Source organism: Rattus norvegicus, chromosome 15, assembly GCF_036323735.1.
Source record: "Rattus norvegicus strain BN/NHsdMcwi chromosome 15, GRCr8, whole genome shotgun sequence".
NCBI lineage: Eukaryota > Metazoa > Chordata > Mammalia > Rodentia > Muridae > Rattus > Rattus norvegicus.
Genome location: NC_086033.1, coordinates 6,911,793 through 6,983,881, shown reverse-complemented (window position 1 = coordinate 6,983,881; position 72,089 = coordinate 6,911,793). Strand labels below are relative to the sequence as shown.

The window sequence follows — 72,089 nt, the reverse complement described above, 5'->3', positions numbered from 1 at the left end:
AGTTCTGTCCAGCATGTCAGGAAAGTTCCACAATGTGCTCTGTGACTGAAGATCCTTCTCTTGCTGGAACTCGATCCCTGCGTGGAATACTCTCGATCGGCGATGGGCGTCTGGGTCGGTGGACGCAATGACTCCAGGAACTGTGAATGAATGGACTGAGTTGAGCAGACATTGAATTCATCTGAGTGGTTGGCATCTCCAGAACCTGCAGCTTAGCATCCATGGATCCAGGAGAGCACAGTGTGCAGGGCTGAAATCAGATTCTGTAAAGGAGAGGCGGAAGAAACTATGGTTTTGAAGTATTTGTTCTTTTTGAAAGCACAAAGTGGGAGATCAGTCAGTTTTCCTCTTTTTGCAACATCTTACTCTGAGCTGCAGGACATATCCTGGGGTATATTGCTTTCCATATTCAATGGGCTTTTCAGAAATTCCAGTTTCCTGAAACGGCATGGCCATACTTTGGTGGACTGACTGGTAGGAAGTGGAAAGGTTCTCTGAGGGGCAGATGAGGAAAGGCCAAAAGAAGAGGAAAGAGACAGCTATGAAAGGGCTGCTGGTGGGTACAAGGAAACAACAAGCACATTTCTCAAAGCCCTATTTTACTATAGCACTGTGGGAAGCATAACCACAAGCTGACAGAAACAAATTGTTAAAATAAACAATGCATTCGTTCCCATCCCCCAAACTACTCCTTTTTTAACCACCAAGGTCAATAGAAATTTAAGCCTCAAGTACACCTTCTCTTAAGGTTCCATACCTCAGCAGGCTGAAAAATCTGCCAACAGGCCTTGACCTACCTTGACTATGCCTAGCAGGCAGACCTTCTCTCTCTTTCTTTTCCTCTGTTTGAGAGCAGGAGCAAATGACTTTATTCTGTGGGAGGATTTCCATTATCAACAAACATAAATTTTCCGAAGTCATTAAAGCTAGAAGGCCAATCATTGATGGGCATGTGTGGTCAGGTCACTCTACCTAAACTATCCCATGGAGAAAAGTAAAAGTGACAGCCATACCTGTGTTTAGGAAACAAGATGTCACAGGTGATTTGAGTATGGGTGCTGAGTGGGAGAGAGGAGGTCATGAATCTAGCTGGAAAAGCCCACTCCACTTTTAGATGTGTTTTGAAAGACATATAATAGAAATTTAACTGCAACAAAATTTTGTCAGCAAATGTGCTCTAATGATAGGTGGTTAGGTTTTGGGGGTCATATTGACACAGAAACTGGATTAGTGGTAATATCTTGGGAAGTAGCTTGTGTTACAAGGAGAACTTCAGTTATCCCTTGCCTAGGCCATCTACTGTCTTCTCTTCTCTTTTTCCTCTTTCACTCTTCTATCTGGGCTGATGTAGCAAAAGGCTCTTCCCAGAGACAAGTCAAAGGAGAATTAAGGTGACATCTTTAGCCTGTTTTCTTATAGACACATTGGACTGGGAAGGCTGTGAGGGAACCAGGCGGGAGGAGACTGCGAAAGGCAGAAGGAAGCAGTGACTGCACTGGTCGTGTTTCCCATTCTGTCACAGAAGCATTTGAAGAAAGGAGGGTTCCATTGGCTCAGAGTCGGGAAGCACAGACTCCATCCTAGAAGGGGTGAGTGTAGCCGTGAGAGGTGCAGTTGGTAGAAGTGGACTGGCTGGCAGGATGTGAATGAGACTCTTACATTCATTGTAAGAGTGGTGGAGCAGGGAGCAGAAATAGGGAAATTCTAGCTCTTAGCTTCCTCTCTGTGCCATTTAGTGCAGGCACCTGGCCTGAGAGTTATGGTGTTACCACCATTCAGAGTGAGCTTTACGTCGATTCTCTCCCCAAAACCCCTCAGAGTGACATTCAAAGGCCTGCTTCACTAACACACTAGGCAATTTTTACCTTCCTCAAGTTGTCAGTGACCAGCAGCAGAGCAAGGCAAGAAGGTTGCACGGCCATTTAGAGGGAGGAATCAAGGAGTGGTATCCGTGCAAGCCAGAAGAGACCTACAGGAAAACTGGACATCAAAGAGCCACACACATTCTCTCATGGATTCTCATGGTTTTCCCAGGGTGAGATTCAGATGCATGTGAATAGCTAAAGGCATTTCTGGCTGAAGCCGGTTTTCCTATGTGACATTAGGAAACAGTTGTAATAAAAGAAAGTTTCAAACAGCAAACTGTTCTGATTCTGATGGACACAAGTCTGATACTAGGCTGGAATTCTCTTCATAACTTTCGATACTTTTGAAAATAAAGGATAGATAGTATAATGTACTCGAATCCTAAAATACTGTGAAGTATGCATTTCATAAATATGCATTACATGATATTCAGTTGAAATTGCTGGGAATTGTACTTTCTTCTATCCCTATAACCACTTGGCTCTGGACAGAATTACTAAAGAATATGATGACTTGGGCTGTGTGTGTCTCTGTGTGTCTTGTGTGTTCTGTGCGTGTGTTTATGTGTGTCTCTGTGTTTCTTTAGGTATTTATGTGTTTATATATTTATGTGAAAATGGAGGCTCTGTCAACTTATGGTATTTTTCACAGTAGCTATTGTCCACAGTGTTTTATGAGATGAAGTCTTCATTATGGCAGATGGGCCATACAGAAAGATCAAAGTATGGGGTTGGGGATTTAGCTTAGTTGTAGACGCTTGCCTAGAAACCGCAAGGCCCTGGATTCGGGTCCCCAGCTCCGGAAAAGAAAAAAAAAAAAAAAGAAAGATCAAAGTATAGAGGAAGGGGCAGGGAAGATATCACAGCAGTTGAAATCACTTACTGTTCTTCCAGAGGATCTGGAATTGGTTCCTGGTAACCATACAAAGACTAACACCAACCTCGATAGGCAAAGCTGTCTCCCAGATTCTGCCCACACTTGACAACCTCGTGATCCACCCACCCATACAAAAGGCAAAACACAGATCCGGGTCTAGTGGCTAAGAGTGACATGGTCTATCTAATCCGGAGGGGAGGAGGGTGGCGGCCAGCAGCAGGGCAGCGACAGGGGCGTCCAGAATACTCCAGGTCACCACCCTCCCCACCCACCACTTGTTTGGGTGGCTTTAAAGAGTTGAGTAAAATCAAGCTGGTAACCAACCATGACTGAAGGAGGATTTGATCCCTGTGAATGTATTTGCTCTCATGAACGCACTATGAGAAGACTCATCAATCTGCTCCGGCAGTCCCGGGCCTAATGTACCAACACAGAATGCCTTCGGGAATTGCCAGGGCCCTCCGGTGACAGTGGCATCAGCATCACTGTGATCTTGATGGCCTGGATGGTGATCGCTGTGCTCCTCTTTCTACTGAGGCCTCCTAACCTGAGAGGCTTCAGCCTTCTTGGAAAGCCCTCCAGTCCTCACAGTGGACAGGTCCCGCCAGCCCCTCCTGTGGGCTAACATCCTGGTGTGGGAAGCAGCGATTGTTTGATGCCCTGCACGACCGAACGACTGAAGAGAACATGGCATTACCTGTCTCTCCTTTTCCATCTGCAGTGTGGATGGTATTGTTTTCATGAGCTTCTAGAAGTTGCACTTGCCAACTGCCTTTGTTTCCTGTGTTGCCACAGTCCTTGTTTACAGTATACCCCAGTAAATGATTTCTTTGAAAAATCGAGGGCTGTGTTGGTTGGCCTAAGCTTAAACTTTCCACTCGTTCTCCCTGGAACCCTGACCATAGCGTCTGTGGTGGTTTCTGGCCCAACTGAAGGAAACTTAAGGTTTCTGCATTTAAGTATTTTAAGTGGTTTGGATAGATTTTAATTCTTTTCATAAGGTATATTCTGGTTGTCTGGTATGAGTGACAGAGCCATGCCGTAGTCACTTTACTGTGGCAGTTTACCTATGGGTGGCAGTTTTCTGTAGTCCTTGACACTGATACTTTAGATCATTTTCCTTACAAAGTCCAGCTGGCTTATATGGCTAGAATAGGAAAATCGATTTGGTTGTTTACTGATTTTTTTTTAATTACCATTAAAAATTTCTGATGGTAATACTTTAAATAAACATGATTGATTAATATTTTTAAAAGAGGTAAAACACTCAGAGACCTAGAAAACCATGGATGGGTTCCTCTTTAGTGAACTGGAGTCACAAAAATGTCAGAATCACACAGTCAATCAGAATTCACCTGAAACCAGACACTACAGACATGGTCTCATTTACATAGAAAGAAGTGGCTGTTGGGAAATGATAAGCAAAGTTGCTCAGCACGACCATGAAAGGACTCTTCACAACTGGGCATAGTGACTCAAAGTGCCAATTTCAGTGCTTGGGATAAAGAAGTAGGTAGATTCCTGTAGGATCAAGGCCACCCTGTTTCACCCAGCAAGTCCATGATGTTTAGTTCTGCCAGATTATACTGAGAGGTCCCGTTTTTTCCCTTTTTTTTTTTTCATACTTTTTACTTGTGTGAGTATATTGTAGCTATCTTCAAACACACCAGAAGAGGGCATCAGGTCCCATTGCAGATGGCTGTAGGTAGCCATGTGGTTGTTGAGATTTGAACTCAGGATCTCTGGGAGAGCAGTTGGTACTCTTAATCCCTGAACCATCTCTCCAACCCCTGACAGATCCTGTAACAACATACTGACTAAAAGTCTTTGTACATTCCTTCAAAGGGTTAATATTTCCAGGCTTGAGTGACAATGGTACATGTATAACTTAGATGAAGTATATCATAAGTGACACTGGTCTCAGATATTGAAGTGGTGAGTAAACGATCAGAAATAGAAAGACGCCGCAGGCCACTGGATATCTATGCAGGATAGCAGTAGGTGTAGTTGCACTTTTTACATAAAACACACAGAGCTTTCCAAACCTATTTATTTTTATTTTAGTTTGTTTAAGATTTATGACGTATACAGCATTCTGCCTGCATGCATGCTTACAGGCCAGAAGAGGGCGCCAGATCTCACTATAGATGGTTGTGAGCCACTGTGTGGTTACTGGGAATTGAACTCCGACCTCTGGAACAGTAGCCAGTATTAACTGTGGAACCACCTCTCCGGCACCATTACGTCTATTCTAATCTGCCTGATGTCTCCAGTAATTTTCTTATGAATGTTCTCTTGGCATGATAAAGTCTGGTCTTACCCTGTGCGCTCAGAAGGGACATACATCTGCAATGACATGTTTATTTGGGGTTTTGTATTTGTAATCCAAGATCTTTTTGTTTGTATTTAGCATGGAACTATCTATGTAAACAAGGATGTTCTCCTCCCTGCCTCTGCCCTCCTGCTTGAACTCTTGAACTAACAGTGGACCACCACCATGAAAGGCACTTTCTTCTTTGTGTCCTAAATCCACAAACAAGCAATTATGTTTGTTACTAGGGCATACTAGGGCATTATGAATATGCTATCACCTTAGATGGTTCACGGCATGGCGTATAGATTAACAACTTGTAGCTGGGTATTTCGAGGCATTGTTCCATTGGACTAGACAGAAGACTCTGGCATGAATTTTCTAATGGCGTTAAGTGCCCTTTCATTTTTCTGAAAGTCCTTTGGACTTATGCCAGAGTGAGGGATGTGCACGAATCTCACTGGAAATTAAGTGTCCGTTTCCTTTAAGGCTGAGGTTGGGTTTCTTTCGAGAGAGGAGTGCTTGTGACTGGGATGATTCAGGTCTCCTCCAGCCAAGGCAACTGTGGGAGAAGACATCCCTCAGGTGCACTGAATTCTCACTTCCACAAGGTGGCACCCCATACCTAGCAATCCATATCCGCATTTCTTCAGGACAAACACATAAGGGCCATTTGGCTAGAAGGGGTCAGAACAACACCACTCTTCTGTTCCCCTTTTATTGAGCACTAAGTGGTGATCGCCCTTATAGACAGCAGACTGCTGTGGTCAGAATGGAGGAAGGTGATAATTTAAGGCCTGTCACTGTAGGAATGAAAAGTTGACATTTTTATCTGCAGATAGTATAATAACATTTATGAAACATTTATGAAAATCCAAGGATATAATCATTAAGGAAAAATTTCAAGCTGATTGCCCATTAATTATTATATATCAATTGAATAAAAAATCAAAGAAAAGCTATTGCTAAGGAGTACTGATCAAAAAGACTGCATATTTTTATTTTTTCATTTTAATTTGGTTTCAAACAGTGTGTGTGTGTGTTCCTACATTTTAAACTGATGTGAACAAAGAGAAACTGTCCAGAGGGATAAAAAGAAATGATAGAAGAGGTAAGGAAAGGAAGGACAATGGTATTGAGAGGCAGAGATAGGCACAATATATGGTATATACATATATGAAAATTAGACACACACACACACACACACACACACACACACACACACACACACACACACGTGCAATAGCAGCAAGGTACTCAGGAGGTAAAGAACTTGCTGCACTAGTGTGATTATCTGAGTTCAATACCTGGGACCCATGGTAGAAACATGAACTGAAAATTGTAGCACGTATGTGCACAGACACACACACATATCCACTGACAAAGAAAACTTTGAAAATTATAAGCATTTGACTTTAGAGGCAGAAGGATCAGGAGTTGGAAATGAGGTCACCCCAACATTCACTCACCTCAGAAAACCCAAGAACCGAGATTGAGCTAAGCTAATGAGTCCGATTAAAGTGAGGCAAATGTAAGAAAAAAGAATTTTAATGTGCAAGTATGCATGGCATAAACCACAACAAATATTAGGTTAGAAATATCAAATTGCGGGCTGGAGAGATGGCTTAGTGGTTAAGAGCACTGACTGCTCTTCCAGAGGTCCTGAGTTCAAATCCCAGCAACTACATGGTGGCTCACAACCACCTGTAATGAGATCTGATGCCCTTTCTGGTGTGTCTGCAGACAGCTACAGTGCACTTATAATAAATAAATCTTAAAAAAAAATGGCTGGAGAGATAGCTCAGAGGTTAAGAGCACTGTCTGCTCTTCCAGAGGTCCTGAGTTCAATTCCCAGCAACCACATGGTGGCTTTCAACCATCTATAATCAGGTCTGGTGCCCTCTTCTGGCCTGTAGGTGCATACATGCAGGCAGAAAGCTGTATGATATATACATAATAAATAAATAAATAAATAAATAAATAAATAAATAAATAAATAAATAAATGTTAAAAAATATCAAATTGCTGGTCCTTTATATTAGTTGAAAGAAAGAAAGTAACAAAGAAGCAAAAAAAAAAGAGAGAAAAAAGAAACTAAACGACAAACTTATGAAGGGAGGTAGAAGCCATCAAAATGAGGGCAGGGAGTGAAAGAAAATGGGCGGGGTGCCATGCTTGAAGGAGGAAAAGACTCTCTGCTCTGATGAAGCTGACAAAGGTGGTGCCTGCAGGTCCTTCACAGGCGCTTTTACCCTGTCGGCTCGGCTTAGGCACAGTTGTTTGTCCTCTTGGATCCTGTGCGGATTCCAGGTAAGGCAGGCAGTGGGAGAGCCAGGTCTCCAGCTAACTGGCTAAGCTGCTGTGCTTCAGAGCACAGGGTGCTTTGTTGCAGCTTGAGCAGGAGCTCCTGAGTCTGCACAGCCGCTGCCACAATGTTTCCACCTCACTCCTGCTTTCCTCCCCTGTGAAATCCCCTCTGGAGTCATGTTTGCTGCTTGCTGTGTACTGTACTGCTGCCAAAGAAAAATAAGCTCGTTCCTGAAGAACTATTGCTGAACAGGTCCTCTTCCCCATATCCTAATAACTTTTCTCTTCCATTACCTATGATGTGGGCTACTTATTAAAAGTAGTTTGCAAAAAACTTTGCCTCCATCCTGCTGTAGTAGAAATAAGGAAAAAGCAAGCAGGTCCTTTTGTAGAAAATACTTTATCAGAGGTCTTAAGCTCCTCAGGCTTCCTCAAAGAAGCTCGGAAGGCAATTTTAGGAAGTACCTAATAGTATTGCATGTGATAAAAGAAGAGAGGCACTTGGGTCAACTAAAATCCAACTTTATTAGTCTGGTCTCTTAGACTTCAGTGCATCTATCCAGGCTCTTCTGGCTTTTAGAGTCTCTAGCGAGAAGTAACGTGTAATTCTCATGGGAGGACTGACTTTGTATGTTACCAGTACTTTTACCCTTGCAGCTTTTATTACACTTTATTTGTTCTCCATGTTTCCTGTCTTAGGTAATATATGCCCAGGGGAATTTCTTTTCCACTCCAGTCTGTTTCATACTGTGTGCTCCTTTTACTTTGATAAGTCTCTTGCTTAAGTTAAGGACATTTTCTTCTATGATTTCGGTTGAAAATGGTTTTTTTTTCTTGTTTTTGGTTTTTATTTTTGTTTTTTTGTCTTATTTGCCTTTGACCCAAGTTTATTTTCATCCTTCCTATATACTTTATTGTCTTTATCATTTTATTATTATATTTGTTATTTAGCAGAAAAATCCTACTTCTTGCATGTTTTCTCCCAGGATTCTCTTCCTTCCTTCCTTCCTTCCTTCCTTCCTTCCTTCCTTCCTTCCTTCCTTCCTTTCTTCCTTTGCTTTTCCTTTATTCCTTTCCCCCTCCACTCTTTTCCTCCCTTTGGATTTAAGATTTCCTCTATCTACGTATCCATTCCTTCTATCATCTCTTCAATGCCTGAGGTTCTCTATTCCATCTGTTGGAGTCTGTTATTAAGGTCTGCCTCTGAGAGACTATTTGAGTTCCTACATTTTACTCATCCACATCTCTCTGTTTAGGATTTCTTTATTCATTTCCTTCCACAGTTAGTGTTTTCACAGATTTCTTTATTTTTCTCTTTAAAGACCTCTATGATATGTGCAAATGCTGTTTTACAATCTTTTTTTATTCTTGTTCTTCAGTCATGTTGACATAGTCAGGGCCTTCTGTCATAGTGTTGATGGTTCTAATAAAGATTTGAATGTCATGGCTGTTACTGGTTGTGTTTCTATGCTGGTCTGTAGGTATCTGGGCTTGGGAAGATTGTAATTCTAGGTGCTGGATCTGGTTTTGTGTGGTAGAAAGTATTTGATCTCAACCATGGATTTCTGCCCATACTTTGTCCATTTAGTTTCTGGATAAAAGGTGCACACAAGCTTTATGTTTATGATAATCCATAATCAGCACAAGAACTGAGCAGATAGCTATCCTCTGTACTATTATGCATATTTCTCCAAAAGTTCCATTGTGTAATTTGCCATGGTTTTGTCTGAGCTGCTTTTCACTCCAATTAGCCCACTCACAAGGTTAATTATTTACAGACTCTTACCTCATGGTGGCTTCTCCTCTATTTACGTTCTTCTTTCTACCCCTGTCTGTCATGGTCTCCTCCCACCCCCAAGCTGGAATCACCAGGGAACACCTGTCTTAATTCTGCACAGCTTTTGACTATAGGCATTTTTATTTACAATTCAGAAATAACTTGTTGGCAAGGCCACATAAGAGTATGCATTGGTGTTTTCTTTCTTTCGTTTGTTGTTGTTGCTATTTTTAATTTGTCTTTGTCTGTTTGGTTGGTTGGTTGGTTTTTGAGACAGTGTTTCACTACTGTATTAGCATTTTCAAAAGCCAGTTGCTTGATTAAGATATCTGGGGTCAGAGAAAGGCCTGAATGTTAGTATTCTGCTAGCAGCCTTCTGATGAAGATGTAGAACTCACAACTCCCACTACACCACACCTGCTTAGAGGGTGACATGCCCCCACCTTAAAGATATTGGACTAAACATCTTAACCTGTAAGCCAGCTGCAATTAAATGTTGTCCTTTATAAGACTTTCACTGGTCATGCTATATGTTCACAGCAGTAAAACCCTAACTTCACCGACCTCTGAAGGATCATTTCCCCAATGTAGGGGACTGCCAGGGCGTTGAGACAGGCATGAAGATCTGAGTTCAAGGTCAATCTACACAGGAAGATCCAGGACAGGCAAGCTGAGGCAGGGAAGGAGTGGAAAACAGGAAGCTAGTGATAATGGAATAAAATGAGGTGAGCAATTCCAGCACCTCCGAGCAGCAGAAGTCAGCAGCTTTGCCCACAAAGCCCTGATGTAGTGTACAGAATAGAAGGGACTACTGGACAATTGGTGCTGGTTCACTGGAACTAAGAAATTAGTGGTGATTAAAATGAGACCAGGATCAAAGTGGTAAAATCTTACGGGGAGTGCTTTTTGAGAGCACAAAGAAGCTGTGTTATAGAAAGAGCCAAGGCTGAAGCTGGTGCTACAGCTCTCCTTGGTAAAGTCTAACAGTCACTCAGTTGGTACTGGTTTTGAAGACATGAAATGGTCATGAAGAGGAGGTGAGGCTTGACACTGTGAGATGCCATGGAAGGCCATTAGTGAAGGTGATGACTCCATTTTTCTTGATGGCCCAGGACTTCAGAGGTCATGCAAAGAATCTGGGACTGGGCACCATGAAAAGAGCCTATGTAAGGCTCTGGTGAAGCTTAGTTGCAGTGAAAGACCCCAGTACATTGGGAATTCCAGTGCCACTGGATGATCACCAAGAACAGAAGCATCAGTGGTAAGGATCAACCAGAGGTTAGAGTGCTACAGAGGGCAGAGCTGGAGACGTGACCCCAACTCTTCGGAGGAGCCCAGATCATGTGTGGGTCCCAGATATTGAAGGAAGAAGCTGGAACATTGAAGTCGCCTTGGAGACATACAGATGTTTGAGATGCCAGAGCCATGGACTCTCTACTGAGGAAAGCTGCTAACAGGGAGTGCAAACAGCACAGCAGGAAACTTTTCTTGCAACCAACAAAGATCAAAAGGGAGTTGGAGATCTGAAGACAACGTTGACATCAGACATGGAGATGCAGAGTTTAAAGTTTACGCAGCTGGGTTCCTGTCTAGTGTGGGTGTTACAGCTAAGTGCTTGGATCAATCTCAGATGAGACGTTCAACTTTACACTGAACATTTTTAAAACTGCTATGAACTATGGGAATTCTGGAAGTTGACCTAATGGATTTTGCATTGTGCTATGTTTAGATGTGGCCCCCATAGTCTCATAGGTTTGAAGAAGCCTCTGGAAGCCTCAGAGTGGAATGTGAAGATTTGTATATGCTTGGCCCAGGGAGCGGTACTATTATACGGTATGGCTCCTTTGGAGTAGGTATTTCCTTGTTGGGTCAGGTGTTTCGCTGTGGGTCTGGGCTTTAAGACCCTCATCCTAGCTGCCTGAAACTGAGTATTCTGCTAGGAAACATCACATGAAGATGTAGAACTCTCAGCTCCTACGGCACCATATCTGCTTAGATGCTGCCAGGCTCCCACCTTGATGATAAAGAACTGAAGATCTGAACCTTTAAGCCAGCTCCAATTAAATGCTGTCCTTTATAACATTTGTCTTAGTCATGGTATCTGTTCTCGGCAGTGAAACCCTAACTTAAAAACTTCACATAGATGCCTGGAAGTCTAGATTATTAGCATGCAGACCCCATAAATGTGTCCCTACATATCTCAAGAAACACTTTGTTCAGGTATGATCCATTGCCACAAATAAGGAACACAATGAAGGACAAACGTCCACGGTAGGGGCTGGAGAGATGGCTCATCATTTGAGAATTTGTTTCTCAAAAGACCTGCAGAGCACCTAACAATCCTCTGTCACTTAATTTCCACGTGAAACCCAATGACCTCTTCTGGCCTTTGGGGAACAGCATGCAGAGACCTACAGAAGGCAAAACACTCATGAATATAAAATAAATCAACGACAACAACAAACAAAAACAAAAGCACCCAAAGGAGGGAAAAACAAAGGAGAAAACTCATAGGGCACCTTTGCCTGGATATTTTGTCCAGCTTTTAAAGAAATCTAGAAACTGAATTGTAAACTATGTGATCTGCTTGAGTTGAAATCCCAAATGGAACATAGTACATTGTCAAGAACAAAAGTCATCATCCTAATCAAGAACAAGAAAACAACCAACCATAAAAACCCTATCCCCTAACAGCTCTTGCAATTTATTATCTCTTCTGTGCAGTTACAATTGATATCATGTTTGAAGGAAACCAAAAGCAAGCAATTCTGTTTCATGACTGCTTCTATACTCCCTATAATATTGTTTTATTTCCTGGGAGATACTAGAGAAAGCCTGATGAATATTCCATTAATATGTTCAACACTCTCATCCACAAAAGAGTATATTTTAGCGGTCGCTAAATATTTGATAAGGATACAGCGTTGAAAATTTTTTCATCATGAAGTTGGTATTCAGAGTTGGACACACAATCTACACTGAAAGTACAATTTTCTTTGTATCTCAGTCTGACTGGGAAGTCATTATGATGCCCAATCCCTGTGAGAATGCAGAGATCCATCTCTGCCTGAGAGCTGTGGGATTTCAGATGGTTACATCACACTTCAATAAAGAAGGTTCTTAAGAGTGACGAGTTCGAGATCACTGTTTGATTCACAAGGATACATTCGATTTACTCAAAAGTACAGGACACAAGGATTCAATATCTGTGGTGTAGATGGTCTTGCTGGCCTCCTCACAGAACCCCTTTCCCTCCTCACAGGATGCTTGCAGTTCAGTCTGCTCCACCAGCAGTTTTCTGTTCTCATTCATCAAAATCCTTACATTCTTCTTCAATTCATTGCATTCATTCAGGAGGTGGAAGTTTCTGATGCTGAATCAAAAACAAATAATGGTAAATCCCAGGCAGTTTCTATTTGCCTGCGACTCCTGCAAGTACAATCATCCCTTCAAGGGCCCCATACACAGGCATCTCCAGACTAGAGCCACAGTTTGCATGTTAGCACCAATTAGAGGCAGGTCAAATCCCGAGTCCGCATTCCACGGGAATCAAAGTACTTCAGAAAATCCTGACACTAAGAGGGTATGTGCACATCAAGAAGAGGAAATGGTGCATATGGGTGCTTATGTGTTCATGGTATTGTAAAACCATTGGCAGGTGGAGGGCCAATCCCCTCTGAGGGATGATAGAAGACCCAGCAGCTATACAAACTTTCCATGTCTTTCTCATGGATCCCAGATCTTTTTTCAAAGTCATAGCTGGACAGAAATATTCCCCGCCTAGTGCTGGGGTCTCCTTTCTGTCAGTGACTCACCGGTAGGAATTGTTCTCTTGTATGAGCTCCTTGTACTTCTCCATGGCATCACTTATCCAGTTGGTCATCTTATGCATATCCATCGTTCTCATCTCATGTTGGGATTTAAGCATTGGCAATTCAACACTCAGCCTGTGTTAGAACATGACCCAAGGAACAAATAACTGTCTGAACTCATGATTTCAGAATTAGATGAAGTGTAAATAAAAAATACCCAATAAAAAATTCAAATTCAAGGAATGGGGGCTAGGGAAGAAAGTGGAAAACTCAAAGACCACAGCCAAAACACAACAGTGAGACTCAAACCATCACTCTCCCATAGAAAATATTTCTCTGCAAATCAGCACACATTTGTTTTGAAATAAGGGCTCCTTAAAAGGCTGGTGAGATACGGTCCTACAAAGACCCTCTGTATAGGAGGGGGGAAAGTCTGAGAGCTGCATGTTTGGGAATAACAAGTGCCAAGAATTTATTCCCACAGTGACCTTTTCTAGGTCACAATAAACCATCCTTGGATAGTTAAAAAAAGAAAAGAAAGTTCAAAGCAGGAAAATAAATAAATAAATAAATAAACAAACAAACAAACAAATAAATAAATAAATAAATAAATAAATAAATGAAATCAGAGTGTTCTCTGGACTACCTAAGCCCATTTATATAACACAAACTTGCTCCTTCCTATTGGTGCTGGTTAAACTAATTATCCTGGGCATTGGACGGCAGAGCCAGGGGACCAAATGGAGGAAGCTGACCTTCAAGATCTGGCCAGGTATGCATGGAGGAATTGAACAGTTGTGTAAGAAGTATAAGATGTTTCCTCCAGTCTGTGCCATAGCCTTGGGTCCAACAGAAAGATGTGATGACATTTCTCTTGTTTTGAAAGCAGAGATTCTCAATCCTTGTTACATGACTCCCAGAGGCCATAACTACTTTTTACAGGGAAGAGGATTCATAACACCTCCTCCCCTTAGGAGAGTCCTATGTGCCAGCAAGGTAAACAGAAGGAGCAAAGTGCTCTGTTGATCAATGACGGCCTCCACAGACTCATCACTATCATGACCTGCAAACTGTTCATCAAACAAATCCTCAGACCCAATCAAAGGTCCCAGACTCCCTGATCCTGAGCAAAACACACACAAATACTTTCACATCCATCCATACATACCAACCCATATACAAACATAATTAGAATGCCAACTTTATCGTGGAGGTGCCATAGAATCAGTGTATAACGACCTAAATCAGAGTAAGAGTGAGGACATTCAGGCATTTCATTCACACACTTAGATGCAGCAAGTGTGACCAGGTCCTTCCAGCTGTTGAAAAAATCCAATCCAACTCCAAGGAGCTCAGGGTCAAGTACAAGAGAGGTTGACCCTAAACACACAGCACCTAGCTTCTCTCACAGGCCAGCACCTGCCAAGGCTCCTTAAAGTCCAGGATGAGAGATGTAACACTTTCTGGATGTGAGGAAATCTTGGCTTAGCAGAGAGAGCACAAGACAGTCAGTAGGTTACAGGGCATAATGACTACCTGTAGTTCAAACCATCATTGACATAAAGGTCCAGGATTTGAGAAAGTTCATCCCGCTCGATTTTACACTTCTGGATTTCAGATTGTAGTTCCTCCAAATTCTTTATACGCTTTTCATGGTTACTGATGAAATTTTCTGATGATCCCTTCCGAATAAACCCTGTAGATAGATAAACACAAGTGAATGGACATATTTGATAGCCCATGGGTAGAAAAGACCATTCTGAATCTCAAAAAGGAGGTTGAGGAAGAGGAAAGGCTGGAGACTTGTTGAATCCCTGAAAGAGAAGAAAAGCTATCTCTAATGTGGACTCTTAAGCTATTTCCCTCTTCCCAACCTCCATTGCCATACATAAGCCTCACTCACTATTACATGATCCCTCATACTGAAAGATAGAATCTATCTCAGACATAAAGATTTGGGACATTGTCAGCAGATATCAGACGTGGAGCAGGTAAATCCTGGAGTTCACAGCACCATCAAACCCTAATCGTGTGTTCAAGCTTAAAGTGTCTGCGACCTCAATTCATGACTAGGGGGTTCATCCTTCCTTGTTGTTGTCACCACAGACTTAGGTAACCTACAGTAATCTAGAGGATGAAGTGCTTCAGCACCCAACCATGAGCGGGCACATTGTTGTTCTCATAAAGGCTTCCTTGTCAGTAGAAATTAAAAGGCTCATAGAAAAGAAGTTGCAGGCCTGCCAATTCCTGGTTCTCTGTCAAATTAATCATCAGGACTCTTGACTCTTGGTCTGCAGTTGACAAATTCCAAGGCTCCTGCCTGTAAGGCCTACTCCTGAAAGGCACAGCTCAAACCTGCCTCCTGGAGGAAGTTCCCCAACTCTACCTAGTACTCACTGTGCCTTCCCCAGAACGATTTCATTCTTCCGTACTTACAATACAGAAGGCCAGCTTTCTTCTGCCTCAGTCTGGTCTCTGTATAGCCACTCTGGATATCAATGTGGAGGATAATGGGAACAATGCAAATAGCTTTACCTGAAGACCCAGCTTTACCACTCACTTCAGCGCATATACTCAAACATGATCCACATATGAGAAGGACGTGTGGTTGAATATGTTCATAGCAGCCTTACTTATATTAGTCAAATGCTGGAAAGAACTACGATAGACCTCAACTCAACTGAGGAATGAATATAGAAAGTGCGCTCTATTCAAACAGAGGAACAGTACTCGGGTATCAAAAATGAATACCAGGACCTTTGTAGGCAAAGGGATGGAACTGGAAAATAGTGAAGTAGCAGAGATCGAAAAGGACATAACATGGGATGTATTTAGTGACAAATGGATGTTAGCCCAAAAGTTCAGAAGACCCACTATACAATTCATTGATCACACGAAGGGTAACATGTCAGAAGGCCAAATTGTGGATGCTTGAACCCACTTAGAAGGGGAAGAACATAATCATGGGAGGCAGAAGGATGGAGGGACCTAGGTAGAGGCAGGGAAGGATGGACAAGGGGTGGGGGGAGTAGCAACAATGAAAAGAGACAAGAGAGAAACCCAGAGGAAAAGTGGAATAAATAACAATAAGCATCAGTGGTGGGTGGTGAACTTGGGTAACCCAAATGAAAAATGAAGAAGTCAAAATCTTTTCATTTGCAGATGACGTGATACTATTTTTAAAACTAAAAATGTATCACCATCTCTCTTATTTTTTTCTTTTCTTTTTTTTCGGAGCTGGGGACCGAACCCAGGGCCTTGGGCTCGCTAGGCAAGCACTCTACCGCGGAGCTAAATCCCCAACCCCAATATCACCATCTCTTAAGACTGATAAATACATTCATAAAAGCACAATACAATGGGAACACACAAAATTTCTTAGCCTTCCTTTATGCCAATCCAATTCATACCAGGAGAAAATCTGGGAAAAATTCCCCTCATAATAATCTGAAAATATTAAATAAAATAATGAGGATTAATATATTTAAAATGCAAAGACAACCGTGAATTAGCTAGAGGTAATGCTAAATAGAAACAATTTGTCTCTAAAAAATGTTCTTAAATCTGAAAATACATTCATAAAAGTAGTAGAATGCAAAATAACACACAAAACTCTTTATCTTTCCTGTATACCAATAAAAAACCATGGGAAAGAAATCAGGGAAATAATCTACTCAAAATACTCTTAAAATATATAACAAAATACTGTGGATTAGCTTACTTATAAAGCATACTATTAGTAAGAAGACATATGAAGTACCCACGATCCATCCTGAATACATGTAAGAACTTTCCGGCTGATGTTCTGAAAGACCTTAAAGACTTGAATAATCAAAGCTTTTATATTTTTATGGATAAGTAGATAATATATTAAGGTCAGTTTTTGATGAATTAATAAAATTAATACAATAAATAATGATTAGAAAATTTTACTGCAATAAATCACCCACTTTTATGAAATGCATGAATGTAACTATAAATGTTCTACTATGGGAGAAAAGACAACTTTTAAAGTACAAAGAGCTAACATGTCTAGAGAGATAATTTTAAAGAGAAAAAAAAAGGAGGAAAAAATGTAATGAGATAAAAAATGTAATAGTTACCTAAGCAGTGTGATGCGGTTGGCAGAGCGAATATTTCAACAGTTTAGAGTGTCCAGGAACTGTGTTTATTGATTTAAAAACTGAGGTTCCATACCTGCAGGAGGAGGGACTATCAGAGCAGATCTCAAGAAAATTCCAAATGTTCAAGTTAGTTTCCTACTGTTATAGTAAAACATAAAAATACCAATTTGGGAAAGTGAAGGTTTTATTCACCCCATAAGTTACAGTTCATCATCAATGGAATACAAGATAAGAACAAAAGGCAGCAGCTTGAAAACAGAGAGGAACTCTGCTTACTCATCTGCTCAGCTACCTTTCTCTATGACCTCTCCTCCCCTTACTAGGGCTGGTACCACCCACAGTGGGCTAAGTCCCCATACATCAACTAACCATCCAGAAAATGCCAAAGATATATGCCTGCCAGCCATTCTGATGGCTCAATTGCTCAAGAATGCACCATTTAGACAGCTACAATTAGCCATCACAGCAAGGTATAAAAGGAAAATACAAACCTTACCCTACTCCAGATAAAAGTAACACTGCATGAATAGAATTTGAGGTCACAAGTGAAGTTTCATGTGAGGAAGAAATTAGAAGGAATTATGCCAGAAATTACACAGTATTTAAAATAAAATGTGATATCAAGTCAAAGCCACAAACAAAATGTTGGTAACTTTGACTTCTTGAAACCTCTTCTGGAGGCTGCAGGGTGGACTCAGGGCATGGTTGTTTGCTGGCACCACCATGGACCATCCAGAGTTTTGGTGAAGGATTTTCCATCAGAAGCCTTAGCCTTACTACAGAGGCCAGGTCCCAGGTACAAAACATAGTCAGTCAATTGGATGACAGATCTTGTGCTCCAAAGAAATGGAGGAGTCCATTTAGTCATGATTTCAGGGTGGCTCTAACTCATTTCAGAGTCATAAATATCGCAAGCATCCAGAACACCACAAGACCCGTTGTCTAACACCAGTATTCTCTGCTGTGCCCTCAGTCACCATGGTAATATCAGTGGTGAGCTCTATAGTATTATTTGTTCCAGTTTCCTGGTGGTGCTGCCCCCAAACCCTGTTTCTTTGACCCAGAGAGAAGCTTCAAATAAAATAATAAAAAATTTTTTCATTGAAAGCCATTGATAGCTTGTAGTTGTAGTTAACAATGAAGACCTCAAGCAATCTTCCCTCAGTCCTCCTGTTTTAGCAAGGTTTTTGTTTTTTTTTTGTTTTGGTTGGTTTTGTTTTTTGTTTTTTGTTTGTTTGTTTGTTTCTTTTGCTTTTGGTTTTACTTTTTGTTTTGTTTTGGTGGTTTTGTATTTTATTTTGTTTTGGTTTGTTTTGCTTTTGTTTTTGGTCTATTCTTAGGATGCATGGAGTGATCAAGAAGTTGTCGAAAGAAGTTCAAGTACAAACCCCAGTCTTTCTGGCAGGTCCACTGTGTTTGCTGCATTAGGATTTTTTCCTTTTTACCTTAAATGTTACCAATTTTCACTCTCTTGGAGGCTTTTATCCAGGCGTAATTAGTAACATATCTATCATAATTATTTGAATTTCAATGATCCAATTCTAACTATTCTATCTCCCACTCCAAACCAGAGACAGGCGTTGAGTTCTGTAGGGTGTGGTTTTGATGCTTAGAATCTTCCTGTGAACACTGATTCTTGATAGTTCAATAACGATGCTGTTGGCCAAGCAGCTGGGTGGCATAGGCAGGTCTTCAATTCCCTGCAGGCAGGCTATTATAAACAAGGGAGGAGAAGGGATTTAATACTTCAGAGGGAGTAAGAGCTACCAGCCATTTGATATCTAGGATTCAGTGGCCATTGATGGCCTCCCAGACTGGGCGTGGTGTAGCAGGCAGGAGGCTATAAACACAATAAGCTGAGAGCAGACTTGGGGTGCTGAGCTATGACTAAAGGCAACTGAGCGACTGAGCTGTAAAAAGGAGGGCATCCCAATTCGAGGAGACTTAGAAGAACCTGTCCACTGAGCCATCTCATCAAAAGTATCTTAATGTATGTGTCTTTTATGTGCAATCCAAAGAAACCTGGGCAGGGTTGATAGCTTGGTCTGCCTAGAGCTTAAAGTGAGGCAGTAGAAACAGCACTCTACAGAGTCCTATGTGAGCAATCCATGGGCATTAAGGAGCGAATCCAAAGTCACCTTCCTAAGAGAGTTAGAGCTGACCCAGATGTAGCTTTTGATTATAACCATCCCTTCCTTTTGATCTTTTAGTGTTCCATTTGCTCAAGAATATTAGTGAGGAGGGGCATATGAGTCTAAAGGTTGTTCTTGGTTGTTAAATTGTCTTCATCTGAGATTAACCAAACCACAAAAGTAGAGGGAAAATCTGTGAGGAATTTCTGCTTAATATTAAGTCAAATTTACTTCTAATATTTGAGGTGGGAAGTCACACCTTTAACCCAGAACTTTAATCCTGATCTTTTTTTTTTCTCTTTTAGTCTCCTACAGATACATCATTATTGGGAATGAGTCCTTCTCACTGGAGACCAGAGAAGAGACCTACAGTTCCATGATAATTAAATGTCATAGCAAGACATCAAAGCAAAATGTCAAAGTGCAAACGGAAGAAATTACTTAGGACAGTGTTTTGCAAACAAATTTTTATACAGATATTCTTGGAAGGAGAGCTCTGCAATTTTGCATTTCATATTTGACTTTGCTGGTACTCTGACTAGGATCAACATAAAACTTCTTGGGATTTTCTTAATCTCCTTTATGAATAGAGATGAATGCACAATCTGCTCTGTCGTCTATGTTATTATGGCTACAGTGAGGACCAAGTATGCTAAAGCTCTTCATCTGAGTTTTCAAACAGCGTGCTCATACAAGTGTGGACTTCTGTGGGTTGTGGGAGGGCAAGGTTGAGAACACTGGCTGAGAGCTGCACCCCTCAGGCTGTCTGAAGCTTGCTCATAGCAGTGCATTTATGGGACGGCAACATGATTTCCTTACCACTTCCCCCCAGGAAATATTTTTTTCAATTCTTTATTTAATCTGATGGGTCTAATCTACATCGTCACCCAGGATGAGATGGGGGAGTTCTGCTCCAACCCTTACAGTAAGAGATGCTGAGATATGATGCTGTACCCACTAATGCCCTACATGGACGCCTGGCAGTTTAGACAATAAGCATGGCTGTACAATATATGTGTTCCTACTGGTCTCTAGAAGGAGAGAGTGAGAAAATATGCCTTGTCCATATGAAGCCAAAAAAAGAATTTGTGGTTCTAGAAGACAAGGTATGAAGGACTGCGTGTAAATCCCAGTAACTGAGAAAGCAGCCTGGAGCCAGTTGTGTTGTTGAGACTTCAGACAGCTTGGCCTTTACAAAAGTGACACAGCAGACTTCCATGAGCAAATACTTAGCCTGGAAGATGTAGTTATGGCAGCCAAGAAAACAAACACAGAACTGTCCCCTCTGTCTGCCTCTTACTACTCTGCTCTCCCACATCACGGGAGGCTGAATGGTCTTCCGCATACCCTGGGATGCAGCCCACAAGGGACAGCACCTGCCTTCAACAGAGCTTCATCTGAGCCTGCCCTTGGCCTGTGGTGGATGTGCAGGAAGTGAGCTGACAGGAGAAACGTAGCCTGGCTGGGTCTCAAAGTGCAGCTTGAGACTCACCCACTGTGATTGTCAACACTTCCATGTCTCCATTGGGAGGGCAATGTCACAATGTCCTCCTACTGTCTTCTCACTCCATTCATATGCTTCGTGTGACACAAGCTCATTCACAGTTCACAGGAGGCAGCATAACTTCAGAGCCCTCATGTCTGGGCACAGAAGCCAAGAGAGTAATGTCACAGTTCACAGTGATGATGTAGATAAGCCAGGGCCTTTCCTCCAAGTTTTACTTTCAAGTATATCCTTTTATTGCAGTTTATGCTACTCTTTCTAGAAGGCCACGTTGCGGGAGAGCAATTGGATTTTGCCTGATCCACAATTTACAGATTACTTACATAGACTCCTAGAGGATTTCAGTGGCAAGGTTTCCCTAAAGTTGTATGCAAACTAACCACACACACACACACACACACACACACACACACACACACACACACACACACACACACACACACACGGTGCAAGGATAATAGAGACGTGCATGTTGAAGTAAAGTTAGGACAGTGGATCTAGAAGTTAAGATGTGAAGTGTTATGCTAAAATCTAAGACCCTAGGATAGAGGATGGGAAACAATTGTGAGTGGTGCTTTCCCACAACTTGGCCACATGAACAATGAAGTATGAGACAACAGACCTGCATGGTCAAAGGCAAACCCCAAGAATGTACACAGTCTATTGAATGTGATTGCAGCTCATCTCTCTGATCTGTAATAGAAGAGTTCAGGTGTTTCCCACACACACTTACATGTAGCAGCTGAGGGCCAGCACCTCTCCTGCATACTACTTCCTTATAGTCCACCCCTAGCACCCTGAAGGATATTTAAGAACGGACCTGACAGGTGATCTTTTGACCTAGCTGAATATGTAGCTGAAGCTGAGGATGTCAACATTCCCAGAGCTCTGTTGAGCAGTGGGTGCTGATTTACTCTGGCTCCCTTAGCAATGCTTCAGAAAACCAAGGAGACAGCCTCCTCAGGCCTATTCACAGCTGCACAGGATGGAACTTGGCTTCAGAACACCATAGTCTGTAGGTACAAAGCCAGGATGAAAATACAAACTCCATCAGCACTCATTTGCTGTGGTGATGCCCAGAATCAAGATAGATCTCTCTAGACCCCAGGACTGTAGTAATAGATGCCTTGTATTGGTAGAACATGATCGTTTAGTTCCCCCACTTACTGCTCAGGACACCTAGAGAAGTCAGGAAGGAGCCAGTCCCGGTTCTGGTTCACTGACTAACAGTTCTTCACTGCACTAGAAAACTGCATGACACGCACACGTGTTGACTCAGAAATCTAAGGGGACCACTATCAGGGAATGGCAGTCAGAATAACTCTAGCGGAAAGCCTGAGATGATGGGGTCTATCTAGAAGTCTTCCCTCTCCCAGATATTAGTGTCAGACACAAACTGAACCAATCCAAAGGGGGAACAGCCAGCCCTGAGCCGAGGATACCACACTAGTCTCGCCCTTCTTCCTAAGGACCTTTGTCTTCTAGATAAAAGGAGTAAAAGGCATAATGTCTCAGGAAAACAGTGGTGCCCTTCCCAACAACTGGCTTCTGAAATAGAGAAATTAATGATGTAAAGGCTCTGAGTTCCAGGAACCATAACAAGCAGGAAGTCCAGCTGCTTCTTATAAGCTCCCGGCTCCAGATTTCCATGCCTGGAACGCTCAGCTCAAGGCTGTCTCCTCAAGGAACCTCCTCACCCTTTGCCCAGAGCTCACTGAGCTTTCCCGTGGACCATTTATTTCTTCCTTTTTTACAACAAGACAGAAGGGCAGCTTCCTTCTCCCCAACTCTCATCTCTTCATGCTCTTTGTTCTTTCTCACGAACGGCCTGCTTAGCCTGGACAACAGGTCAATCAGTGAACCATAGAGGCACTGAAGGAACATCCCACAGGCAGTTGGTGCCACCACAACACTTGTGACACCACAGAAGATGCCAGGGCTCTCCTGGATACAAGAGATTGTTCAGGGAAGGGTCTACTGACGACGTCACTGGGAACTGCCAGGGCCTCCTGCTAACCAGCTTTCCTTATGGTGACCAGATTCTGAGGTGCCATCTCCAGGAGGCTCTCCAGTGACACACTGGAACCCTTTCCATATCTCCTCCCTCTAAAGCTAGAGATTTCTCTTTGCTCCATTAGTAGTTACATGCTCTGAAAGGGCAGATTGCGTCAGGGGCTTGGCATGGGGAGAAAGATCAAGGGACATGGGGTGGAAGATTCTTCTGGATAATAATTTTATTCCCAGATCCATTCCTGTGACATACATTCCCATTTCCTAGGTTTTCCTGTTTCCCAAAAGGCAGTATTTCCCTCCAGACCTTTAATTTATTGGATATTGGATTTCATTTTCTTATTGTGCATTCCTTCAAAGGTGTCTTTCTTTACACATATTCATGGATGTCTACTCACAAAGTCTCTATTTGCAATTCCTCTGTTGCAATGATCTTGGTAACATAGTGAACCCAGTTACACAGTGAATATACAACTTTAAATGTTGTGCACCTACTTCAAATGATAAACTTCCAAATCCTTTCTCAAAAAAAAAAAAATAACCAGATATTAGTGAGCAAAGGACAACGTGGACGGAGATTGCTCTTCCGCGGGTCCATTAGATGTCACTTCTCTAGTATCCACCTTCCTGAGTTCCCAGGGCCAGGCCTGAGGGTGTTAGAGTTTGGACCATGATCCTGTATTCATGCCAAACATAAGATTCAGGAGGTTAGGCAGGGAGTGGAAGGGCTTGAGGTCAGGTGAAAGCTCAACTTTAATAGGTCCAGAAGTTCTGGAGGGAGTCTATTTGGCATTGTCATCTGTGGCTTCTACCTTCTTGACCTAGTTGTGAGGAATCCATGTTAAAATTCCACCTAACCTCATAGCTGTAAGAGTGTAAAACATCACCACGTAGGTCCTTTGCAAATTGCTTTCATTGTCCTTTTCGATGCCCACTTGGCTCATGCAGTTTCACTACCACCAGGTCCAAATTAGGGGATATTGTTGATAGATTTAGAGGTTTACTGGGTCTCTCTGATACTCAAAGTAATAGACTTTACAGAGAACTGGACAGACAGGATTTCAAGAATAAAATAGTTGAAGAATTCTGCCAAGTGCTGATCTCTAAGACTTAGAAGCAATGGGGGGTGTATTCTAAACATAATATTCTATGGTTCAATCCCTCCTTGTATGGAGTACAGCAGGCCCAAAATAAGAAAAGAGCCTTTCCACCTTTCTTGGACTCTAATGAGAGTTTTCTTAGTGTCTCCTTTAATGTCTTGTTCATTATTTCCACCTACCCAGAATTCTGCACAACAAAGACTCCAAACTATGCATAAATCTTTGACTGTTCTTTACAGGCTTTGGCCGTGAGAGCTGGGCTATTATATGGCAGCATTCCTAGTGAGTGGCAAAATTAGCGGGAAAGTTCCTAGCAGAGCTTTCTAGTTGCTCTATGATCAGTTTCAGTCTGATGTAGTGAGTTTCTACTCACCCAGAAAAGGTATCAATAAATCAAGCAGGTACTTTTATCTTACTCTAGGAGGCCATGTGTCAGTTAATTCAGGTTCCCATAATTTATCAGAGCATTGGCTACCTGTATGCAATCCTTCTGGGTAAATGATCTCTGTTTTTTATTTACATAGGTGTAAATGTGACATCTGGCTTTGACATCTCCTTCTACACTGTCCAGTGTATGTGGGTATAACATACCTTGCTGATGGCAACTGAGAGAGTTCTGTGGACCCAAACAAGTAGTCTGGTAAAGCTGAGTTACCAGAAACCTGCCAAATGTTTCTGGAAGAATGATCTTTCCCTCTGGTGTTCACCACCAACCTCTGGCGTCAAGCTATCCATTTGATTCTTTTGCATCCTCGCCTCTTGGTTATACTCGAAATACACAAGATCTAAGGCACAAACCACATGAAACTCAAGAAGGATGATGAAAATGTGGATGCTTCACTCCTTCTTTAAAGGGGGAACAAAATATCCATAGGAGGGGATAGGGAGGCAAATTTGAGAGCAGAGAATGAAGGAATGGCCATTCAGAGCCTGCCCCACATGTGGTCCATATCTATCTATGTATATATCTACTATATCTATATCTATCTATATCTATCTATATCTATCTATATCTATCTATATCTATATCTATATCTATATCTATATCTATATCTATATCATCTATATCTCCACCAAAACTTGATAAGATGGATGAAGCTAAGAAGTGCATGCTGACATGAACCGGATATAGATCTCTCCTGAAAGACACAGCCAGAACATGTCAAATACAGAGTCAAATGCCAGAAGGAAACCACTGAACTGAGAACGGGACACCTATTGGAGGAACTAGGGAAAGGACTGAAGGAGCTGAAGGGGCTTGCAACCCCATAAGAACCAACCAGAGCTTCCAGGGACCAAACCACTGCCCAAAGACTACACATGGACTGACCCTGCGTAGGTAGCAGTAAATAGCATTGTTGGGGCAGCAGTGGAAGGGGAAGCCCTTGGTACTACCAAGGTTGAACCTCCAGTGTAGGGAATGTTGGAGAGGGCAGTAATGGGGGTTGGACGGGGAGGGGACACCCATTTAGAACGGGAAGGGGAGGGGTTAAGGGGCTGATGGAAAGGAAACTGGGAAAAGGAATAACATTTGAAATGTAAATAAGAAATGCCCAATTTAATAAAAATGGGAGAAAAAGAATAACAACAAACAAACCAACAAAACAATAAAGAAAATGTTCCAGGGGCAGTGCAACGGAATATGTGTGAACAATAAGGGGGATGTATAGGAGGATACACATATGGGGAAGGGAGAGGGAAGGGAATGGGGGCTTAAGGAAGGAAACAAGGGAGGGGAATAATGTTTAAAATGTAATAAAGAACTGTATCTAATAAAAATTTTAAAAGTATCGTTCCTCCAAAATTGCTGGAATTCAATAAATCTGCAGTCCTAACCGATGCTGTATTACAAGGAATGCAGTGGCATACAGCTCCATGTGTCCTGATCGCTTTTTATATTCCCATACTGAATGGTTTTATTTCCTCTAAGGTATTAGAGAAATACTTCTGTGTTTCTCCTTTGTTTGTCATTATAAAGGAAGCTAAATTTGTGAGCACAAGGATAAAGCAAGGATATTTTTCATCATGAAAGTGGTTTCCACAGAGCATGACAAACTGTCTACATCAAGAGAACAGGTTCCTGCGTAGCTCTGGCTGGCTGTGAACTGATGATGAAGCCTAAGCTGCATGAGACTTGCAGAAAACCATTGTTGCCTTACACTTGTGCTGTTACAGGAGGAAGAACCACAGACGACTCAGGACGGTCTTGTGAGTGAAGGGTTAAAGGTCACATTTTTATTTATAGGCAAGCATTAATTTATTCAAGAACACTTTAAAGTGGGGAGTCAATGAGTTCAATGTATATAGCATTAGGAATATAGCATATTAATTAAAAAACTAAAGTTAACAAATAAATAACAAAACTTCAAACTTAAACAAATAAAACCAAATGCATAAAACCAAACTTCAAACTAAATATCAAATATAACAAGTAAATTAGTCAGCATTCAATTCCTGCTGTTTCTTCAACATATAACTCCAGCCTGTTGCTGGCCTTGCAAACACAGCAGAACGGCAGGTAAGATGGTAAAAATCTCCTCAAGATGAATGTAGACGCCTCATTCCGGGTGGTTGGTTGTTGATGGACAAGTCCTCAAAAGGTTAAACGTGAGGCGTGTTCCAGGCCACACCTCAAGGTCTTTCAAATGCAGCCCAAGATTGCTATGTTTACAAGGACTGAGATGTGGGAGGTGGTGTCAATCTTTGCACCCTCAGTGCTCCTGGTAGACAGTCCTGTCTCTGAGAGCTGTAATCCTGCTCTGTGCCCTGGGAAAGCTTCTGCTGCAGTGTTCAGACCTAGGGGTGGAAGAGACCTGGTGAGGACCTGCCATGTCACTTATCCCATACACAGCAGCACAATTCAGCAGGATAATCCAGGATGATCTTTCATCTGAGGTCATTCTCTCATGCCCAAGAGAGAAGGGGAAGAGATCCCACAGGCCTGCATATTTTCCCAGCTTTTAAAACTGCTAAAAATTGAACAGTGGAGAGCAGATAAATCCAATCATACATATACATTATATTTTAATATCATGTAGCAATGGCTAAATGTCAGTTGAGGAGAGATATGAACAACCTAGAAAACAATAGGAAGGCCTTGGAAACCCGGCCATCTCTGATATGAAGACTATTATTATTCCTCCAGTGCAGGAATATGCCTGGGGTCCACTTGACAACCTCAATATCAGCAAAGACCCAGAGAAACAATATCGCAAGAAGTACATGCCCACTGAAGTGATATTATATTTGGCAAGAATATGCGGCATGGAAATCTTGCCGAGGGTAGGCATTGAACTCTAAAGCACATATTCATGCGGACAATAAACTATACCACTCCTTTGTTTATGGGTATCGTAAAACTATTTGTGGGGAGACTTAAAGGCACTGGGCTCAGATAATACTAGAGAGCTCAGACTGGAGGGATCAGTACACAATAGCCAGAATCTCTATGGATCACATACACTTCATGGACGGAATTTCTTTTAAAATGGACAAGAATAATATTCTGATCTGCTCCTAGCTGACAGATGCTGAGAACTATGGAGAAAGTCACACACCCAATAAGACAGTTTATAAGTACAGGGAATCTACTTGGGTCCTCTCATCCTGTGCTTTCAACTCATCTCAGTGACACCGAAATTATGCTGCATCTTCTCAGACAAGGCCTTTTGCTCAGTGACCAGTTTTTGCTGATTCAGGGGCTACTGCAGACTTTCCTCCATGCTCTCCTCATCCTGGTCATTAGAAGATTATATTGCCCATGGAGGCATGCATGTATACAGACACAGACAGACAGATACCCAGACATACACACTTTTGAACTCACCCAATTATATTTGTTCACACATACAAGCAGAGTATTTTGCAGAATGTGGTTAGTTTCCCAGTTAATGGTAATAGAAGAGATCACCCAGTCTACTATTGTGGCATAAGAAACAAAAACCTGGAATGGGGTAAGTACACAGTGAGCATAGCCTAAAGACAGCTCAGCCAATAAAGTGTATTCCCATGAAAATCAGAAATTAGAAATGTGACATCTAGGCCTGTTAGCCAAGCCTCCTTAGCAAGGTCACAAGGCTGTGCACAGGAGGCTGATTTCAGGAAACAGAGCACTGGGGGTGGGGGCAGGTGAGCCTCTTCAGTCCTCTGCCCACTGTTTCCCAGTGCATGCAAAGTGAGCTGCATTTTCCAATATGAGGTCCCTTTACCATACAGTACCTGACAGGGGAGCCAAACTACCAGCACAAACAGCTAGGAAATCTCCATAACCACAATCCAAGGTAAAACTTGGACTGGGATGCTATCAGATATAATTCGAGTAAGACAAGGCTAATTCAAAGCCAAATGCTGGCAGGTATAATCAAACTCAGCCGCAGTCCATGGAAGGGCTGGACAACATTGTACCTTTTCACTTTCTGACTGATGGACATCTGGGTAATTTTGCTTCATGGCTGCTCTGAGGTGAACCACTACAACACTAATGTGCCACAGTTTCTCTGCTCACACCGACTTCTTGTTCTGGAATCGCTGTGTCAAAAGGTTGAACTTTCACAAGAGTTGTACATGGCTTCTCACAGGGCTACCCATTTGACACCTCCAGGAATGTCTGAGGGTCATCACTGTTCTAAACCCTCCTTACAGATGATTTTCACTCAGATCAAATGATTTTGAATAACAATGGTTAAGAGTGCCACAGACCCAACACAGGGTGAGTGCTGTGGACTATTTTGAGCCTAAGTTTCTGTCTGAGGCACAGATGTGATTCCACCTCAGCATAACTCCTGGACATCTTCTGCTTGCAGATTCAACTCTAACCAAATTAATCTTTCAATTAACAAATTCCAGACCAAACTCCAAAGCCAAGGTGTATTCAACCAAGTTTAGGCCAATCTGGAAAGAAAGTGGTGGCAGGTAACGATTAACATAATCAGTATGTTGAGAAGACACAACAAGCACGTGACCTTCCAGTGTTACTATACACCGAGAGCAAAGAAGGCAGAAGAGCCCTGAGTCATCAGTTTCCACACTCAGGTACATGGATATCACACAGCAGCCTCTCCTCACATCCCTGTACCCCATTCCTGAGTTTTTCTCCAAGTAATGTCAATGTTGATGATTAGTTTTCCCAGTGTAAATAGATTGAATAGTGATAGAGACCCCATTAAGAACAGTTTAAAATGTAATTGGAAAGATTATGTTTTCTCTTCTTCTCTCTCTCTCAGAGTGTTTGTGTGTGTGTGTGTGTGTGTGTGTATACTTTTACATGTTTCTAAATATGCACATATAGACTTATACAATATATATAAATATATGTATATGTGTCTGTGTTCAGAAACTTGATGAGTTCACACACACATGCGAAAAAACACACATATACACACACTTCTATATATAAGACACCCATATCACAAATAATTAAAACAAACAAGTTCCAAAGTACAATATGCACCATAGCCATAAACATGATCACACATATATGTGCCCACAGACAAAAACATACAAGAAACACGCCCACAAACAAACACACATAGTCAGAGAGAGATGGAGAGGGGAAGGGAGAGAGAGAGGGAGAGGGAGAGGGAGAGAACAGATATCATAAGTGAGAAGCAGAAAAGAATGGGGAGGCCATCATGCTGGAGGAACAGTTGTTGAATACAGATTAGGCAAAGGAAATGTGTCAAGTGAGAGCTTAGACACTGCTATCCATCCCTTAAAAGTAAACCTGTGTAGGGAATGCACTTCTTGGGCACACTAGGTTGGGAGTTGGAGAAAAATTTCCCTCTAATCCTCACATATCTCACACAAACCCTCACCGTGAGAGAAGTCTTTCCTACATCCCTGTTCATCCAGTCAGCTCCAGGACATAAGCCACAGGAAAGACCACTAAAACACTGACATAAAACAGGACGGACAAACTGCTTCTCAAGCTCTGTCACTGTAAACCACGATTTGGACAGGCAGAAGGGAAGATTTTCAATGTACGGGGAAAAGGAGAGAAAGTCCACAAGCCCCATCATGACTGACAATGAGAGCCATTCTTTTGGCAATTGAACTGAACTCTAATCAGCTCTGTGCACTACAAAGATGGCTACCACATGGCATCCCACTAGCATAATGGCATGTAAGTGTGCAGTGTGTGATCAACAGATCCCCCTTAAGGAAATGCATTTTCTAGTTGAGCAGGAGGATTTGGTTGTCAACCCTCCAGTTTCTTGCATGAAGCTAACATCACAGAAAGTTTAGTAAATGGTCAAAGAGATGAACAACTGGATGAGACCTAGGAGAGTGTCTGGATAAGGTGGAGAAGGTTAAACTGGTTTGACTTGGTTTATGCTTAGATATCAGGAAAACCTGCCCTTGATGCTTCATTCATCCTACCTGAGTCTGCTTGTTACTCGGATTTTCATACTGGCTTCCCCAAAGAACCTTGTTGTTTCCTTAATAGACTCTTCCAGTGCAATCTGTTCCCATAGAAGCTCCCTGTTCTCATTCCGTGCTCTCTGGGCATTGTTCTTCAGCTCAAACAACTCAGTTAGGAAGGGGCAGAAGCTGCGGCTGAGACACAAAGTAAAAATGGTGAATCCCAGCCGGTCTCCAACTTCCTCCCACTTCTCCAAGTCCATTACTCCTTCTAGGGTCCTGATCCAAAAAGAGCCCAGATTATAGTCCAAGTCCACAGTAGCCATGGAGCATGACCTAGAGATAGGTCAAATGGAGAAAAGAGCCACATTCCAGAAGACTCAGGGCACTTCTCAAAAACCTGACACCATTGATTCAAGTTTTTCCCAGAAGAGGACTTAATCCCTATGTGTGCTTATTTGTCCATTTTATTAGAATGTCACTTGGAGGCCAATCTTTCTGTGTCCTGTGTGTCCTAGAGCCTTCCTTAGACACAGGCTTCCTGGTCTGCTTCAAACACTATAAAGCGTGATCCTCACTTTACTTCACAGATAAGAATGGGCTGACACATGCTGTGCCTAGTGCTGGGGTCACAGCCTTGTAAGTTACTCACCAGTACCAGTCATTTTCCAGTGTGAGGTGTGTACATTTGACCAAAGCTCTATTGACCTGCTCGCTCATTTTCTTCATGTCGGTCATCACTTCCTGGTGCTGCATCGTGAGCATCTCGGACTCAAAGTTGTTCCTGTGGAAGGGCATGGTCCAAGGATGAAATAACATTACGAATGAAGGATTCAAGTATTACATGAATTCAGACTGAATCCTGAACTACCCCAGCCTAGAATATGCCACGCCCTTGCTCCTTGGTACTGGGTCCATTTGGTATTTATAAGTTTATTATTATGGACACCGGGACAGCAGTGCCAGGAAACAGAAGGAGGGAGCTGATTTGCTTGAGCTCCCTGAGGGAGTTTGAAGGAATAGACTAGCTTGCGAAGAACATTCAAGGAACCTGTGCCACGATCCAGGCTCCAACTTAAACCCATGAAGACTATTGTCCTGTTCTTAGGTAACAATTCTCAATCATAGAATCTATTGCTACATGAAAACCCAAAGGAACATGAACAGTATTTACAGGGAAAAGTATTTATAACACACACCAGGAGATTCCCATGTGCGTCCACCTGATCAGATGTGAAATGTTCTACTGCCTACTGCTCACAGTGAGGCTCTCACCCTCATCATCATCATGCCATGGAAATTGACACAGGATAATTCTCAGACCAAATCAGTACATAGAATACCCATATCTTAAGTGATACACACAAACGCACTCACACATGCAGACACACACACAAACTCATACAAAACTAGCTCTCTCTCTCTCTCTCTCTCTCTCTCTCTCTCTCTCTCTCTCTCTCCCTCTCCCTCCCTCTCTCTCTCTCTCTCTCTCTCTCTCTCTCTCTCTCTCTCTCTCTCTTTCTCTCTCTCCCACTCTCAAATACTATTAGAATGCCAAATAAATACAAGGATGTGGCATTATCTCCAAATACAATGAATAAAATCAGAGAAAACCAATGATACCCTGTTGTCAGTCCAGTCACACACAGTGAGGCAGCATGAGGGATTAGGCCCCTCCAGCTCTTCACAGGACCTATTGAACCCAAAGCACCTCCACGTCAATTACAACAATGATTGCTCATAATCAGAGCACCTAGAAATTCCCACAAGCCAACACCTGTCCAGGCTCCTTAAACCACACAATGAGAGCTCACACACTACTACCCTCACTCCCAGACTGTGATTCAGGCCACAGGCTATGATTTATGTTTGTAGGAATTAAAATAGCCTGTGCCACCATCTCATTCCCATCTGGACTTCACATTCTGATGCAATCAGGAAAGTGATTTTGACCATGAGGACACCCTGGAGTTGTAGCCTACTGAGATGTGAGGAAATGTGGATTTAACAGAACTTGCATTGTGACTACCTGTCATTTAAATTCTTTCCCGGGTAATCGGCCAGGATTCTCCTGAGTTCATCTCTCTCCTTCTGCATCTTGTGGAGAGCAATTTTGAGGTTCTCCAGACGATTCATTCTCTCCTCCTCAACAGGTGTTGTGGAGGGTTGGGATGATGCCTTCTGATCAGACTCTGTAGGTAGATAAACACCAGTAAACAGGCATATATGTGGACATAGTGTCAAGGAAAACTATGCTTAGTCTAAAACAGAAGTCTGAGGATGAACAGTTCTACAGATACAGTGAATCCCTGACAAAGCAAGAAAGCTATCTTTAAGCTGAACTCAGCTAGGTCCCTGTTCCCACCATCATAGCCATAGGATGACATATGCCATCATAGATATAGATCACACCTCCTAAAGCCATTCTTCTGTCACTGAAATTCTAAAGCTGGCCTAAACAAGAAGAATTGGAGGACCTTCTCAGCTAATGTCTGATGTGAGGCAGGTAAGTCCTTGAGTCCAAACTGCTTAACATCTTGAATCATGTGTGTTCAAATCCAACTGAGACCTTGATATATGACCAGGAGAGTATCCCTCTTGGCATCAATTACCCACGTAATCTACAGGACCCTGCTGAGAATGAAGTGCTTTGATAGCCTATCCTGGGAGAGACACTTTGTTATTCTTACAGGGGCTCATCCTGGTATTCTTTGACACTGCCCATGACATTGAAGAGATCCAAGGAAAGGCCCTTGACATATAACAGTTCTTGTTTCTCTGTCAAGCTAATGATCAGAAATTGTTGAGTCTGGGTCAGCCATTTAGGAAGACTGAGGCTCTAAATCATACGAACTACTCCTGGAAGGACCAGCTCAAGCCAACCTCCTCCAGGAAGCTCCCCTTGCCCTGCCCAGTACTCATTTGACCTCCTCAAGGACCTTTCCATTCGTCTTCTTCTCCAACGTGAAAGAAGGCTGGCCTCCCTCTGCCTTGGTCTGGTGCCTGCATGGATATGATTGTCCCTCCGAAAGAGACTGAGGATCCTGGAGAACATGCCTCCTTGGGAACCCATTAGAAACTGAAGGGAAATCGCTCAGGCAGTTGGTGTCACCACAACACTGGTGACATCACAGATTCTAGTGTTCTCCTGGATACAAGAGAATTTCCAGGGAAGACACTACCGGTGATGTCAGTGGGAAATGCCATAGCTTACTTGCTAACTACCTCCACCCAGACTGACCAGGTTCTGCAGTGGCTTTTCCAGAGACTCACTTTTGAGCCAGGAACACGCATTCGCACACTCTCCTTCCAGAGCTTCAGAGTTCTCACTCCTTCATTACAACTCAGTTGCTGAGGAGAGGGAGAGTTGTATCAGGCCTTGAAATGGATAGAACATCTTTGTTAACAGCCAAAGATCTAAAGACCGTGGATGATGGATATTCTTCTTCCTGAAATGTATAAACCCAGGGTCCATGCATGTGACAAATAGTCCTATTTCCACAGTTTTACTGTTCCATAGAGGCCAATATTTTTTTTCCTACACCTTTAAATGTATGCAAGTTAGAGTATGTTGTTTCATGGACTGTTTCTTGAGAGGGGTCATGGTTTCAATATATTCACCCATGTTTTTTCCCGAAATCTCTGTCTTACCATCCCATTTTGTGCAATGGAAACTCCCTTTACCTGGCAACATAGGTTCTCAGGTATAGAGCAAACATCAAATTGTAAACTTTATGTCCATTCTTAAAGTTAAAATCCCCAAAAGTGAGGGAACTGAGACCCAAGCGAGAGCCATGGAGGTGCAGAATGCAGAAGTGCTGCTGGCCAAGGAAGAGCAGGAGGAAGCAGAGAAGCTGTAGCACATCATGGTGCACACCTGGGCAACCTGCTGGCTTCACTCAGAGGACCTGCAGGGTGCTTAACCATCATTTATAACTCGGTGTCTGGTTCCCTCCTCTGGCCGCCACGGGAACTGCATTCAGAGGAACCACGGACAAAAGTCATCCAAAGAACAATTCACTAAAAATGAATACACTTTTCTTTCAAAAAGCATACAAATGTATGGTCAAGTCAAACAAAGCCCAAGGAAACACAAGAAATGAAATATTTCACAACAACCCAAGAGTGCAAGAAACAGCATAAAAACAATCTCTTAAACCTATAATAATTCTATATGTATTTCTTGAAATAGCAGTTGCAGTAAGCAACCGGGCTGTAATGCTCTTATAAGTTCCATAGCCCCATCAACCCTTGTCACAGTCTCCACCTGTTTGATTTTTTCTTAATTACAAATATGTGTGAGTTAGAATCCTGAGTCTGTCTAGGATCAGACTGTAAACTGTAGTCAATGTAACACTGGCAATCACTAGCCACAATCTTTAAGTTTCCCTCCTAACCCCAGAGCACAGCCATAACTTTGGAAAGCAAAACTCACCCTCCACCAAACTATCTATCCTCCAAAATCCAGTCTCTCCAAAACACCAAGTCCATTCCTCATGCTATTAAAGTATGACGGCCAAGCCTTGCATGAGAACGAACGACGGTGCAGGCTCTAATACTTGGGGAATCAACCAGCATTTAAAGTTTTCACCATTATTTCTTTTAAACATGAAACATAAAACATTCAAGCAACGAGAAGCAAATCCCAAACATAAATTGATATCCGTGGACAGCTTGGTGCACCAAGGACAGACAATAGACATAGAGGGAAGGAGGAGATGGTGTCCCACCAAAGGGACCCAGATATCCTACCTAAAGGACCCAGAACCAGAAATGAGCACTTCTCCAATAGGAGCCAGCAAGGAGGCAGGATGTCCCTAGGAGAGCTCTTAAAAAGCTTAATCTCATTTTCCTTCTTTTGCCAAAGCATCTGTGGAGAGTCTGGGAGGACTGTTTTTCTCAAACCATTTTCTCTCTTGTCTGGGGTGTAAACTGTCTCTAATCAGAGTCCAAAGACTAAAAGCATCTATGAGAATTGACTTTGCTTCTCTAGATTTTAGCATAACTCTAAAAGAACACATACACAAAAAACATTTTACCATTATTACCTTGTCCCTTTTTAGGTGGTTTACTCACCACTACCCCAAATCTTTATTTTCTTTTACATGTGCTTTCAATTCCCACGATCCTTCTGTATCCTGCTTACTGGGATCTTTCCTGGCCCATTTTCCCCAATGTGTCCCTCCTACACTGGTGGGCTTCCTGGGACCATCTCCTCAGGTTGTTCTCTCTTTCCCGATCTTGGTGGGACCTCCATTTGATGATGCCTGTGTCATCAGGACAGTGAGAACCAGGCATAGGCCTATAAGACTTAAGAAGAAACACACACTTGGGTCATTCGTGTTAAAAGAATGCTGTCCGGACTTTACTGAGATCTCCTTATATACCAGAGACAAAAGCCGTGGAAAAACAATAAAGCAGGTGAAAATTCCCAACCAGGAAAATAGGAAAAGGGGAAAAATCTGCATCATGGCAGGTCCCGGCCCCAACACAGGGGTGTAAACAACTTCTTAACAACAATAAGCTGAAAGGCTCAGCAAGAGGAATGGGTGCCATGGAAGGTCCTGGCCCCAAATCAGGGGCCGAGAGCAGCTGCCAAAGGTGTAAACAACTTCTGGCCATAGCAGGCTGAAAGGCACAGCGAGGGGGAAGGGAAACACTCCAAGGCAGGGCCCAACAGGCTAATATAAGAATATAATTCAAAAACTAAAACGATATATCAAGAAAAATAATTAAAATGTGCTACATATCTAAGCATAACATTCATAATAAAAGAAGCTCAAATGACCGAGAGATTCATAAGAAATATTCATCATTCTTGAACATCACACAAATGCAAATCAAAATTACTCTGAGATCACTTTTCATATTTGTCAGTATGACTAAGTTTAATACCATGTGTGACAACTCACGTTGACTGGGTTATGGAGCAAGGGGAACATTCATATTCTCCTGGTGGAAAGACAAACTTCTACAACAACTTCTGAAATCAGTACGATGGTTCTTCAGGAAGGTGAAAATTGTTATACCTTAAGATACATCTCCAGGTCTCATGTCCAGATGTTGATTCATCCTAGAATAGAGACCCTTGCTCAACCATGTTCAGTGAAGCTCGTTTATAATACTTAGAATTTGGAAATATTTAAGTTGTCCCTTAACTGATGACTGCATAAAGAAAACGTGGTGCATTTACAGATTGCATTGCTGCTTAACAATTACAAAAGGGAAAAAGGAAGCATGCACTATGCAGGACAATGAATGGATCTAGTAAAAGTCATTCTGGATGAGGTAATCCAGGCTGAAAAAGACAAATGGGATACATATTCACTTAAATGTGGATGTTAGCTGTTGATTCTTCAATCTGTGTAACTGTATGATCAGTTTAGTGTGAGGGTCTAGGGACGTGGGCCAGATTGTCCTCATTTAGGGAAGTACAAGTTCACTCATGGATGGCTGAGGGACACTGTCAGAACAGGAATGTCAAATGTGAAGAGACAGGGAGAGGGCAGCAATGGAGGGAACATAGAGAGGGACAGCTAAAATGAGGCACTGTATCGAAGCCTAAGAGAGTAGAAACCCTAATTACTTTTTACATTGCTTTATAAAGGTAACTAATGATTTATTATAGGTGCAAGTAGAGAAGTTAAAATGTTGCTTGGGTTCATCTATGTGAAATTGCAATAATAAGTAAGTCACAACAATTATGGATTTTGACTTTCAATGAACCTGATTATGTTACAGATAATGAATATCTAGTCCTTATGGAGACATCTGTCACCATCTATTAAACACTAGTCATTTTATTTGTTTACATTTCTTTTTTTTGGTTCTTTTTTTTTCGGAGCTGGGGACCGAACCCAGGGCCTTGCGCTTCCTAGGCAAGAGCTCTACCACTGAGCTAAATCCCCAACGCTTCCAATTCGTCTCCAAGATCTTAGTTAGTCCCTGACATTTCTGAAATATGAAGGCAGGCCCTTATCTGGTCCTATTACCTTAGGTGCTCCAAATCTTGGAAAATCTCTTCTAGTATCTCTATCCGTCTATCCAGGAGGAAATGTCCACAAAAACCAGCAGGTATTTTGAGCCATGTCTTTCTTCCTTGATCTCTATAAAATCAATTTTCCCAGTAGAGGCCTCCAAGCTCTTACCTCTCAGTCAGGAGTTTGGATATTTGGGGTGACTGGGAGATTTGCTCAGCTGATAAGCATTAAAGTTTGTCATTTGTTTTACTCCTAAGTGAGTGACTCTGTGGATCTTTCTGAGAAGAGTTCTTGTTAAAGATATGGATAATATTAGCTTACGTTCACTCGATCATCACCATCCCATTTAATTTCTTTTTCTGCATGTATCAGTTGATCTAGGTGGTTCAGGTAGAACAGTGTCCAATCTAGAGATGCTGTTTTCTTCAAGACTATGTCCTTAGCGGCCTTGTTAGCCCATCTGTTATCTCTAGCCATTGGTTTCTTTTCCCATGATGAGGGCCTGTGTTAATGTTATTAGCTTGGCCCTTTGAATTGAAGTGTCTGGAGGAACAGACTGAGTCCAGACTACCTCCATTTCCAGTGTCACTACTGCCCCTGCTCTCCTCTGACCCTCATGGGTAAAGCTGCTTTTGTTAATAAACCAGATCTGTTCTGTCTCTGACAGAGGAGAATCACTTTGATGGAGTGGACAGTCAAAATCAGAGTTGGGCAGCAGAATTGCATGGTTCGGGGAAACAGGTAGCTAGAAAATATGTTAGCCAAGATAGATTAATAAAGTTTGATAATGAAACATGTAGGCATTACTGAACAGCAATCAGGATTGTGTGTGTGTGTGTGTGTGTGTGTGTGTGTGTGTGTGTGTGTGTGTGTGTGTGTGATGAGTCCCAAAGTTAACTTATCCGCATCTTTATCCAACAGTGCTGTGGCAACAATAATAAGCAGGCAATCCTGCTGTCGCTGAGTCCAGTTTCTATGATAAATAATCCATTGGCCATTTCTATGGTAGTCTTTTCTCCTGGATCCAGGGTTTGTTGGCTAGAGGGCTCTAATTCATTCTTCTTGTCTAATTTGTACTCTTCTATACTCTCTGCAACTTTTATTAGCTTGTATCTGTAACTTTATCTAATATTCGGCACTAACTAATTGCTGAAAGCCAGGGATCCCGTACTAGAGTTCTCTGTTTTCTCTTATTTCATATCATATCTAAACACTGGCCAATTATTGTTTAAACCTGCTTACAGAGCCTGGTGGCAAATCTGGAGGAGATCCCTAACCCTTACACCCATTAAATAACCAATCTGGGTGGGTTCCCTGTGGGCCCAAGGGCCAGTTTCTTGGCCTATGTCTGTGGTGAAGAGAACCTGTAAGAACTTTTCGGGGGAGTTGGTGTCATGTCCTGAATACAGTTTATTCTACATTATGCCATCTTGTGGCTGGTCCCTCAGGGGAAGAGAGGCCTCAACATGAGCCTACCAGAGGCATCCCCTTTCTTTATATAAAATAAATCTTTTTCATCTTAAAAACTCAGAGACCACATTTACTCGGACAGGGAGCAAGCATATCTCTTGGCAAGAAGGATATTCATTTACTGAACAAAAGATGTGAGCAGGAGTCAGTTGCAAACTCTGTTAATGGATACATATGACCACTTGGGGCCTCTCTTGTCATGGACCCTGGATGCCAGACTGCACTGTGTCTGCCCTAGGCAGAAGGAGAGGGGAAGAGGGGATAAACCGGTGAGAAATGTAAAGCCTGGAGCTGGTCCTGAGGGAAAAAGAAACTCAACAAATGACTGCTGAGAATTGAACTCAGGACATCTGGAAGAGCAGTCAGTGTTCTTAACCACCGAGCCATCTCTCCAGCCCCAAAGCTAACACTGTCAACAAGGATGGAGCTAACCGCTAGGCTGGACTCAGATTTTGTTCACGTTGACAAAGAAGTGTTAGCAGGGAGGAGGAGGGAAAACTTCTGAAACACTATATCCTCTACTGCTGACACCTTGGGGGGGGGGGGTCCTGTGGCCATTTAACATCAAAAGCAGGCCACTCTAAGTTATATTAAGTGGTCTTTAGTCCTAACAACCTGTCCCATGTCAAAAAATTTCGTCAGTCCAAGTCCAAGAACACAGAAAACAAAAGAACAACTAACACAAAGTGTCCTCCTTCGCAGCTGAAGTACACAGACCAGCCTGTCCATGCCACGGACAGGATAACTCAGGCCTTCTGCTCCAGCCACTGGCCAGATCAAAGTCCTGTTACTGAGGCTGTCCGAGCCCTCCTTAAGCTTGCACATATGAATCTGACCAAAAGCAGAACACATGGAAGCTAGATAGAGGAGACGTAGACAACTGTGGTACATCGCTCAAGCTGTCACTTCCCCGATTCACCACTCTCCTGTGGGTCCCCCACAAGAGGGGAGTTTACTGGCCAATACACAAAATGTGAGGTACAAATTGAACCACTACCTGAACCTCCTGAAATGTGACTCACAGAGGAGGAAATCTATGTAAAGGCAAGAGTTTAGTCATTCCAAAATATCAGGGTCATCCCATTTCAGAGAGAGAAGTCCCTGAGCAGAGTCTACCAGGGAGCTATATACTTGCAATTAGGGTAGAATTCAAACAATTGGGGCAGAATTTGGACAGAGGTAACTATATAGGGTACTATCAGTGGGGAGAGGCAACCTCCAAATAGACTGGCAGTCAGTGGGCTGTTCTGGGACCTTCTGAGGGAGTCGGATGGGGAGTCACAGGAGGCTTTTTCAACAGTCTGGTTTGCAGCTGTTGCAGGAACTACACTAGCTCTACTCCTCCTGGAAGGGAGGGGTCCTTCTGTGCTCAGAGGTTTGTGGTGGAATTTTCCCACTGGCCTCAGCTTGGCCCCATCTCTGACTCTTTCGTGGGGACTTTGGATCTGGAAAGCTGTGGGAATGCTGTAAATAGGGCTTACTGGGCCATCCTAGAACAAATGTGGAAGACGTTGTTACGGAAAGTGGTTTAAATCGTGTGACTCTGTCCCAAGCCTTCTGTGAAGAATGTCAATATTTGCCTAGAGACTCTTTGGGGAGGTTTTATGGTAAAGAATGTGGCTACCTTTTGCACTTGTCTGAAGAATCTGCCTGAGACCAAGGTTATGAGAATCAGATAAATTGAATTGAAAAAGGAAGTCTCAGAAACACCACTATGTGGCCCCCATAGTCTCATAGGTTTGAAGAAGCCTCTGGAGGCCTCAGAGTGGAATGTGCAGGTTTGTATACACTTGGCCCAGGGAGTGGTACTATTATACGGTACGGCTCTTTGGAGTAGGTATTTCCTTGTTGGGTCAGGTGTTTCGCTGTGGGTCTGGCCTTTAAGACCCTCATCCGAGCTGCCTGAAACTGAGTATTCTGCTAGCAAACATCAGATGAAGATGTAGAACTCTCAGCTCCTACGGCACCATATCTGCTTAAATGCTGCCAGGCTCCCACCTTGATGATAAAGAACTGAAGATCTGAACCTTTAAGCCAGCTCCAATTAAATGCTGTCCTTTATAACATTTGTCTTAGTCATGGTATCTGTTCAGAGCAGTGAAACCCTAACTTAAAACTTCACATAGATGCCTGGAAGTCTAGATAATTAGCATGCAGACCCCATAAATGTGTCCCTACATATCTCAAGAAACACTTTATTCAGGTATGATCCATTGGAACTAGTAAGGAACACGATGAAGGACAAAAGTTCACAGTAGGGGCTGGAGAGATGGCTCATCATTTGAGAATTTGTTTCTCAAAAGACCTGCAGGGCACCTAACAATCCTCTGTCACTTAAGTTCCAGGTGAAACACAGTGACCCCTTCTGGCCTTTGGGCAACAGTATGCACAGACCTACAGAAGGCAAAACACTCATGAATATAAAATAAATCAACGACAACAACAAACAAAAACAAAAGCACCCAAAGGAGGGAAAAACAAAGGAGAAAACTCATAGGGCACCTTTGCCTGGATATTTTGTCCAGCTTTTAAAGAAATATAGAAACTGAATTGTAATCTATGTGGTCTGCTTGAGTTGAAATCCCAAATGGAACATAGTACATTGTCAAGAACAAAAGTCGTCATCCTAATCAAGAAGAACAAGAAAACAACCAACCATAAAAACCCTATCCCCTGAAAGGTCTTGCAATTTATTATCTCCTCTGTGCAGTTACAATTGATATCATGTTTGAAGGAAACCAAAAGCAAGCAATTCTGTTTCATGACTGCTTCTATACTCCCTATAATATTGTTTTATTTCCTGGGAGATACTACAGAACACCTGATGAATATTCCATTAATATGTTCAACACTCTCATCCACAAAAGAGTATATTTTAGTGGTCACTAAATATTTGATAAGGATACTGCATTGATTTTTTTCATCATGAAGTTGGTATTCAGAGTTGGACATACAATCTACACTGAAAGTACAATTTCTTTGTATCTCAGTCTGACTGGGAAGTCATTGTGATGCCCAATCCCTGTGAGAATGCAGAGATCCATCTCTGCCTGAGAGCTGTGGGATTTCAGATGGTTACATCACACTTCAATAAAGAAAGTTCTTAAGAGTGACGAGTTCGAGATCACTGTTTGATTCACAAGGATACATTCGATTTACTCAAAAGCAACAGGACACAAGGATTCAATATCTGCGGTGTACATGGTCTTGCTGGCCTCCTCACAGAACCTCTTTCCCTCCTCACAGGATGCTTGCAGTTCAGTCTGCTCCACCAGCAGTTTTCTGTTCTCATTCATCAAAATCCTTACATTCTTCTTCAATTCATTGCGTTCATTCAGGAGGTGGAAGTTTCTGATGCTGAATCAAAAACAAATAATGGTAAATCCCAGGCAGTTTCTATTTGCCTGCGACTCCTGCAAGTACAATCATCCCTTCAAGGGCCCCATCCCCAGGCATCTCCAGACTAGAGCCACAGTTTGCATGTTAGCACCAATTAGAGGCAGGTCAAATCCCGAGTCCGCACTCCACGGGAATCAAAGTACTTCAGAAAATCCTGACACTAAGAGGGTATATGCACATCAAAGAAGAGGAAATGTTGCATATGGGTGCTTATGTGTTCATGGTATTCTAAAGCCATTGGCAGGTAGAGGGCCAATCCCCTCTGAGGGCTGATAGAAGACTCAGCAGCTATACAATCTTCCCATGTGTTTCTCATGGATCCCAGATCTTTTTTCAAAGTCATAGCTGGACAGAAGTATTCCCCGCCTAGTGCTGGGGTCTCCTTTCGGTCAGTGACTCACCGGTAGGAATTGTTCTCTTGCATGAGCTCCTGGTACTTCTCCATGGCATCACTTATCCAGTTGGTCATCTTATGCATATCCATCGTTCTCATCTCATGTTGGGATTTAAGCATTGGCAATTCAATGTTCAGCCTGTGTTAGAACATGGCCCAAGGAACAAATAACTGTCTGAACTCATTATTTCAGAATTAGATGAAGTGTAAATAAAAAATAGCCAATAAAAATTCAAATTCAAGGAATGGGGGCTAGGGAAGAAAGTGGAAAACTCAAAGACCACAGCAAAAACACAACAGGGAGACTCAAACCATCACTCTCCCATAGAAAATATTTCTCTGCAAATCAGCACACATTTGTTTTGAAATAAGTAATCCTTAAAAGGCTGGTGAGATATGGTCCTATAAAGACCCTCTGTATAGGAGGGGGAAAGTCTGAGAGCTGCATGTTTGGGAATAACAAGTGCCAAGAATTTATTCCCACAGACCTTTTCTAGGTCACAGTAAACCATCCTTGGATAATTAAAAAAAGAAAATAAAGTTCAAAGCAGGAAAAAAATAAATAAATAAATAAATAAATAAATAAATAAATAAATAAATAAATAAATAAATAAGTGAAATCAGACTGTTTTCTGGACTACCTAAGCCCAGTATATAACACAAACTTGCTCCTTCCTATTGGTTCTGGTTAAATTCATTATCCTGGGCATTGGACGACAGAGCTAGGGGACCAAATGGAGGGAGCAGACCTTCAAGATCTGGCCAGGTCAGCATGAAGGAATTGAACAGTTGTGTACGAAGTATAAGATGTTTCCTCCAGTCTGTGCCATAGCCTTGGGTCCAACAGAAAGATGTGATGACATTTCTCTTGTTTTGAAAGCAGAGATTCTCAATCCTTGTTACATGACTCCCAGAGGCCATAACTACTTTTTACAGGGAAGAGGATTCATAACACCTCCTCCCCTCAGGAGAGCCCTATGTGCCAGCAAGGTAAACAGAAGGAGCAAAGTGCTCTGTTGATCAATGATGGCCTCCATGGACTCATCACTATCATGACCTGCAAACTGTTCATCAAACAAATCCTCAGACCCAATCAAAGGTCCCAGACTCCCTGATCCTGAGCAAAACACACACAAATACTTTCGCATCAATACGTACATGCCAACCCATATACAAACATAATTAGAATGCCAACTTTATCATGGAGGTGCCATAGAATCAGTGTCTAACGACCAAAATCAGAGTAAGAGTGAGGACATTCAGGCATTTCATTCCCACACTTAGATGCAGCAAGTGTGACCAGGTCCATCCAGCTGTTGAAAAAGACCAATCCAACTCCAAGGAGCTCAGGGTCAAGTACAAGAGAGGTTGACCCTAAACACACAGCACCTAGCTTCTCTCACAGGCCAGCACCTGCCAAGGCTCCTTAAAGTCCAGGATGAGAGGTGAAACACTTTCTTGATGTCTCTTGGCTTAGCAGAAAGAGCACAAGACAGTCAGTAAGTTACAGGGCATAATGACTACCTGTAGTTCAAACCATCATTGACATAAAGGTCCAGGATTTGAGAAAGTTCATCCCGCTCAGATTTACACTTCTGGATTTCAAGTTTTAGTTCCTCCAATTTCTTTATACGTTTTTCATGATTACTGATGAAATTTTCTGATGATGCCTTCCTAATAAACCCTGTAGATAGATAAACACAAGTGAATGTACATATTGGATAGCCCGTGGGTAGAAAAGACCATTCTGAGTCTCAAAATGGAGGTTGAGGAAGCGGAAAGGCTGGAGATTTGTTGAATCCCTGAAAGAGAAGAAACGCTATCCTTAATGTGGACTCTTAAGCTATTTCCCTCTTCCCAACCTCCATTGCCATACATAAGCCTCACTCACTATTACATGATCCCTCATCGTGAAAGATAGAATCTACCTCAGACATAAAGATTTGGGACATTGTCAGCAGATATCAGACGTGGAGCAGGTAAATCCTGGAGTTCACAGCACCATCAAACCCTAATCGTGTGTTCAAGCTTAAAGTGTCTGAGACCTCAATTCATGACTAGGGGATGCATCCTTCCTTGTTCTTGTCATCACAGACTTAGTAACCTACAGTAATCTAGAGGATGAAGTGCTTCAACTCCCAACCATGAATGGGCACATTTTATCCTCATAGGGCTTCCTCCTGGCATTCCTTGGCAGTAGAAATTAAAAAGCTCATAGAAAAGAAACTGCAGGCCTGCCAATTCCTGGCTCTCTGTCAAATTAATCATCAGGACTCTTGACTCTTGGTCTGCCATTGACAAATTCCAAGGCTCCTGCTTGTAAGGCCGCCTCCTGAAAGGCTCAGCTCAAACCTACCTCCTGGAGGAAGTTCCCCGACTCTACCCAGTACTCACTGTGCCTTCCCCAGAATGATTTCATTCTTCCGTACTTACAATACAGAAGGCCAGCTTTCTTCTGCCTCGGTCTGGTCTCTCCTTGGTCTCCCCCCTCCTTCTGAACGAGCTTGAGCAGCTGGTGAAACATGCCTATTTGTGAACCCAAAAGGCACTGATGGAACCCCAAAGGCAGTTGGTGTCACCACAACACTGGTGACATCACAGAAGATTCTAGTGCTCTCTTAGATACAAGAGATTGTCCAAGGAAGAGATTACTGATGACGTCACTCGGAAGTTCTATGGCTCCCTGCTACCCAGCTCTCCCAAAAGCAACCAATGTCTATGGGGCCCTTTTCTGCAGCCTCTCCTGTGACCCAGGGAATATCCTTTGGCAACTTCTCCTCTAGAGTTAGATATTTCTCTCTGCTTCATCGGATGTCATCAATGCTTTTGATGGGGAGAGTTGGTTACAACCCTGAATTGGATAAGAGATTTTTGTTAGCACCCAAATCCCTAGGGACCATAAATGAGGGAGATTTCTCTTAATAATAAATCTACACCTGAGACAATGCACATACATACAGTCCAATTCCCAAAGTGTCCCTGTTTCCTAGAGGCCAATATATTTCTCTTATACTTTTAATTTTATAAAACCTGAATAATATTTGCTTACTGGGCATTCCTTGATAGCCAGGACTATTTCCACATAAACGTCTATGTACTTCACAAAGTCAATGGTTTATAATCCTACTTTTTGCAATAAAAACTTCCTTTTCTTGGGAATATAGGGGGATTAACTACAGGGCAAATATAAAATCATAAATTTCTGTCCCTTCTTTTACATATTAAGTTGGACATCATCCCTTTCTCAAATATAGCCAGACAATTAAATTGGTCATCAGTGAGCAAAGGTCAACCTGGACTGTGTGTTCCTACATTGTAGCCCGACAGCCATCACTTCTCCAATATTTGTCTTCCTTCATTTCCAAGTCCAGGCACGAGGATATCGGGGGTTGCCCCTTGATACTTTACTCCTAGCAAACATAAGAATCAGCAGGATGGGGAGGGAGTCGAATGGCCTGTGGTCAGGTTAAACCTCAATTTTAGTGGGTCCCTAAGTTCAGGGGAAAGTCCATTTGGCATTGTCATCTGTGGCTTCTGTGTTCTTATCCTAGGTGCGCTCAATCTGTGCTATGACGCCTCCTAACCTCACAGATGTAAGAGTGAAAATCACGTTTGTCTTTTCTGGGAAGGGCTCTGCCTCTGACTCCCACCTGGAGTTGGACAACATCGCTATGCAAAACTCAAAAAGGAGGGGTGGAGATGGTGGACGCCTCAAAAGTTTAGGGTCATTTCTTCCAAATAAGGCACACATTTTTCCAATGTAATTTTTCCTTTGTTCTTTCACTCATGGTGGCTGGCTTCTTTCCTGGCCTGAAGTATAATGGAGTCCAATCTTTTAGACGACTGAAGCATCTGTTTTTGAGATGACAGGCCCACCAATGGGCCTGCTGCATACAGGCTCCTATCACCAAGGCAGTTGTTGTTACAGGATCATGGCATGGCGGCAGCAGCACACGATCTCTCAGTCTTCTCTGCTGCAATTGCTAAAATAATAATAGGGTTGTTTGTATTTTTAAATATTTTATTGGAAATACCTACAATGCTGGTCAGAGTTGATACATGCCTTTAATCCCAGCACCCATAAGGGTTTTTTTCTCTTTTTTTTTCTCTTCTTTTTTTGCAATTGTTGTTAGAATTCCCATTGTTTTCTTTGGTAATTCCCTCTATTTGCTCTGTACCTAGAATGTTACCCACACTCTTCATGGCCCTATTCTTCATGTTAAAGATTTTACTCTCACCATCCACACCACACATGATCACATTATTTACTTTCAAATAAGAAAAAAAGGCATGAAGAAGAGAGTTAACTCATATGGTCTCAGGTAATCAACACAACAGGACTTTCAACTAGGCTGCTCTACGTTCCAGCTCACTGGATGCAGGCCTGAGGCCATGGGGTATCTTGGAAAGGAAGAAGCACACACTACCTCACAGCTCTCTCTGCTGGCGACTGCTAGAATTGTGACAGGACCTGTGTTTGTTGGCACACGCCTTAATCCCAGCATTCAAAATTTATTTTAATCGTTGATGTTGTTTTTCTGTTTGTTTTTTGTTTTTAATCCCCGCAGCTAATTGCTCTATACCTAGAATATTAAGCTCACGCTCTGGAGGGACCTATTCATGTTAGGCGATGCTTTTATTCTTACTAACCACTCCACAGATGATCCCATTATTTACTTTCAAATAAGAAGACAGTCATAGAGAAGTGAGTTAACCAGTATGCTCTCACAGAAGAAACACATCACGAGTATGGAATGGCACCCCAATCTTTTGCATTTGTTATGCCTTTTAAATTTTTTTATTCTTTATTTGTTTTTAGTTACATTCAAATGTTAAAGCCTTTCTCTGTTTCACACCCATATCCCCCTACCTCATCCCCCTCACCCTGTTTCTCTGAGGGTGTTTTTCTACCCACCCAACCCTTCCTGCCACCCTGCCCTGACATTCTCCTACACTGGGGCATAGAGCCTTCGCAGGAACAAGGGCTTCTTCTCTCATTGAAGCCCAACAAGCCACTCCTTTTCTACACATGCTGCTGGAGCCCTGGTTCTGTCCATGTGTACCATTTGAATGGTGGTTTAGTCTCTTGGAGCTGTAGTTGGTTGGTATTATTGTTGTTATGGGATTGCAAACCCTTTCAGCTCCTTCAATCCTTTCTCTGCCTCCTCCATTGTTCTCAGTTCAAAGGTTGACTTCAAACATCCGCCTCTGTATTTGTCATGCTCTGGCAGTGTCTTTCAGAAGACAGCTATATCAGGCTCCTGTCAGCTCGCACTTCTTGGCATCACCAATATTGTCTGAGGTTGGTGGATGTATATAGACTGGATCCCCAGTTAGGGCAGTCCCTGGGTAGCCTTTCCTCAGTCTCTGCTCCAGACTTCATCTCCACACTTCCTCATGTGAATATTTTTGTTTCCCCTTCTGAGAAGGACTGAAGCTTCCACACTTTGGTCATCCTTCTTGAGCTTCATGTGGTCTGTGGATTGCATCTTGGGTAGATTTGTGCTAATGTCCACTTATCAGTGAGTGCATACGATGTGTGTTTTCTTGTGATTGGGTTTCCTCACTCAGGATGATATTTTCTAGTTCCTTCCATTGACGTAAAATTTCCATGAAGTCATTGTTCTTAATAGCTGAGTAGTACTCCACTGTGTAGATGTGCCCCATTTTCTATATCCATTCCTCTGTTGAAGGGCATCTGCGTTTTTCCCAGCTTCTGGCTGTTATGATTACGGCTGCTATGAACTTAGTGGACCATGTGCCTTCATTGTATGTTGGAGCATCTTTTGGTTATATGCCCAGGAGGGGTATATTGGGTGCTCAGGCAGTGCAATGTTCAATTTTTGAAGAAACTCCAGACTGATTTCCAGAGAGGTAATCCAGTTTGCAATCCTACCAACAGTGGAGGAGTGTTCCTCTTTCTCCGCATTCTCGCCAGCATCTGCTAACACCTGAGTTTTTGGTGTTAGCCATTCTGATTGGTATGATGTGGAATCTCAGGGTTGTTTTGATTTGCATTTCCCTGATGACTGAGGACTTTGAACATAACGGAAGACATTTTAAGAAATGATGCTACCCTAACTGGTGGTCTGCATGTAGTTGAGTGCCAATGGATCCATTTCTATCTCTTTCTACACAGTTCAAATCCAAGTGAATCAAGGAAATCCACATAAAACCAAACATGCAGAAGCTAATAGAAGGGAAAGTGTCACAAATTGCCTAGAACACATTTGCACAGGAGAAAGTTGTCAGAACAGAATACCAAAGGGTCAGGCTCTAAGATCAACAGTAAACGTATGAAATCTCAACAATCTGAAAACTTTCTTTGGAGCAAAGGACACTACCAATAGGACAAATCAGCAAGCTACAGATTCAGAAAAGAGTTTTACCAACCCTACATCTGAGAGAGTGCCAACATTCCAAATATACAAAGTACTCAAATAGGTAAACTCCCAGACAACCAAATAACCCGACTTTTAAACTGGGATAGAGAGCTAAACTAAGAATTCTCACCTGAGGTATCTCAATGCCTGAGAAACTCATCAAGAAACGTTCGACATCCTTAGTTATCAGAAAAAGGCAAATCAAAACGAACCTGAGATCCTTCATTACACCAATCAGAATGGCTAAGATAGAAAACTGAGGCAGTAGCAGATTGGGCTAGGATGTAGAGAAAGTGGAACACTCCTCCATTGTTGGTGCGATTACTAGCTGTATAGCCACTCTGGATATCAATGTGGAGGATCAGGAAACATTGCAAATAGCTTTACCTGAAGACCCAGCTTTACCACTCACTTCAGCGCATATACTCAAACCTGATCCACATATGACAAGGACGTGTGGTTGAATATGTTCATAGCAGCCTTACTTATATTAGTCAAATGCTGGAAACAACCGCGATAGACCTCAACTCAACTGAGGAATGAATGTAGAAAGTGCGCTCTATTCAAAGAGAGGAACAGTACTCGGGTATCAAAAATGAATACAAGCACCTTTGTAGGCAAAGGGATGGAACTGGAAAATAGTGAAGTAGCAGAGATCGAAAAGGACATAACATGGGATGTATTTAGTGACAAATGGATGTTACCCAAAAGTTCAGAAGACCCACTATACAAATCATTGATCACATGAAGGGTAACATGTCAGAAGGCCAAATTGTGGATGCTTGAAACCCACTTAGAAGGGGGGACAACATAATCATGGGAGGCAGAGGGATGGAGGGACCTAGGTAGAGGCATGGAAGGATGGACAAGGGGCGGGGGGAGTAGCAACAATGAAAAGAGACAAGAGAGAAACCCAGAGGAAAAGTGGAATAAATGACAATAAGCATCAGTGGTGGGTGGTGAACTTGGGTAACCCAAATGAAAAATGAAGAAGTCAAAATGTCCTCATTTACAGATGACCTGATTCTATTTTAAAAACTCTAAAAATGTATCACCGTCTTTTAAGACTGATAAATACATTCATAAAAACACAATACAATGTGAACACACAAAATTTCTTAGCCTTCCTTTATGCCAATCCAATTCATACCATGAGAAAATCTGGGAAAAATTCCCCTCATAATAATTTGAAAATATAAAATAAAATGATGTGGATTAAAATATTTAATGCAAAGACAACTATGAACTAGCTAGAGGTGATGCTAAACAGACAAGTTGTCTCTAAAAAATTAAGTTTCTTAAAGCTGAAAATACATTCATTAAAGTAGTAGAATGCAAAATAACACACAAAACTCATTATCTTTCCTGTATACCAAAAACAAACCATGGGAAAGAAATCAGGGAAATATTCTACTCAAAATAGTCTTAAAATATATAACAAAACACCTTGGATAAGCACACTTATAAAGCATACTATTAGTAAGAAGACATAGGAAGTACCCATGATCCATCCTGAACACATATAAGAACTTTCCAACTGATGTTCTGAAAGACCTTAAAGACTTGAATAAATCAAAGCTTTTATATCTTTATGGATAAGTAGATAATATAATAAGGTCAGTTTTTGATGAATTAATAAAATTAATACAATAAATAGTGATTAGAAAATTTTACTACAATAAATCACCCACTTTTATGAAACGCATGAATTTGAATATAAATATTCTACTATGGGAAAAAGGACAACTTTTAAAGTACAAAGAGCTAACATGTTTAGAAATATAATTTTAAAGAGAAAAAAAGAGGAAGGAAAAATTGTCATGAGAAAAAAATGTGATAGATACTTAAGCAGTGTCATGCGGTTGGCAGAGTGAATATTTCAACAGATTAGAGTGTCCAGGAACTGTGTTTATTGATTTAAAAACCTTCAGGAGGAGGGATTATCAGAGCAGATCTCAAGAAAATTCTGAATGTTCAAATTAGTTTCCTATTGTTATAAAAACATAAAAATGCCAATGTGGGAAAGTGAAGGTTTTATTCACCCCATAAATTACAGTTCATCATCAATGGAATACGAGATAAGAACACAAGGCAGCAGCTTGACAACAGATAGGAACTCTGATTATTCATCTGCTCAGCTACCTTTCTCTATGACCTCTCCTCCCCTTACTAGGGCTGGTACCACCCACAGTGGGCTAAGTCCCCATACATCAATTGCCATCAAGAAAATGCCAAAGACACAGCCTGCCAGCCATTCTGATGGCATCAATTGCTCAAGAATGCACCATTTAGACAGCTACACTTAGCCATCACAGCAAGGTACAAAAGGAAAATACAAACCTTAGCCTATTCCAGAGAAAAGTAACACTTCATGAATAGAATTTGAGGTCACAAGTGAAGTTTCATGTGAGGAAGAAATTAGAAGGAATTATGACAGAAATCGAACTTTATTTAAAATAAAAAGTGACAACAAGTCAACAAGTCAAAGCCACAGATAAAATGTTGGTAACTTTGACCTCTTCAAACCTCTTCTGGAGGCTGCAGGGTGGACGCAGGGCATGGTTGTTGGCTGGCACCACCATGGCCCATTCACTGTTTTGGTGAAGGATTTTCCATCAGAAGCCTTAGCCTTAGTACAGAGGCCAGGTCCCAAGTACTAATCATAGTCAGTCAATTGGATGACAGATCTTGTGCTCCAAAGAAATGGAAGAGTCCATTTAGTCATGATTTCAGGATGGCTCTAACTCATTTCAGAGTCAAAGATATTGCAAGCACCTAGAACACCAAAAGACTCATTGTCTCACACCAGTATTCTCTGCTGTGCCCTCAGTCACCACGGTAATAATCAGTGGTGAGTTCTATAGTATTATTTGTTCCAGTTTCCTGGTGGTGCTGCTTCCAAATATTGTTTCTTTGACCCAGACAGAAGCTTCAAGTAAAATAATAAATAATTTTTGCATTGAAAGCCATTGGTAGCTTGTAGTTGTAGTTAACAATGAAGACCTCAAGCAATCTTCCCTCAGTCCTCCTGTTTTAAGTTTTTTGTTTTTTGTTTTGTTTTGTTTTTTGCTTTTGCTTTTGCTTTTTTTCCATTTTGGTGATTTTTTATTTTATTTTGTTTTGTTTTGTTTTTCTATTTGTTCTATTCTTCTCAGGATGCATGGAGTGATCAAGAAGTTGTCTGAAGAAGTTCAAGTCCAAATTCAGATGTGCAGAAAGCCCCCAGCATTTCTGGCAGGTCCACTGTGTTTGCTGCATTAGGGCTTTTTCCCTTTTGCCTTAAATGTTACCCATTTCCACTCTCTAGGAGCCTTTTATCAAGGCATAATTAGTAACATATATATCATTATTATTTGAATTTCAATTATCCAATTCTAACTACTCTGTCTCCCACTTTAAACCAGAGACAGGCGTTGAGTCCTGTAGGGTGTGGTTTTGATGCTTAGATCAGGAATCTTCCTGTGAACACTGATTCTTGATAGTTCAATAAAGATGCTGTTGGCCAACCAGCTGGGTGGCATAGGCAGGTCTTCTAGTTTTCCTCCAGGCAGGCTAGGAGACACAGGAGAGGTGAAGGGATTTAATACTTCAGAGGGAGTAAGAGCTACCAGCCATTTGAGATCTAGGTTTGAGTGGCCATTGGTGGCCTCCCAGACTGGGCTTGGCGTAGCAGGCAGGAGGCTATAACACAATAAGTTGAGAGCAGATTTGGGCTCTGAGCTATGACTAAAGGCAACTGAGCAACTGCGCTGAGGGCAGACTTAGAGGTGCTGAGCTGGGAGTAAAAAGGAGGGCATCCTATTTGGAGGAGGCTTAGAAGAACCTGGCCACTGAGCCATCTCATCAAAAGTATCTTAATGTGTGTGTCTTTTATGTGCAATCCAAAGAGACCTGGGCAGGTTTGATAGCTTGGTCTGCCTAGAGCTTAAATTGAGGAAGTAGAAACAACACTCTACAGAGTCCTATGTGAGCAATCCATGGGCATTAAGGGGCGTATCCAAAGTCACCTTGACTAAGAGAGTTAGAGCTGACCCAGATGTAGCTTTTGATTCTAACCATTCCTTCCTTTTGATCTTTTAGTGTGCCATTTGTTCAAGTATTTTAGTGAGGAGGAGAATATGATTCTAAAGGTTATTCTTGGTTGTTGAATTGTCTTCATCTGAGATTAACCAAACCACAAAAGTAGAGGGGAAATCTGTGAGGGATTTCCATTTAATGTAAATTCAAATATACTTCTAGTCTGGATGTTTGAGGTAGGAAGTCACACCTTTAACCCAGAACTTTAATCCTGATCTTCTTTTTTCTTTTTTAGTCATCTACAGATACATCATTATTAGGAATGTGTCCTTCTCACTGGAGACCAGAGAAGAGACCTACAGTTCCATGATACTTAAGTGTCATAGCAAGACATCAAAACAAAATGTCAAAGTGTGAATGGAGGAAATTATTTAGGACAGTGTTTTGCAAACAAGTTTTTATACAGATATTCTTGGAAGGAGACCTCTGCCATTTTGCATTTCATATTTGACTTTGCTGGTACTCTGACTAGGATCAACATAAAACTTCTTGGGATTTTCTTAATCTCCTTTACGAATAGAGATGAATGAACCATCAGCTCTGTCGTCTATGTTATTATGGCTACAGTGAGGACCAAGTATGCTAAAGCTCTTCATCTGATTTTTCAAACAGCGTGCTCATACAAGTGTGAACTTCTGTGGGTTGTGGGAGGGCAAGGTTGAGAACATTGGCTGAGAGCTGTGAATAGAGAAGTGGGACGGTGCTTGCAGGAGGGAGGGAAAGGCCTGAGTGTGGGTCATAAACAAATTCACAATATCCATTGATTTAATAACCATTCAGGAAGTGGACTTCTGCAAAATGACTTGAGCTGACCAGCATGGCAGGAAACCAGAGACAGATTCAATGGGGATTTAGTACAACTGGATGGGAAACATGGGCTTAGAGGCAGAGACGTGTCAGCACATGAAGAGTGGAAAATCAAGCCAGTGTTGTCTGTTAAGCTTCTCAGCCCCATGGTTAAAGGCAAAGGGCAACAGGTTTTAGCACTGAGGAAAAGAAGAAATAAAAGCCAATTTGTTGAAAATCCCCATCACCAAAAAGTAGTGACATCCTCTGTGATGCACATCATCTCTCAGGGGCATTGGCCATCGGAATGGCTGGATGATGGCTCTCGGCATGGGCTCTGACTGCACCCCTTTCCTAACTGCCTAGCTCAAATCTGCTTCAGCTGGGTCATCAGCTCCCCATTCTGTTGCATGTAGATCAGATCGCTGTGTCTGCCTATGCAGACTTTCTTTACCTATGAAGACCTGAGGAACTGTTCTCCATCCAGTGAGCTGTTGTAATTAATCTTGAATCTCATTGATGTTGTTAGTGGCTGTGATGTTCACGAATCCAGAAGACCAGGTTTGAAAGGCAGTTGACTGAGGATTTCTTGGGTCTTTCTGCAATAGGGGCAGGTGGGCTGGATGAACACGACCACCTTCCCAGATGGGAACTTGCAGTTCACAAACCACTGAGCCACGCTGACAGGCTGCAGCTTTCCAGGAAGGAACATTCGGTTGAAGGTACTGGTCCCGTGTCAAATGGAATTGGAAAACCTGATGTCTTTGCTTCTTTGGACCAAGACCAGAAAAATCCAACTACATAAAAATCTGAGGACAAGTTGTGAGAGGTTTGTTCTTTCGGTCAATCATGTAGGTCCTAGGAAGGAGCTCAGGTGTAGGGAGTTGGCAACAATCACCTTTATCTGCTGCCATCTCACCTGCTGAATCCCTCATTCATGGAACTGAAGAAACTCTGTATCCATCCTGGTATTCTTTGTAGATATCTATGTATCATTCGCAGAGTGGATACTTTTGTCTGTTGGTTGGAAAGCACCAGTCTGGTGGGCTCATGGCTGGTCTCAGTAGTCCAGTCCAGGAGCTGCTTTACAAGAACCATTCATTGATCTGGAAGAAACTCTTTTTATAGGCAGTGAGATCTACTGGAACAATATCAACCATCCTTATCCCTCCCCAGTTTTGAACTGAATCATTCTCCACCAAAGGCCTGTGGTCTCTGCTGCAGGCTGCATCCCCCCAGGCTGTCTGAAGCTTGCTCATAGCAGTGCATTTATGGGACGGCAACATGATTTCCTTACCACCTCACCCCCAGGAGAGTTTTTCAATTCTTTATTTAATCTGATGGGTTTAATCTACATCGTCACGGAGGATGAGATGTGGGAGTTCTGCTCCAACCCTTACAGTAAGAGATGCTGAGGTATGATGCTGTACCCACTAATGCTGTACATGGACGCCAGCAGTTTAGACAATAAGCATGGCTGTCCAATATATGTGTTCCTACTGGTCTCTAGTAAGAGAGAGTGAGAAAATATGCCTTGTCTATATGAGGCCAGACAAGAATTTGTGGTTCTAGAAGACAAGGTACGAAGGACTGCGTGTAAATCCCAGTAACTGAGAAAGCAGCCTGGAGCCAGTTGTGTTATTGAGACTTCAGACAGCTTGGCCTTTACACATGTGACACAGCAGACTTCCATGAGCAAATCCTTAGCCTGGAAGATGTAGTTATGGTAGCCAAGAAAACAAACACAGAACTGTCCCCTTTGCCTGCCTCTTACTACTCTGATCTCCCACATCACGGGAGGCTGAATGGTCTTCCGCATACCCTGGGATGCAGCCCACAAGGGACAGCACCTGCCTTCAACAGAGCTTCATCTGAGCCTGCCCTTGGCCTGTGGTGGATGTGCAGGAAGTGAGCTGACAGGTGAAACGTAGCCTGGCTGGGTCTCAAAGTGCAGCTTGAGACTCACCCACTGTGATTGTCAACACTTCCATGTCTCCATAGGGGGGCAGTGTCACAATGTCCTCCTACTGTCTTCTCACTGCATTCATATGCTTTTTGTGACACAAGCTCATTCACAGTTCCACAGGATGCAGCATAGCTTCAGAGCCCTCATGTCTGGCCACAGAAGCCAAGAGAGCAATGTCACAGTTCACACTGACAATGTAGATATGCCAGTGCATTTCCTCCAAGTTTTACTTTCAAGTATATCCTTTTATTGCAGTTTACGCTACTCTGTCAAGAAGGCCACGTTACAGGAGAGCATTTGGACGACGTCACTGGGAACTACCAGGGCCTACCTGCTAACCAGCTTTCCTTATGGTGACCAGATTCTGAGGTGCCATCTCCAGGAGGCTCTCCAGTGACACAATGGAACCCTTTCCATATCTCCTCCCTCTAAAGCTAGAGATTTCTCTTTGCTCCATTAGTAGTTACCTGCTCTGAAAGGGCAGATTGCGTCAGGGGCCTGGCATGGGGAGAAAGATCAAGTGACACGAGATGGAAGACATTCTTCTGCATAATAATTTTATTCCCAGATCCAGTCCTGTGACATACATTCCAATTTCCTAGGTTTTCCCGGTTTCCCAAAAGGCAGTATTTCCCTCCAGACCTTTAATTTATTGGATATTGGATTTCATTTTCTTATTGTGCATTCCTTCCAAGGTGTCTTTCTTTACATATATTCATGGATGTGTACTCACAAAGTCTCTGTTTCGCAATTCCTCTGTTGCAATGATCTTGGTAACATAGTGAACCCAGTTACACAGTGAATATACAACTTTAAATGTTGTGCACCTACTTCAGATGATAAACTTCCAAATCCTTTCTCAAAAAAATAACCAGATATTAGTGAGCAAAGGACAATGTGGACGGAGATTGCTCTTCCGCGGGTCCATTAGATGTCACTTCTCTAGTATCAACCTTCCTGAGTTCCCAGGGCCAGGCCTGAGGGTGTTAGAGTTTGGACCATGATCCTGTATTCATGCCAAACATAAGATTCAGGAGGTTGGGCAGGGAGTGGAAGGGCTTGAGGTCAGGTGAAAGCGCAACTTTAATAGGTCCAGAAGTTCTGGAGGGAGTCTATTTGGCATTGCCATCTGTGGCTTCTACGTTCTTGACCTAGTTGTGAGGAATCCATGTTAAAATTCCACCTAACCTCATAACTGTAAGAGTGTAAAACATCGCCACATAGGTCCTTTGCAAATTGCTTTGTCCTTTTCGATGCCCAGTTGGCTCATGCAGGTTCGCTACCACTAGGTCCAAATTAGGGGATATTGTTGATAGATTTAGAGGTTCACTGGGTCTCTCCGATAGTCAAAGTAATAGACTTTACGGAGAACTGGATGAATAGGATTTCAAGAATAAAATAGCTGAAGAATTCTGCCAACTGCTTATCTCTAAGAGTCAGAAGCAATGGGGGGTATATTCTAAACATAATATTTTATGGTTCAATCCCTCCTTGTATGGAGTACAGCAAGCCCAAAGTAAGAAAAGTGCCTATCCACACTTCCTGGACTCTAATGAGAGTTTTCATAGTGTTTCCTTTAATGTCTTGTTCATTATTTCCACCTGCCCAGAATTCTGCACAACAAAGACTCCAAACTATGCATACATCTTTGACTGTTATTCACAGGCTTTGGCAGTGAGATCTGGGCTATTATATGACAGCATTCCTAGTGAGTGGCAAAATTAGGGGGAAAGTTCCTAGCAGAGCTTTCTAGTTGCTCTATGATCAGTTTCAGTCTGATGTAGTGAGCTTCTACTCACCCAGAAAAGGTATCAATAAAAACAAGCAGGCACTTTTGTCTTACTCTAGGAGACCATGTGTCAGTAAACTCAGGATCCCATAATTTATCAGAGCATTGGCTACCTGTATGCAATCCTCTCTGGGTAAATGATCTCTGTTTTTTATTTACATAGGTGCAAATGTGACATCTGGCTTTGACATCTTCTTCTACACTGTCCAGTGTATTAGGTAGAACATACCTTGGTGTTGGCAACTCAGAGAGTCCTGTGGGCCCAAGACAAGTAGTCTGGCAAAGCTGAGTTACCAGAAACCTGCCAATTGTCTCTGGAAGAATGATCTTTTCCTCTGGTGTTCACCACCAACCTCTGGCATCAAGCTATCCATTTGATTCTTTTGCATCCTCGCCTCTTGGTTATACTCGAAATACACAAGATATAAGGCACAGACCACATAAAACTCAAGAAGAATGACGAAAATGTGGATGCTTCACTCCCTCTTTTTTTTTTTTTTATTAACTTGAGTATTTCTTATATACATTTCGAGTGTTATTCCCTTTCCCGGTTTCCGGGCAAACATCCCCCTCCCCCCTCCCCTTCCTTATGGGCGTTCCCCTCCCAAACCCTCCCCCCATTGCCGCCCTCCCCTCAACAGTCTAGTTCAGTGGGGGTTCAGTCTTAGCAGGACCCAGGGCTTCCCCTTCCACTGGTGCTCTTACTAGGATATGCATTGCTACCTATGAGGTCAGAGTCCAGGGTCAGTCCATGTATAGTCTTTAGGTAGTGGCTTAGTCCCTGGAAGCTCTGGTTGATTGGCATTGTTGTACATATGGGGTCTCGAGCCCCTTTAAGCTCTTCCAGTTCTTTCTCTGATTCCTTCAAGTGGGTCCTATTCTCAGTTCAGTGGTTTGCTGCTGGCATTCGCCTCTGTATTTGCTGTATTCTGGCTGTGTCTCTCAGGAGCGATCTACATCCGGCTCCTGTCGGTCTGCACTTCTTTGCTTCATCCATCTTGTCTAATTGGGTGGCTGTATACGCATGGGCCACATGTGGGGCAGGCTCTGAATGGGTGTTCCTTCAGTCTCTGTTTTAATCTTTGCCTCTCACTTCCCTGCCAAGGGTATTCTTGTTCCCCTTTTAAAGAAGGAGGCTTCACTCCTTCTTTAGAGGGGGAACAAAAATATCCACAGGAGGGGATAGGGACGCAAATTTTAGAACAGAGAATGAAGGAATGCCATTCAGAGCCTGCCCCACATGTGGTCCACACCTATCTTTCTATCATCTATCTATCTATCTATCTATCTATCTATCTATCTATCTATCTATGTCCACCAAAACTAGATAAGAGGGATGAAGCTAAGAAGTGCAGGCTGACATGAACCGGATATAGATCTCTCCTGAAGACACAGCCAGAACATGTCAAATACAGAGTCAAATGCCAGAAGCGAACCACTGAACTGAGAACAGGACACCTATTGGAGGAATTAGGGAAAGGACTGAAGGAGCTGAAGGGGCTTGCAACCCCATAAGAACCAACCAGAGCTTCCAGGGACCAAACCACTACCCAAAGACTACACATGGACTGACCCTGCGTAGGTAGCAGTAAATAGCATTGTTGGGGCAACACTGGAAGGGGAAGCCTTTGGTACTACCAAGGTTAAACCCCCAGTGAAGGGAATTTTGGAGAGGGCAGTAAGGGGGGTTGGGTGGGGAGGGTACACCCATTTAGAACGGGAAGAGGAGGGGTTAGGGGGCTGATGGACAGGAAACCGGGAAAAGGAATAACATTTGAAATGTAAATAAGAAATGCCCAATTTAATAAAAATGGGAGAAAAAGAATAAAAACAAACAAACCAACAAAAACAATAGAGAAAATGTTCCAGGGGCAGTGCATGGGAATATTGGTGAACAATAAGGGGTATGTATAGGGGGAATACACAATGGAGAAGGGAAAGGGAAGGGAATGGGGGCTTCAGGAAGGAAACAAGGATGGGGAATAACGTTTGAAATGTAAGTAAAGAAATATATATAATAAAAAATTTTTAACATTTTGTTCCTCCAAAATTGCTGGAATTCAATAAATCTGCAGTAATAACCGATGCTATATTACAAGGAATTCAGAGGCATACAGCTCTGTGTGTCCTGATCGCTTTTTATATTCCTATACTGAATGGTTTTATTTCCTCTAATGTATTAGAGAAACACTTCTGTGTGTCTCCTTTGTTTGTCATTATAAAGGAAGCTAAATTTGTGAGCACAGGGATAAAGCAAGGATAATTTTCGTCATGTATGTGGGTTCCACAGAGCATGACACTCTGTCTACATCAAGAGCACAGTTTCCTGTGCAGCTCTGGCTGGCTGTGAACTGATGGTGAAGCCTAAGCTGCATGAGACTTGCAGAAAACCACTGTTGCCTTACACTTGTGCTGTTACAGGAGGAAGAACCACACACGACTCAGGACGGTCTTCTGAGTGAGGGATTAAAGGTCACATTTTTATTTATAGACAAACATTAATTTATTCAAGAACATTTTAAAGTGGGGAGTCAATGAGTTCAATGTATATAGCCTTAAGAATATAGCATATTAATTAAAAAACTAATGTTAACAAATAAAGAACAAAACTTCAAATGTAAACAAATAAAACCAAATGCATAAAACAACCAAATTTCAAACTAAAAACTAAATATAACAAGTAAATTAGTCAGCATTCAATTCCTGCTGATTTTTCAACATATAACTCCAGCCTGTTGCTGGCCTTGCAAACACAGCAGAACGGCAGGTAAGATGGTAAAAATCTCTTCAAGAGGAATGTAGACGCCTCATTCGGTGTAGTTGATTGTTGGTGGACAAGTCGTCAAACGGTTAAACGTGAGGCATGTTCCAGTCCACATCTCAAGGTCTTTCAAATTCAGCCCAGGATTGCTATGGTTACAAGGACTGAGATGCGGGAGGTGGTGTCAATCTTTGAACCCTCAGTGCTCCTGGTGGACAGTCCTGTCTCTGAGAGCTGTAGTCCTGGTCTGGGCCCTGGGAAAGCTTCTGCTGCAGTGTTCAGACCTAGGGGAGGAGAAGACCTGGTGAGGACCTGCCATGCCACTTATCCCATACACAGCAGCACAATTCAGCAGGAAAATCCAGGATGATCTTTCATCTGAGGTCATTCTCTCATGCCCAAGAGAGAAGGGTAAGAGATCCCACAGGCCTGCATATTTTCTCAGCTTTTCAAAATGCTAAAAATCGAACAGTGAAAAGCAGATAATTCCAATCGTACATATATATTATATTTTAATATCATGTAACAATGTCTCAATGTCAGATGAGGAGAGATGTGAACAACCTAGAAAACAATAGGAAGGCCTTGGAAGCCTGGCCATCACTGAAATGAAGACTATTATTATTCCTCCAGTGCAGGAATATGCCTGGGGTCCAAATGACCACCTCAATATCTGCAAAGACCCAGAGAAACAATATCTCAAGAAGTACATGCACACTGAAGTGATATTATATTTGGCAAGAATATGCTGCATGGAAATCTTGCCAAGACTAAGCATTGAACTCTAAAGGAGATACTCAAGCAGAAAATAAACTATACCACTCCTTTGTTTATGGGTATCGTAAAACTATTTATGGGGAGACTTAAAGGCACTGGGCTCAGATAATACAAGAGAGCACAGCCTGGAGGGATCGGTACACAAGAGCCAGAATCTCTATGGATCACATACACTTCATGGACAGAATTTCTTTTAAATGGACAAGAACAATATTCTGAGCTGCTCCTAGCTGACAGATGCTGAGAACTCTGGAGAAAGTCACACACCCAATAAGACAGTTTATAAGTACAGGAAATCTACTTGGGTCCTCTCATCCTGTGCTTTCAAATCATCTCAGTGACACCGAAATGATGCTCCATCGTCTCAGACAAGGCCTTTTGCTCAGTGACCAGTTTTTTCTGATTCAGGGCGTCCTGCAGACTTTCCTCCATGCTCTCCTCATCCTGGTCATTAGAAGATTATATTGTCCATGGAGACATGCATATATACAGACACAGACAGACAGACACCCAGAAATACACACTTTTGAACTCACCCAAATATATTTGTTCACACATACAAGCAGAGTATTTTGCAGAATGTGGTTAGTTTCCCAGTTAATGGTAATAGAAGAGATCACCCAGTCTACTATGGTAGCATAAGAAAAAAAACCTGGAATGGGGTAAGTACACAGTGAGCATAGCCTAAAGACAGCTCAGCCAATCAAGTGTATTCCCCTGAAAATCAGAAATTAGAAATGTGACATCTAGGCCTGTTAGCCAAGCCTGCTTAGCAAGTTCACAATGCTGTGCACAGGAGGCTGATTTCAGGGAACAGAGCACTGGGTGGGGGCAGGTAAGCCTCTTCAGTCCTCTGCTCACTGTTTCGCAGTGCATGCAAAGTGAGCTGCATTTTTCAATATGAGGTCCCTTTACCATACAGTACCTGACAGGGGAAACAAACTACCAGCACAAACAGCTAGGAAATCTCCATAACCACAATCCAAGGTAAAACTTGTAATGGGATGCTATCAGATATAATTCGAGTAAGAGAAGGCTAATTCAAAGCCAAATGCTGGCAGGTATAATCAAACTAGCCACAGTTCATGGAAGGGCTGGACAACATTGTACCTTTTCACTTTCTGACTGATGGACATCTGGATAATTTTGCTTCATGGCTGCTCTGAGGTGAACCCCTACAACACTAATGTGCCCCAGTTTCTCTGCTCACACCTACTTCTTGTTCTGGAGTCGCTGTGTCAAAAGGTTGAACCATCACAAGAGTTGTACACAGCTTCTCACAGGGCTACCCATTTGACACCTCCAGCAATGTCTGAGGGTCATCACTGTTCTAAACCCTCCTTACAGATGATTTTCACTCAGATCAAATGATTTTGAATAACAATGGTTAAGAGTGCCACAACACAACACAGGGTGAGTGCTTTGGACTATTTTGAGCCTAAGTTTCTGTCTGAGGCAAAGATGTGATTACACCTCAGCATAACTCCTGGACATCTTCTGCCTGAAGATTCAACTCTAAGCAAATTAATCTTTCAAATAACAAATTCCAGGCCAAACTCCAAAGCCAAGGTATATTCAACCAAGTTTAGGCCAATCTGGAAAGAAAGTGGTGGCAGGTTAATGATTAACATAACCAGGATGTTGAGAAGACACAACAAGCCACATGACCTTCCAGTGTTACTATACACCGAGAGCAAAGAAGGCAGAAGAGCCCTGAGTCATCAGTTTCGACACTCAGGTACATGGATTTCACACAGTAGCCTCTCCTCACATCCCTGTACCCCATTCCTGAGTTTTTCTCCAAGTAATGTCAATGTTGATGAATAGTTTTCCCAGTGTAAATATTTTGAATAGTGATCAAGACCCCATTAAGAACAATTTAAAATGTAATTGGAAAGATTATGTTTCTCTTCTTCTCTCTCTCTCAGAGTATTTGTGTGTGTGTGTGTGTATCTATATATATATAGTTTTACATGTTTCTAAATATGCACATATAGATTTATACAATATATATAAATATATATATGTGTCTGTGTTCAGAAACTTGATGAGTTCACACACACACATGCGAAAAAACACACATATACACACACTTCTATATATAAGACACCATATCACAATTAAAACAAACAACTTCCAAAGTACAATATGGACCATAGTCATAAACATGATCACACATATATGTGCCCACAGACAAAAAACACACAAAAAAACACGCCCACAAACACACACACAGAGTCAGAGAGAGATGGAGAGGGGAAGGGAGAGGAAGAGGGAGAGGGAGAGAACAGAAACCATAAGTGAGAAGCAGAAAAGAATGGGGAGGCCATCATGCTAGAACAACAGTTGTTGAATACAGATTAGGCAAAGGAAATGTGTCAAGTGAGAGCTTAGACACTGCTATCCATCCCTTATAGAGTAAACCTGTATAGGGAATGCACTTCTTGGGCACACGAGGTTGAGAGAGTTGGAGAAAAATTTCCCTCTAATCCTCACATATCTCACACAAACCCTCACCCTGAGAGAAGTCTTTCTTACATCCCTGTTCATCCAGTCAGCTCCAGGACATAAGCCACAGGAAAGAACACTAAAACACTGACATAAAACAGGACGGACAAACTGCTTCTCAAGCTCTGTCACTGTAAACCACGATTTGGACAGGCAAAAGGGACCATTTTCAATGTACAGGGAAAAGGAGAGAAAGTCCACAAGCCCCATCATGATTGACAATGAGAACCATTCTTTTGGCAATTGAACTAAACTCTAATCAGTTCTGTGCACTACAAAGACGGCTACCACATGGCATCCCTCTAGCATAATGGCATGTAAGTGTGCAGTGTGTGATCAACAGATCCCCCTTAAGGAAATGCATTTTCTAGTTGAGCAGGATTTGGTTGTCAATCCTCCAGTTTTTGCATGAAGCTAACATCACAGAAAGTTTTGTAAATGGTCAAAGAGATGAACAACTGGATGAGACCTAGGAGAGCGTCTGGATAAGTGGGAGAAAGTTTAAACTGGCTTGACTTGGTTTATGGTTAGATATCAGGAAAACCTGCCCTTGATGCATAATTCATCCTACCTGAGGCTGCTTGTTACGTGGATTTTCATACTGGCTTCCCCACAGAACCTTGTTGTTTCCTTAATGGACTCTTCCAGTGCAATCTGTTCCCATAGAAGCTCCCTGTTCTCATGCCGTGCTCTCTGGGCATTGTTCTTCAGCTCAAACAACTCAGTTAGGAGGGGGCAGAAGCTGCGGCTGACACACAAAGAAAAAATGGTGACTCCCAGCCAGTCTCCAACTTCCTCCCACATCTCCATGTCCATTACTCCTTCTTGGGTCCTGATCCAAAGAGAGCCCAGATTATAGTCCAAGTCCACAGTAGCCATGGAGCATGACCTAGAGACAGGTCAAATGGAGAAAAGAGCCACATTCCAGAAGACTCAGGGCACTTCTCAAAAACCTGACACCATTGATTCAAGTTTTTCCCAGAAGAGGACATAATCCCTATGTGTGCTTATTTGTCCATTTTATTAGAATGTCGCTTGGAGGCCAATGTTTCTGTGTCCTGTGTGTCCTAGAGCCTTCCTTAGAGACAGGCTTCCTGGTCTGCTTCAAACACTATAAAGCCTGATCCTCACTTTACTTCAAACATAAGAATGGGCTGACACATGCTGTGCCCTGTGCTGGGGTCACAGCCTTGTAAGTTACTCACCAGTACCAGTCATTTTCCAGTGTGAGGTGTGTACATTTGACCAAAGCTCTATTGACCTGCTCGCTCATTTTCTTCATGTCGGTCATCACTTCCTGGTGCTGCATCGTGAGCATCTCGGACTCAAAGTTGTTCCTGTGGTAGGGCATGGTCCAAGGATGAAATAACATATGAATGAAGGATTCAAGAATTACATGAATTCAGACTGAATCCTGAACTACCCCAGCCTAGGACATGCCACACCCTTGATCCTTGGTACTGGGTCCATTTGGTATTTACTAAGTTTATTATTATGGACACAGGGACAGCAGTGCCAGCAAACAAAAGGAGGGAGCTGATTTGCTTGAGCTCCCTGAGGGTGTTTGAAGGAATAGACTAGCTTGCCAAGAACTTTGGAGGACCCTGTGCCACGATCCAGGCTCCAACTGAAACCCATGAAGACTATTGTCCTGTTCTTAGGTAACAATTCTCAATCATAGAATCTATTGCTACATGAAAACCCAAAGGAACATGAACAGTATTTACAGGGAAAAGAATTTATAACACACACCAGGAGATTCCCATGTGTGTCCACCTGAGCAGATGTGAAATGTTCTACTGCTCACTGTGAGGCTCTCACCCTCATCATTATCATGCCATGAAAATTGACACAGGATAATTCTCAGGCCAAATCAGAACATAGAATACCCAGATCTTAAGTTATACACACAAACGCACTCATATACAGACACACACACAAACTTACACAAAACTCTCTCTCTCTCTCTCTCTCTCTCTCTCTCTCTCTTTCTCTCTCTCTCTCTCAAATACAATTAGAATGCCAAATAAATACAAGGATGTGGCATTATCTCAAAATACAATGAATAAAATCAGAGAAAACCAATGATCCCCTGTTGTCAGTCCAGTCACACACTGTGAGGCACCAAGTGGGATTGGACCCCTCCAGCTCTTCACAGGACCTATTGAACCCAAAGCACCTCCACGTCAATTACAACAATGATTGCTCATAATCAGAGCACCTAGAAATTCCCACAAGCCAACACCTGTCCAGGCTCCTTAAACCACACAATGAGAGCTCACACACTACTACCCTCATTCCCAGACTGTGATTCAGGCCGCAGGCTATGATTTACGTTTGTAGGAATTAAAATAGCCTGTTCCACCATCCCATTCCCATCTGAACTTCACATTCTGATGCAATCAGGAAAGTGATTTTGACCATGAGGACACCCTGGAGTTGTAGCCTACTGTGATGTGAGGAAATGTGGATTTAACAGAACTTGCATTGTGACTACCTGTCATTTAAATTCTTTCCCGGGTAATCAGCCAGGATTCTCCTGAGTTCATCTCTCTCCTTTTGCATCTTGTGGAGAGCAATTTTGAGGTTCTCCAGACGCTTCATTCTCTCCTCCTCAACAGGTGTCATGGAGGCTTGGGATGATGCCTTCTGATCAGACTCTGTAGGTAGATAAACACCAGTAAACAGGCATGTATGTGGACACAGTGTCAAGGAAAACTATGCTTAGTCTAAAACAGAAGTCTGAGGATGAACAGTTCTACAGATACAGTGAATCCCTGACAGAGCAAGAAAGCTATCTTTAAGCTGAACTCAGCTAGGTCCCTGGTCCCCACCATCATAGCCATAGGATGACATATGCCATCATAGATATAGAACACACCTCCTAAAGCCATTCCTCTGGCTCTGAAATTCTAAAGCTGGGCTAAACAAGAAGAATTGGAGGACCTTCTCAGCTAATGTCTGATATGAGGCAGGTAAGTCCTTGAGTCCAAACTGCTTAACATCTTGAATCCCTAGTCTGTGTGTTCAAGGACAAATAACTGAGACCTTGATATATAACCAGGAGAGTATCCCTCTTGGCATCAATTACCCACGTAATCTACAGGACACTGCTGAGAATGAAGTGCTTTGATAGCCTATCCTGGGAGAGACACTGTGTTATTCTTACAGAGGCACATCCTGGTATTTTTTGACACTGCCCATGACAGTAAAGAGATCCAAGGAAAGGCCCTTGACATATAACAGTTCCTGGTTTTCTGTCAAACTAATGATCAGAAATTGTTGAGTCTGAGTCAGCCATTTAGGAAGACTGAGGCTCTAAATCATACGTCCTACTCCTGGAAGGACCAGCTCAAGCCAACCTCCTCCAGGAAGCCCCCTTGCCCTGCCCAGTACTCACGTGACCTCCTCCAGGACCTTTCCATTCGTCTTCTTCTCCAACGTGATGGAGGGCTGGCCTCCCTCTGCCTTGGTCTGGTGTCTACATGGATATGATTGTCCCTCCGAAAGAGACTGAGGATCCTGGAGAACATGCCTCCTCGGGAACCCATTAGGAAATGAAGGGAAATCGCTCAGGCAGTTGGTGTCACCACAACACTGCTGACATCACAGAACATTCTAGTGTTTCCTGGATACAAGAGAATTTCCAGGGAAGACACTACCGGTGATGTCACTGGGAAATGCCATAGCTTACTTGCTAACTACCTCCAACCAGACTGACCAGGTTCTGCAGTGGCTTTTCCAGAGACTCACTTTTGAGCCAGGAACACCCATTCGCTCACTGTCCTTCCAGAGCTTCAGAGTTCTCACTCCTTCATTACAACTCAGTTGCTGAGGAGAGGGAGAGTTGTATCAGGCCTTGAAATGGATAGAACATCTTTGTTAACAGTCAAAGACCTAAAGACCGTGGATGATGGATATTCTTCTTCCTGAAATGTATAAACCCAGAGTCCATGCATGTGACATATAATCCAATTCCCACATTTTTTACTATTCCCTAGATGCCAATATTTTTTTCCTACACCTTTAAATGTATGCAAGCTGGAGTACATTGTTTCATGGAGTGTGCCTTGAGAGGGGTCATGGTTTCAATATATTCACCCATGTTTTTTCCTGAAATCTCTGTCTTACCATCCCATTTTGTGCAATGGAAACTCCCCTTTCCTGGCAACATAGGTTCTCAGGTATAGGGCAAACATCAAATTGTAATCTTTCTGTCCCTTCTTAAAAGTTAAAATCTCCAAAAGTGAGGGAACTGAGACCTAAGCAAGAGCCATGGAGGGGCAGAATGCAGAGGTGCTGCTGGCCAAGGAAGAGCAGGAGGAAGCAGAGAAGCTGTAGCACATCATGGTGCACACCTGGGCAACCTGCTGGCTTCACTCAGAGGACCTACAGGGTGCTTAACCATCATTTGTAACTCGGTATCTGGTTCCTTTTCTGGCCACCGAGGGAACTGCATTCAGAGGAACCACAGACAAAAGTCATCCAAAGAACAATTCACCAAAATAAATACATTTTTCTTTCAAAAAGACATACAAATGTATGGTCAAGTCAAACAAAACCCAAGGAAACACAAGAAATGAACTATTTCACAACAACCCAAGAGTGCAAGAAACAGCATAAAAGCAATCTCTTAAACCTATAATAATTCTATATGTATTTCTTGAAATAGCAGTTGGAGTAAGCAACCGGGCTGTCATGCTCTTATGAGTTCCATAGCCTCATCAACCCTTGTCACAGTCTCCACCTGTTTGACTTTTTCTTAAGCACAAATATGTACGAGTTAGAATCCCGAGTCTGTCTGGGATCAGACTGTAAACTGTAGTCAATGTAACACTCGCAATCATTAGCCACAATCTTTAAGTTTCCCTCCTAACACCAGAGCACAGCCATAACTTTGGAAAGCAAAACTCACCCTCCACCAAACTATCTATCCTCCAAAATCCAGTCTCTCCAAAACACCAAGTCCATTCCTCATGCTATAAAGTATGGCAGCCAAGCCTTGCATGAGAACGAACGATGCTGCAGGCTCTAATACCTCACCAAAGAGACATTGCCCTAAATTCTTTTATAAGTCTGGTTTCCATGATAAGAGTTATATTAAAATATTATCCCAGTCTAGCCCTGTTTCCCTGTGTTGGCTCATGCCACGTGTTGTCTAGAATGACTCCTTTTTTAAGCCAACTTTCTGTTACCAATGTTACAAAATTTTAACCATACCCAATAACTTAAAAGCCAGTAACCTATAGCCAAGACAGGTAAAGCGTATTATACATTTAAAACCAAACAGAAAAAAATGAAGTGACTACACATATCTTTAGTATTTAGATTAAACACCATTTTTACTTTTTTAGCTGTCATTTTAAAAGAAGCACCTTGCTACCTGTTGAATCCAATAATCACAGTCAAAGATTTCTCTAAGAGAAACAGCCATCAGCTCCCTTACCATAGAAGCTTTGAAGCTGCTGGCACCTTTAAGGCTAGCTAGTGTAGACATTTAGCCAGCCCCCCGGGGAGCTTCCCCAGTGGACAGACCTAGGCTCCTAGCTACAGTCCTCCATTGAGGCTGAATCCAGTCAGAGACACGCATGACAGTTATCACCAGAGATAACCAGTTATCTAGGATGCTGGGCTCCAAAGGTCAATTGAAACTGTTTTTATTTACTTGTTCCTTTCTTGAAAGGACTTAAAACTAAATCAAGGGGGGAATCAACCAGCATTTAATGTTTTAGCCATTTTTTCTTTTAAGCAAGAAACAAAACATTCAAGCAACGAGAAGCAAAACCCAGACATAAATTGACATCCGTGGACAGCTTGGTGCACCAAGGACAGACAATAGACATAGAGGGAAGGAGCTAGATGGTGTCCCACCAAAAGGACCCAGATATCCTACCTAAAGGACCCAGAATCAGAAATAAGCACTTCTCCAATAGGAGGTAGCAAGGATGCAAATGGTCTCTCACCTCCTTCTGTCCCCAGGAGAGCTCCAAAATAGCTTAAGCTCATTTTTCTTCTTTCACCAAAGCATCTGTGGAGAGTCCAGGAGGACTGTTTTTCTCTTAAACCCATATTCTCTCTTATCTAGGGTGTAAACTGTCTCTAATCAGGGTCCAAAGACTAAAAGCATCTATGAGAATTGACTTCGCTTTCCCAAATACTGTGTTCCTTAGTATGTAACCAGAAAAGTTTGTATCTTGCAGTATCTCCCAGAGCAATAATATAACCAAAAAATTCAAACTCATGCCCATTATGAAGATTAAACAGTTTTAAAAAAAGAAGTAAGCTAAACAATAGTGTATGTGCCTGTTTAGGCTTTTCTAGCCTGTCCTATCAGGAAATGAACCCACAGTTCCCATGGAGCCCACTTTAAGAGAACCTGAGCTTCCTGTTGTGGTAAATATAAAAAATAATCACGATCCCTCGCCAGCTGGCATCATCGAGCCATGTAGTCTTTAGCGGGATAATTTACAAAACAAATTAAACACCTTCTATCAATTCCAATACCAATAAGAAATGAGCAACTTGGGGCTGGAAAGATGGCTCAGCGGTTAAGAGCACTGGCTGCTCTTCCTGAGGTCCTGAGTTCAAATCCCAGCAACCACATGGTGGCTCACAACCATCTGTAATGGGATCCAGTGCCCTCTTCTGGTGTGTCTCAAGACAGCTACAGTGTATTCATATGAATAGAAAAATAATAAATCTTAAAAAAAAAAGAAATAGGCAACTTATCAAACCAGAACTTTAGCCCAAAATACATTGATCTGTCAACCTCTTTACCTGGATCCCCCAGATTTTTATTTTTTATTTTTTTATTTATTAATAATTTCCATAATATATGTCTGTATTCACTGTGCCTGGGGTACAGACTTCTATTTTTTAATAACCATATTATAAATATCGCAAATCTCTACTTCGATTCAGTGGCTAATCTTCCCTTTCTGAGTTTCGAACTATGGGTGAAAATTCCCAGGTGATTCAGTTAAACTCTACTCTCTTCTTCTAAGAACGAACTTAATCTCCTTCCAATGGCACCTGTCATTAAGAAGCAGGCAGCTTGTCTAACTAGGATTTTAACCCAAAACTTCTGTGGATCCCACATTAGAAAGAAAATGAGTATCTTGTAAAACTTATCAGTGTCACTAATCAACACCTGCTAAGGAAGCAGGCAGCATCCATTTTCTAGTTCTTATAGGAGCAGCCCAGGCGACCTAGAGCCTGTGAGCAGACCCCTCCTATTCCTTTGTTTAAGGTTCCGGTGTTTGGGTCATCACGTGATTCTACATGGCACCGGCAACCTCTTACATAGAAAATAAAACTTTCTTTCAACTCTTATGGTAATAATCTTAACTTACAAGTGGATTCTTGCCCAACTCATTATTTCACCACCTGTTGCAGTGTATATAATAAAGGCATTTCTTTATCCTGCACTAGTGCTGGCACCATAGGGCCACATGGCATCTGTGGGATATTTTCATCTCTGTCAACAAAGCATCTCACCCGCTAGGCTCCATCCCATATCACACTGTCAATTAAAGGTGAATAAAAATGTACAGATGAAAACCTTCATTGTGCATGCAGACTTCAAAGTTCTGGTCACGTGCAAATAAAGAAAAGAACATTACAGGAAACAGTACAAAACTCTCATTGGTGTCCAAGAAAGTAGGCCTCCTACTCACCTTGGGTCTATTTTACTCCATACATGGAGGGTTACATCCATATAATTTTGTTTGAAATACCTCCTTCATTGTTCCTCAGGCTCAGAAATCAGTAGTTGGCTGAAATATCTAACCAATTCTTTTTCATTATCCAGGTCCTCTAGTTCTCCATAAAGGCTATCTCAGAGATCCACTGGACATCTGACTTCCCCATCATCCCCCCAATTTCCATTTTTAGCCTTGTCATTGTGATACTACCTGCTCAAGGGTGTAGCCAAAGGTAATGAAATCAATCTGGAAAGGATTCACAGGATTTTCCCACTCTTACACCTGTGTGGTTAGGCAGCATTTTGCCATGGCTTCTGCAGACCCTTGTCAAGAAGGCAGAAGCCCCAGATGACAGTGTCTAAGGGACACCCTCAGGCACTTAAGAACCCATGAAAATCGAGGTTTCACTAGATCTGAGGCTTTTTCATTCCCTATCTATCCTTGTTAGTCTTAGCTACATTATGAATAGAGGCTCATGGTCCAACTCCCAACTAACTCGGGCCTGGACTGGGGAATTCGGGAAGGTAGATATTGGAGAAGTGATAGTTGATGAGACCACACAGCAGCAAAGGACAGTGCCTGTTGAACTTTGCTCACTGATGTCTACTTTAATTTTCTGGTTGTGTGGGAGATTATTAGGATGTGGGATTTTAACTTATTTGTTTTACTTATGCAAAGAAATTCATTAAGATAAAAAATAAGAAAATGAAACAGGGAAAAGCATCCAGGACAGAAAGTAACATGGTATCTGTTGGGTGTGGCTGCTCATTTATAGCCCCAGCACTTGGCCTGATTGTGTTCCAGGCAACCTTGTTTAGCCCCATAGCGAATTCCAGCCCAGCATTTACAGTTTGTCATGCTCTTTGGAACCCACTTTTATGATGCAAAATATCCTTGCTTTATCCCTGTGCTCACAG

The 72,089-nt window shown here is 42.3% G+C and overlaps 2 protein-coding genes across 4 annotated transcripts; both read right to left on the bottom strand.

Moving 5' to 3' along the window:
• Window positions 1–26,025: 26,025 nt before the first annotated feature.
• On the bottom strand, window positions 26,026–33,383 carry LOC134481942 (uncharacterized). 2 transcript variants are annotated; one of them, XM_063274761.1, is made up of 5 exons: window positions 33,098–33,383; window positions 32,209–32,371; window positions 30,832–30,963; window positions 30,198–30,374; window positions 26,026–26,615 (listed from the first exon to the last, which is right to left on the bottom strand). In XM_063274761.1, exons 1-5 carry the CDS (start codon window positions 33,099–33,101, stop codon window positions 26,531–26,533), a joined length of 561 nt encoding a protein of 186 aa, XP_063130831.1. In that variant the 5' UTR covers window positions 33,102–33,383; the 3' UTR covers window positions 26,026–26,530. The 2 variants fall into 2 exon arrangements, with proteins under 2 accessions (XP_063130831.1, XP_063130830.1); XM_063274760.1 differs by having other exon boundaries at window positions 33,119–33,383.
• A 26,492-nt stretch (window positions 33,384–59,875) lies between these two features.
• Window positions 59,876–68,109, bottom strand: LOC102547212 (disks large homolog 5-like). 2 transcript variants are annotated; one of them, XM_008770589.4, is made up of 5 exons: window positions 66,870–68,109; window positions 65,967–66,129; window positions 64,675–64,806; window positions 64,041–64,217; window positions 59,876–60,468 (listed from the first exon to the last, which is right to left on the bottom strand). In XM_008770589.4, exons 1-5 carry the CDS (start codon window positions 67,018–67,020, stop codon window positions 60,384–60,386), a joined length of 708 nt encoding a protein of 235 aa, XP_008768811.3. In that variant the 5' UTR covers window positions 67,021–68,109; the 3' UTR covers window positions 59,876–60,383. The 2 variants fall into 2 exon arrangements, with proteins under 2 accessions (XP_008768811.3, XP_038949658.2); XM_039093730.2 differs by lacking the exon at window positions 64,041–64,217 and having other exon boundaries at window positions 66,870–68,101.
• Window positions 68,110–72,089: the final 3,980 nt, after the last annotated feature.

What these genes read in the sequence shown, in the direction of transcription:
- LOC134481942 (XM_063274760.1), bottom strand. Translation starts at nt 33,188, where the DNA reads ATGCAGGCACCAGACCAAGGCAGAGGGAGGCCAGCCTTCTTTCACGTT. An exon ending in GGAAAGAATTTAAATGACAG is followed by an intron (nt 30,964 to 32,208) that starts GTAGTCACAATG and finishes GCCCTTCCACAG; the next exon opens with GAACAACTTTGAGTCCGAGA. An exon ending in CTGGAAAATGACTGGTACTG is followed by an intron (nt 30,375 to 30,831) that starts GTGAGTAACTTA and finishes TTTGTGTCTCAG; the next exon opens with CCGCAGCTTCTGCCCCTTCC.
- LOC102547212 (XM_008770589.4), bottom strand. Translation starts at nt 67,020, where the DNA reads ATGGGTTCCCGAGGAGGCATGTTCTCCAGGATCCTCAGTCTCTTTCGG. An exon ending in AAGGTCCTGGAGGAGGTCAC is followed by an intron (nt 66,130 to 66,869) that starts GTGAGTACTGGG and finishes ATCTACCTACAG; the next exon opens with AGTCTGATCAGAAGGCATCA. An exon ending in CACGTAACAAGCAGCCTCAG is followed by an intron (nt 60,469 to 64,040) that starts GTAGGATGAATT and finishes CTCCTCCCCTAG; the next exon opens with GTCTGAACACTGCAGCAGAA.